This window comes from Eublepharis macularius, chromosome 13 (assembly GCF_028583425.1).
Source record: "Eublepharis macularius isolate TG4126 chromosome 13, MPM_Emac_v1.0, whole genome shotgun sequence".
NCBI classification, from domain to species: Eukaryota; Metazoa; Chordata; class Lepidosauria; order Squamata; family Eublepharidae; genus Eublepharis; species Eublepharis macularius.
The window spans coordinates 18,891,560-18,963,648 of record NC_072802.1 but is presented as its reverse complement, the minus strand read 5'-3'; the positions used below and the strand labels follow the sequence as shown (position 1 = coordinate 18,963,648).

Sequence of the window (72,089 nt, the reverse complement as noted above, 5' to 3'; positions counted from 1 at the left end):
CTTTTCCCAGCGTTTAGGGGGCTGACCCACTGGAAGCTCAATCCAACAAAACAAACTTTACCAACCTTTCTGGAAGCTGACCATCTGGCAGCTCCCTTTTCCCAGCGTTTGGGGGGCTGACCCACTGGCAGCTCAGTCCAACTAACCAAAATTTACCAACTTTTCCCGGAACTGACCATCTGGCAGCTCCCATTTACCAGCATTTGGGGGCTGACCCACTGGCAGCTCACTCCAACTGGCCAAACTTAACCATCCTTGCGGGAGCTGACCATCCGGCAGCTCCCTTTTTCCAGTGTTTGGGGGGCTGTACCACTGGCACCTCAATTCAACTAAACAAACTTTACCAACCTTTAGGGAGTTAACCATCTGGCAGCTCCCTTTTCCCAGCGTTTGGGGGGGGTGACCCACTGGCAGCTCTGAAGAACTCTCCAACCTGTTTACCAACCTTTGGGGGAGCTGACCCACTGGCAGCTCAGAAGAACTCACCAACCTGTTTACCGACCTTTGGGGGAGCTGACCCACTGGCAGCTCAGAAGAAATCTCCAACCTGCTTAATAACTTTTGGGGGAGCTGACGCACTGGCAGCTCAGAAGAAATCTCCAACCTGTTTACCAACCTTTGGGGGAGCTGACCAACTGGCAGCTCAGAAGAAATTGCCAACCTGTTAACCAACCTTTGCGGGAGCTGACGCACTTGCAGCTCAGAAGAAATCGCCAACCTGTTTACCAACCTTTGGGGGTGCTGACCCACTGGCAGCTCAAAAGAAACCTCCAACCTGTTTACCAACCTTTGGGGGAGCTGACCCACTGGCAGCTCAGTCCAACTGACCAAACTTTAACAACCTTGAGGGAGCTGACCATCTGGCAGCTCCCTTTAACCAGCGTTTGGGGGCTGACCCACTGGCAGCTCAATCCAACAAAACAAAATTTACCAAACTTTGGGGGAGCTGACCATCTGGCAGCTCCCTTTTACCAGTGTTTGGGGGGCTGACCCACTGGCAGCTCAATCCAACAAAACAACTTTCACAATTCTAATTTGATTTATTCTGCAATTCTACTTTCAGGAATCAAAAGCCACCCTCAGGGTAAGCAAACTTCAAGAGGAATTGTAAAAGCAGGGGGAAAGGACAAGAGTGCAGAGATGTCAACTATGACTGTATCCTTAAAAAGAAATATTAAGCCCAATGAAACTTTCAGTGAGAAAGAGCCCTATCTAAGACCACCAAGGGGAGGAGACATGTTGGCAGCTCAGATCTCTGAACAACCTGACGAACATTCTTTGGGGAGCTGAACCGACGGCAGCTCAGACCAACGGGACGAACATTCACCAAACTTTAGGGAGCTGACCACTGGGCATTTAGGGGGATGACCAAACTTTGAACCAGCTTTGGAGCACTGACTGTCTGGCAGCTCCCTCTTACCGGCATTTGGGGGGCTGACCCACTGGCAGCTCAGTCTAACTGACCAAAGTTTACCAAACTTGAGGGAACTGACCATCTGGCAGCTCCATTTTTCCAGCATTTCAGGAGCTGACCCACTGGCAGCTCAGTCCACCTGACCAACCTTTAACAACCTCGAGGGAGCTGACCCACTGACAGCTCACTCCAACTGGCCAAACTTAACCAACCTTGAGGGAGCTGACCATCCGGCAGCTCCCTCTTTCCAGCATTTGGGGGGCTGACCCACTGGCAGCTCAATTAAACTAAACAAACTTTACCAACCTTTGGGGGAGCTGACCATTTGGCAGCTCCCTTTTACCAGCGTTTGGGGGGCTGACCCACTGGCAGCTCAGTCCAACTGACCAAACTTAACGAACCTTGAGGGAGCTGACCATTTGGCAGCTCCATTTTACCAGAGTTTGGGGGGCTGACCCACTGGCAGCTCTGAAGAACTCTCCAACCTGTTTACCAACCATTGGGGGAGCTGACCCACTGGCAGCTCAGTCCAACTGACCAAAGTTAACCAACCTTGAGGGAGCTGACCATCTGGCAGCTCCCTTTTTCCAGCGTTTGGGGGGCTGACCCACAGGCAGCTCAATTCAACTAAACAAACTTTACCAACCTTTCGGGGAGCTGACCATCTGGCAGCTCTTTTTTACCAGCGTTTGGGGGGCTGACCCACTGGCAGCTCAGAAGAACTCTCCAACCCGTTTACCAACCTTTGGGGGAGGTGACCCACTGGCAGCTCAGAAGCACTCTCCAACCTCTTTACCAACCTTTGGGGCAGCTGACCCACTGGCAGCTCAAATCAACTGACCAACCAAACTGTTGTTTGAAGAAGAACTGACCAGCCTGTTTACCATCCTTTGGGGAGTTGACCCACTGGCAGCTCAGAGAACCTACCGGACTTTTTATCAACCTGTGGCGAGCTGATCCACTGGAAGTTCTCAAGAACTGACCAACCTGTTTACCAGCCTTTGCAGAGGTGATCCATTGGCAGCTGAAGCAAACTGTCCAGCCATTCTTCTTGGCTGCCCCATTGGAGCTGCTCAGCGGCTGCTGTGACCAGCTAACTTGTGTGCCTTGGATGTGTCTCAGTCACTTCACTATCTTCCTTAATATCAGATATTCATCACCATTTTAGCCATTCTTTTTTTTTTTTTAGCTTCATTTCAGGTAATCAGGATTGCTCTGGGCAAATGCCGGTTGCTGTTTCCCGGGGCCAGGAAGGAATTTTTTCCCTTTTGGAGCTGATTGGCTGTTGTCCTGTGAGGTTTTTTTGCCTTCCTCAGACCAATTCTATTCATCCTAGGCCCTTATTAATAACTCACCCCAAATCACCAGAGAATCTCATTGTCTTGATCAGCCCGAGTCAGGTGACAGATTTCAGAAGAAATCTGTGTTCATGTTAAAAGAAAAAACTCTGGTGTTTTAAAATAGTTATTTTGAGATTTCCCCCTTCAAACATAATTAATTAGAGTTTTAATGAAAATAATCTTTGGAGTGTTTCCCCTGCAAATATATAATAAAAAGATAAAACTGGAAAAACTGTTAAATTGTGTAAACAAAATAATTTCTATTCCGTTCTTTTATCCTTCTTTTATTCTCAAATCAGTATCAGTGATGAAAGTGGTAATGTTATAAAATAAAAACCCTTAAGACCCTATCGTCTGTGTCTTTGTGGCTTCTTTCGGCTACATGAACAATATTAGCCTTTTTCACGTGCTCAGTTTTGGCAGGTATTCCGCTCCTAAGTATCAGATCCATTTCGGGTTTCTGTAATTTCATGCTTGAGGACATCAAACCGAAATGGAGTCTGTTTAGTGTCCGGTTTTTATTTCTTTACTTTAAAAAATGTGCCTTTTCTGCAGTGGTCTGCTTGAGAGAAGACAACTTCCTCAATTTTGCTAGTGTGGGTTTTTTTCTCTCTATGGATTACAACGTCGTAATGTTGGGACGTTAGAAGGGATTGTGGTTAACTTCTACCTCAACCTGCAGTTGTCTGTCAGTGATTCAATAGTGGTATTTAGCACCAAATTTAACACATTTTGTATTTGTTAATTGTTGCAGAGTTGTTGTTTAATTTTTTAAAAGAAATTCAGGGTAAGAACTAGACAAAAAAAGTACAGGAAACCCAGAGACTCCTGTACAAAATGTTAGTCTAAACAGCTTGCGTTGATGAAAAGACAATTTACTTCATACTGCCGAAGTTAATGTTCACAAACAACGTATAACACACAATGGCAACATACTTTTTATGGGTGAGGACTGAAAGCGGTGGGGGAAGAAAGGGGGAGAGGGTGTGGATCGGAAGAGGAAGAGAGGGAGGAAGTACCGCCTAGGGTGCTGCCATTTCAACCCCTTTGCCCTCAGCCATCTCTTTCTGTCCCCCTCCCTAGACACGAGGGTGTTTGCCCCAAGGGCCTCAAAAGAGGCAGCTCCTGGGGGTCTGCAGCTGCAAGCATCTCCTCTGTCTGGGAGCACTTCCAGAGGACAGAGGACCCACGCTATGTACAATGGCAGCATTGTAGGGCCCAGGTCAGTCAAAGAAAATCATCTTTCAACTGCTAGCCTCAGGAACCCCTTGAAGAAGCACCAGGGAGAGAGAGAGGCTGGTGCCCCACGGTAACCAGTGAGCCAGCAGAGGAGGTCATCTTGCAGCCACCTCTGACTCTGTCCCCCCAAGTCACCTGTAGGGAAGGGGCACCAAGCATCTCTGATGGAGATGTTTGGTGGAGGTGGCACTAGCGTGCCCAGAGGGGGGATTCAGAGAGCAAAAAAGAGGGTCACCAAGTGCATCACACAGGTGATTTCTATAGATGGACACTCCTTTCCCATGATCAAGGAGGTCGGCTTCCACAGACTGCTCTAACTGTTCTGCACATGCCTGCTGCTCACACCGCACTGAGCAGACTGTGGAGGGAGGACCCTTTACAGAGCTGCCAGGGAGAATGTGACGGCACAGTTCTCCTGCAGTGCTGGGAGAAGTGTGCACTTCACATAGGACATCTGGACCTGCCCTCGGTCACAGCTTGTGTACCTCTCACTGACTGCGCATAGGTGGCAACCCGACAGACTTCTAGACCAGCCTCAGTCACAGCATGTGTACTTCTCACTGACTGCACTCGTAGCATCCTAACCATCGTCTGGGGGTGGGGGATGACCAGTGTCAGGCAGGGATGGATGGAGGGCTGCCGGACTGGTTACTGCAAGGGTTTGCTACACGGAGAGATTTCCAGGGCATGTGCTGAGTTAAAAAAAATGGTAGCAGCAACTTATTCCAAGGTTTTTTTAAAAGTTTATTTGAATACAACAAGGGAGAAGGATGGGGCTGGGGCCTGGAATAACTTCTAATTGAGTGTAAACACATCTGGTATCTACATAAATCCTTATCAAGCTAAAATGCATTATACTTGTGATAGCCATTGGTAGGGCTTTGTTTCTGGGAAAAGAGGTGGTGGAACTCAGTGGGTTGCCCTCGGAGAAAATGGTCATATGGCTGGTGGCCCCGCCCCCTGATCTCCAGACAGAGGGGAATTTAGATTGGCCTCCGCGCCGCTCAGTGGCGTGGAGGGCAATCTAAACTCCCCTCTGTCTGGAGATCAGGGGGCAGGGCCACCAGCCATGTGACCATTTTCAAGAGGTTCCAGAACTCCGTTCCACTGTGTTCCAGCTGAAAAAAAGCCCTGTCCCCATCAACACCCCTCACCAGCCCCATTGGCACCCAGAAGTGAGGCTGACAACACACCTTTCCAGATTCCCCAAGCATCCTTAAGGATAACATAGGAAGCTATGCACACCCGTTGGGGCTTCCTGGACTCTTACATCACGCAGGAGTGGCTTGCCATGCTGTTTTTAAAGATATCTGGGGAATGAGAATAAAAGGGGTGTAAGCTGCCTGGCACCTGAGTGGGTAGTAGGTAGCAGGGTGGGGCTATTTGGTGGTGGGCAGGTGGCAGAGCACAACAGCAACAGGAGCAGAGGTGAGACAGCAGCAGAGGTTGCCCTCTCTCAAAAATCCACCATCTTGAATCGCAGCTCATACTGCCCAGGGGTGAATGACAGGGAGCCTCTGCTGTGAAACTCTATTTCTAGGGGAAGCCCATCTCAGCTTGAAACTGCTGACTTCTGCAGAACTGACTCATCATATCAAATCCTTGGGAGCTTTAAGCTATCCCAGCTTTGCTGGAAGCGTCTGCAACTGTATGGCATTTGCATTGGTGAATGCCAACCTTAACTTTTAACTACACCGATCTTAACTGAGAGCCAGTTTGGTGTAGTGGTTAAGAGCGTAGGACTCTACGCCGGGTTTGATTCCCCACTGCTCCGCTTGAAGCCAGCTGGGTGACCTTGGGCTAGTCACAGCTTCTAGGAGCTCTCTCAGCCCCACCCACCTCACAGAGTGTTTGTTGTGGGGATAATAATGGCATACTTTGTAAACCGCTCTGAGTGGGCGTAAGTTGTCCTGAAGGGCGGTATATAAATCGAACGTTATTATTATGTTGTTATAATGTTCCAAGTTTTTTTATTTGCTTTGCTTTATCTCTGATTCGTCTCTAGAACAGAGAGAAAACATTAAGAAATAACAGTAATAAATCAACAAATAATTTCTATATACCAATCAAAATATAATCTTGCAACCTGTACTTCCTTGCTTTTTACACATACTTCTTTCAGTTTATTACACTTACTGTTAATGTCCCATAATTTCCACATTTGTTTATTCTTGTAAATGTAATTGTAATGGCTCCATCTTGTGGACAAACTTAGAATAGAATTTTTCATGGAAAACTGTGTGGCACGTCACAAATGTGAGCCAAATTGTAAACATTACCTTTCTTACAACAAGCTCACCACAGAGCCAACTCATGCTCCATGAACCCACACAGCAGCTGGGGGGAATAGCTTCTTTTAAAAAGAGGGATCCCAAATGGACTCAGAACGCCACTGTGGGGGAGGAAGGGGTCCTCCCAAGCCATTTTCCCACGCTGGGGGGGGGGATATTTCCCATTTCTGCTGTTCCACATGAACAGAATACTCCACATGGAGTAGTAGCATTTGGGAAATCTTTCCCCCTGCATTATTTTTGCATGGGGAAATGGCTTGGAGGGGAAGGCAAGAGCTCTCCTCTACCCATGGTGGAATTCCAAGCTCATTTGGCATCTCATTTTTTAAAATAAGCTGTTCCCCACAGCTACCATGTGGCTGCGCAGAGGATGGGTTGGTTCTGTAGTGACCTCATTTAAAAAGGTAACCTTTAGTTTGGATCTGTGTGCATATCGCTTGGCCATAGCTGAACATTTTCTTATGTGTTTGTTGTTGGAAACCTCTCCTTGTGGCCACAGAAGGAGCAAATCCTCCTCTTCCTCTGAAAATTGAAACCAAACAGCAAAGCAAAGAGCTGATCCTGCTCCCAGTGGCCACCCCAACAGCAGACACTTTCTGATTAGAGTGGCCGGTCCTCTGGTGGAGGCAGGGGTCCCCTGCCCCCAGTGTCCTCCCACCGCCACCACTCACTTGGCCTGTGGGGGGGAAGGTGCAGGAATGGGCCTCCCAGAGTGCACTTCTGGTGAAGTGCAATAATGTCCCTTTTGGGAGTGATGTCATTGCACATTGCACATGAATTTTTTATTGTATTTTAATTGTATTTTTAATATGTTGGTATCCGCCCTGAGCCCGCTTGCGGGGAGGGTGGAATACAAATTTGAAATAAATAAATAAAATAAATAAAAATAACAGGCCTTGGGAGTGCTCCTGGGTTTCATGTCTGGCTGATTTGGCCCATTTGGGGGCCCAAATAGGCCCGACATGAAGCCCAAGAGAAGTTCCAGGGCCTGAGCGATGATGTCACCCTGGAACTGATGTCATCGCACTACACTGGGAACGAACGTGCGCTTTGCGAATGAAGACTCCCAAAACATAAGTGCCGAGTTCCCTCCCACTGGGAAGGTAAGAGGACCTGGCAACTAGGGTTGCCAAGTCCCTTCAACCTCCTGGTGGGAGGTTAGAGGCCTGGCACTTACATTGGGGCGAGGGGGAATGCTCTCTTCGCATGCGCTCCTGCCCCACATGATGATGTCACTTCCGGGAAGTAATTTCATCACGCAGGCCAGGAGCGCACTCCACAAGGGCCAAATCAGGCCCAATTCAGGCGAGATTCGTCCTGAATTGGGCTAAAACAGGCCCAAGTTGGGCCGCTGTAGTGCACAGGAGCATGCTGCACTGCCTGGGAGCATGCTCCAGGAGACATGCCCCCCACTGGCCAGGTAAGTTGGGGCGGGGGTGGAGAATGGGGTGGGGGATCCCTGCCAGAGGTGGGGGACTGGCAATCGTACTGGCGACCCTATATATAATAGGATTTCCCCCCAAAGGCAGCCATTTTGTTGTGGCACCCATGACCCTCTCTCAAAACTCTGCATGTGCCAGGCCCAGCAGTCACAACAAGGCTGGGAATTGCTGCCTTAGCTCACCAAGGGAAAAACATCTTCAAAGTGAGGCCTAATTCTTTTTCAGATGACTGGCTAATGATGGGTATATTTTCCTTGGCTCTGCTTGGAGTTGGCTTAGTAACCCTTGGGAAAGTTCTGAGAGTTCTGCTCAAGCCCATAACACTGGCTCCTGCGCAATGGTGGTGTTGAGCCCATGTACCTTATGATGTTGCTCCTAGAAACTAGAGATGCCAGCGCCCTGGTTGAGACCTACTTGAAAACTGATCCCTGCTTTCCCCCCACTTGACTAAAACACAACCAAGTACAACAGAAGATGTAATGTTTTGTATATAACTTAGTTTGAGTATTTTATTTGTTAGTTGTTACTGAGCAAGATCCAGGTCCAGCAGCACCTTAAAGACCCACTGGATTTCCAGGGTATGAACTTTCGGGAATCAGAGCTCCCTTCGTCAGATACCTAATGGGAAAGGATTCTGGCTAAATCAGAGCTGCGTGGAAGCCTGAGAGCCTAATTCAATCTAAACCAAGCAAAGTGTGTGTGTGCCTGGGGCAGTCTGTGCATATCTGAAAGATTATTCTATTTAAGTCAGGCAAGCTGTGTGGGAAGGCCTGAGTGAATCTACGTCTGTATGGATTAGATTAGAGTTTATTCTGTTAGTGAAGACCTGTGTGGAAAATTACTGTGTGACTAAATCTGTGAATATACCTTTAAGAGGTGATAATTATTTGCGAAACCACCAAGCTTAAGAACTATTCTGAAACCAATACGCTTATCAAAACTCTGCAACCATCACATTTACATTTTTATAAATAAGTTCCACTTTTGTTGAAGAAAAAAAGTCCTTTTTTACCTCACAAGAACACTTACGTGCTGACCATTCTGTTCAAGTACCATCTATAACAAGCCTTCCTATATATTACCTATTACCAGTTAAACTAGTGGCAATGAAAACCTTTTGAGAGAGTCAGGGAGGCAGCAATATACAGGTCACACAAACACAAAACATACAAGCACAAAATGGGAAGTGTTCTCGAGGTAAAAGCCTGGGTAACGTAGAGAATATTGGAGCTCTGCGTGAGTGGAATTTAAAAGTGTGTTAGCTGAGACCGAGCTCTCCCGAGATAGAAATTTAAAATAAAGTAAGGTGGATTAAAGGTCTAAAGGCAAAGGTGTAAAAAGGTTTTTAAAGGTTATCAAACTAAGCAAACCATTACAGAAGTCTTTTGATCTGCATAGGGGATGGAAACTACATTTTTTAAAAACGTAAAGAAGAATTGAGATAATAGCTCCAGAAAGAGAGACAGAGAAACAGTGCGGCGGCAGCACAGCAACGCTGCAACATCAATTCTGGGCCGTTTTCACACTGCTTACCAGCCATGGAACATCACGCCATGTTTGGCGTGATGTTCCGTGGCCAGTAAGCAGCGTGAAAACGGCCCTGGTCATGTAACTGGAAGCAAAGCCATGCACTGTGTAGCCCTGCCCTAAAAAGTTTCCAGGGCTTGCTAGCCCTTGGCTAGCAACCATACAGAAAGAAGACATTCACAAAACAAATGTCATGTGGTCCGGTCACATTGTTCACAACAATCTCTAAAAGATTCATCAATAGCTAGATGTTACAATAGAAGAACATCTGGGCAAGAGCATTAGCCTGCCTCTCTGGTGGCTCTGCCAGTGGTGTAGAGACAGGGCTTTTTTTCAGCTGGAACGCAGTGGAATGGAGTTCTGGAACCTCTTGAAAATGGTCACATGGCTGGTGGTCCCGCCCCCTGATCTCCAGACAGAGGGGAGTTGAGATTGTCCTCCACGCCACTCGGCAACGTGGAGGGCAATCTCAACTCCCCTCTGTCTGGAGATCAGGGGGCGGGACCACCGGCCGTGTGACCATTTTCTCCGAGGGCAACCCACTAAGTTCCACCACCTCTTTCCCCAGAAAAAAAGCCCTGTGTAGAGATATCACACAACATTCTCACTTTTGAGAGCTGAGTCTTGCCTTGAACAAAAGCTATGCCACTGGAGAGGGGCTGAGTTTTCTCCCTTGCTCTGAGAATGTGCTCACAGGGAAGCCTGGCATATTAGATTTTCTAAAAAGCGAGGACCAGTAGACCCTCCCCATCCCCTTGGGTGAGGCTGAACCAGCAACCTTTCAGATGCGACAGAAAATCCTGTCCTTCTTCCCCCACTCCCCGCTCCCACCCCAGTTCTTCCCCTTCTCTGTCACCAGAAGCAGAATAGATCTATACAAAACTGAAATGGCAGATTTCCATAATTTATGCAGGTCACAGAATTCAGCATTTCTTGACCCATCAAGAAAAGCCCTGTGCTTAGCAGAGAGATCCACTTACATGACCTTGCCAGCAACATAATGACATCGATGGCAACACAATGACGCCACTTTCCGTTCCCTAGGTTACACGCCAGTTTTCCTAACAGGTCAATCAACACATCCATAACTGATTCATCCTCTGTAATAACAGTGTTCCCTCCATGTAGAAAACAAGCATGAAGGAGAAGGGTCTGAACCGATGACGTGCTACGTTTCTGCATGGAGACATTTTTTTTTTAATTGGAGGAGAAGTCAGTCATGGAAACTGTCACCCAAAGTGTGAAGAGGCGTAGCCCAAACACAGGCTGGCTGAAGAAAACGTACTAGAGTGGTCTCAAGTAAATTCTATAAAATGTGTAAATAAAAGAAAAATATATATGGAGCATCCTTTATACAGAAGCAAGCATTCAAACACAGAGGGCCATACAGCAGGCAGACACTTGGGCGTGGGGTGACAGCTTCAGTTGGCTCACAAAAACAAAACCTGGAGTGTGTAGCTCTTTAGGTGCCTGTTTTCCCCACTAAGTTGGCTAGCACCCAAGAGATGTTCTGATGGCCAGCAATAGACCATTTTACTGATGCAGATTGATGATGATGGTGATGATGATGATGACAACGACAACATTCGATTTATATACTGCTCTTCAGGACAACACCCACTCAGAGCTGTTTACAAAGTGTCTTATTATTATCCCCACAGCAATTACCCTGTGAGGTGAGTGGGGCTGAGAGAGCTCTGAGAGAGCTGTGACTGACCCAAGGTCATCCAGCTGTTTTCAGGTGGAGAAGTGGGGAATCAAACCTGGTTCTCCGGATTAGAGTCCTTCCTCTCTTAACCACTTGCACCAAACTGGATCTCAGAGGCAGACAGAGGGAGAAAGAGTGACGGAGCTTGATGGAGCCACCAACCCAGATAGTTGGCTAGTGGCAGCAAGTCGGAGGCTGCTGGTGCATAGCAAGAAAAACTGCCACTTGTCAGATTTAATCTCTTGGAAGCATTTTTTTTTGTTAATTTAGGCAACGCCAACCTGTCAAAACTGCTTACCATAAGTAGCCATTTTTGTTGCACTGGCCAAGATAAGCAGCTTCTTGTCAGATCTTATGACGAGGAGACATGTTCTCTTAAGCATGTACATGCACATCTACATCTTAAATCAACACCATCTGCATTCTGTAGTCTCTTCCTTATGGTACCCTCTTTTAGGCCTATCCATATGGCAACAGCTGGATCACGGGCTTTTCCCATGATGACTCCAGTCCTTGGAAATGGTCGACCAGACTGCTTGCCGAGGATACCGTCACTCACCACACTTAACAAGGTATGCAAAATGATTTTATTTCAGAGAGCATTTGGTGGTGGGGCTGCATTCTTTTTGATTATGAATGTTTTTTTTAAAAAACTCTGTGTTTTTTTCCATTCCTAGGGATTTTTAAATATTTTGAACATTTAATTCTGTGAGTTTTCTGATCTGTAATGGGTGTATTTTTTAAAATCTTGTTAATTGAACTGTAATGTTTTGTTTCCTTGCATCCTAGTGTTGCATTGAGCCTGAGGACATAAGATGAGATATAAATAGAGATGGGCACGGTCTGGAAAACGGACCAAAATTTTGCATAGTGCAGCCCAGTTCGTGGTTCGCAAACATACAGTTCGTGGGACTCACCTGTTTCGTAAATTTTGGTCTCTTTGGGCCAGTTCATTGGTTCGTGGTCCATGAGTCCAGACATCCAGGCGCCAATCTATCAATTCCCTAGGCAATGGAGAGGATGTCCACAGACCTTTTCCAGCCCTTAAAAACTTAATAGGTAGCTCTGCCTGCCAAGCAGAGAGCTCCCATTCTGCTCTATGCAAGCAAGGAGGAAGAATTAATTCCCTAGGCAACAGAGGGGTGGACGATGGTTGTTGTGGGTTTTCCGGGCTGTATTGCCGTGGTCTTGGCATTGTAGTTCCTGACGTTTCGCCAGCAGCTGTGGCTGGCATCTTCAGAGGTGTGGCACCAAAAGACAGAGATCTCTCAGATCTCTGTCTTTTGGTGCCACACCTCTGAAGATGCCAGCCACACCTCTGAAGATGCCAGCCACACCTCTGAAGATGCCAGCCACAGCTGCTGGCGAAACGTCAGGAACTACAATGCCAAGACCACGGCAATACAGCCCGGAAAACCCACAACAACCATCGTTCTCCGGCCGTGAAAGCCTTCGACAATACAGAGCAATGGACGTTCTGCACCCAATCTCAGCCCTCAAAACCTTGATAGGCAGCTCTGCCTGCCAAGCAGAGAGCTCCCATTCTGCTCTATGCGAGCAAGAAGAAAGAATTAATTCCCTAGGCAATGAGGGGTGGACATTCTGCAGCCATGGCAACACCAATCTTAGCTTTCAAAACCTTGATAGGCAGCTCTGCCTGCCAACCAGAGAGCTCCCATTCTGCAAGGAAGGAATGGATGTTCTGCAGTCAATTTTAGCCCTCAAAACCTTGATAGGCAGCTCTGCCTGCCAACCAGAGAGTTCCCATTCTTCTCTATGCAAGAAAGAGCAAGAATTACTTCCCTAGGCCATGGCTGGGAAGGTGTCTGTGTGGTGAGTGAGGTGGCTCTTCCCCCACTCTTTTCTGTTTGATTTTGTCTGATTGTAACTTTTTGGTGCAGCTAGCCAATGCAAGTCCATTGGCCTTTGCAACTCCAGTATCTACTGGAAGTTTCCTGGGGATGGACGCTTTGAGGGGTCTGTAACTCAGATGTCTGAAATGGCTGTACGAGAGGCTGCTGAAGATTCTCTGTGAGTTTGGGCTCTCTGGGTATGAAAGGGGCGGAGCCAGAGCTGCCGGAAGTGATGGACCATGGACCGACAAACTGGTCCATGAACGGGGCTGGTCCATGAAAGTTCATGGTCCATGAAAATTGGCAGACCACAGGCTGGTGGTCCATGGGGTTTTCCTGGTCCATGCCCACCTCTAGACACAAATGTTTAAAATAATTGAATAGATATGAATAGATAAATGAACAGACAGACAGACAGACAGAATAGACAAACAGATAGATGCATCAACTTAAATGCCTATTAGTCACAATTGCCTACTGCAGGGCAGACGTTACACAACTGCCAATACCTTCTGCAGCTGTGCTGGAAGAAAAGTGTGACCTCGCATGGACTTGGCTGGATCCAGGCAATGTGGGGCACAGTGGGTGTGGGCCCAGGCCCTGGAGAGCCAGGAGAGCTGCAGCAGGCAAGGCTGGAGAGGGATAAGGTATCATAGGAGGGTTGGGAGGCAGTGTTGGAAGAGGAGGGTTCAGTGTTGTCCCTTTCCTCAGGTTTCAGAAGGGGACAAACCAAAGAGTTAGAAAGATAGAGAGGTTAGGGCACTCTGTTTACTGCTCTGGCTATCCTTTGATATGTAAATTGCTATTCTCAGGATTTCCTCCTCCTGACTTCCTCCCTCTCACTTCTTCTCTTCCTGGCTTTGTTCCAGGCACCACCTCTCATCTTTCCTCCCTACATCTTCCAAACATGGATTCAGGACTTGTCCTAGCATCCATGCCCATCCTTAAACTAGATAGGTAGTTAGGATCTGTCTCTCCTCCTTTCCTATCAGAATATAAAGTCCTTTATTGTAGGGACTCTTATTTCCTTTCTAAATATAAGCAAGTGTATGATTTGTTATTTTCTCTCCTGCACACACACCAGCCAGCAGAAATAGCTCACTACCTCCTGTAATCATGCTTATTCTACTAAACGATAGACTCGGCTAACAGCCCGAACATGGGATCCTTTAATTAGGTTTCTGGGGCCAACATACGATTTATTTATCAGGCAGCTCAAAAGAGAGGAAGTGGATGAAGGCTGTCAGGCCTGCTATCCACAGTACTGCCATATTGTTTGATGTGATGTCTTTAACTGCTGCATTTTCCAGTGTTGTTTGTCTGCAGGTTCACAGAGACAGCTGTGTTCCCTGGACGGCCTTATCTATCGCGGCTAGCCACAGACCTTGGAGGAGTTACTTTCGCATTCCAAAACCTCTGCTTTAGTTAGACATACGGGGGGGGGGAATAGAAAGGAGGGTTTGATATATTGCAACATGTAACTAACACGTCATTCCCAACAAAGCTTTGTGTTCAGCAAGAAGCTTTCTTGCCTTTCGATTATCTATGGACACCTGTACTTTGAATATAATCTTTCAATAAAGAACCTTTGACTCAAGAGACCTTGGATTTCTTGCAGCAAGGGGTGGGAGATGAAATCAGAGTAACTTGAACTCCATAGACTGACATTTTGTTGAGAATCTTATCTTCTCTCCCTTAACCTACACCCGGGAAGGATGGCTACCAGATACACTCCGATTGAACCTTCTGCTCCTGGACTGGAGGGTGGAGAGACTCCCTCTTTACCTAGTGTCAGGAGTGTCCAGCCGGTCTTCGCGGGAGGCGGATCGTGGGGCGAGCTGGGTGCTCGACCGAGGAGTTGTATAGGGAGAGGCATCACCCCTGTGACTTCGGTACTAACGCCTTGGCAGTGGAGACCTCGATCCCAAGAAAGCAGAGAAAGGCGCTTCGGGACTATGTTCACGTGCCCATTTGGAATGTTCGTCCAGGATGCTCCACTATCCCCTGTCGCAGAGGCCCAGGGACTGAGCACCAGTGGAGATCCGGTGTGGGAGGCCCTTCAAGCATCCACAGCAGCTGCCAATGCCGCCAGAATTAGCATGATTCCCCAGTACATATGGGATGAAGCAGCGGGATGTTTAGTGGAGGCACCCGTGATGGGTAGAAGTGGAGGTGAAATGCCTCAGGACTGATCGATTCCCTGCCACGAGCTACAGAGCTGGGATAATCTCGATGTAGGGTCTATCGGGTTGGTAAACCTGGGAAGTGGCCCTACTCAGCCCACCAGGGACCAGTGGAGTGTTCTTCTGGAGAAAGTCCAAGTTATGCTCTATGAACTGTTAGTGGTAACCAGCCTTACCAAAGGCTGGGTGGACAGTGCAGCTGCGGCACAGCGCCCTGTGTCGCCTTCGGAAGTGGCCGGCTTCAGCCAGGAGGTCCCCTTGGATAATGAAACTGAGGGGCGATCGGCACCACTGGATTTACAAGGAGGAGAGGATCGAGGGGAAGAGTCCTTTGGTTCAACGTCCTCAACCTCCAGTTATCACGATATGGAGGTCCCCCCATGGAGGGACTGCAAAAAGTGGGGCTACCAACCATGCCAACCCTGGGTGCAGGAGTAGACACTGGATATACTGAGGAGGAGGTGGAACACGCCGAACAGATGCAACAAGCATGGGAGGCGGAATTGCGCAGATACGCGGAGAGGGCAGTAGCGGAGGAGAGGAGGACAATGAACAATGCTCGATATGCAGCCATGGAAGCGCAGGTGGAGGCCATGTGAGGGGAGTTAGCCCAAGCAGCCCAAGCCATGGGGCTGATGCTGGTGCCACCCACAGGTCCCCCTGCACCGCCTGCGCCTGCAACCCCGGCAGCTCCCGCATTGCCCCCACAGCCTCCTCAGGTGCAAGTTGGAAACCCAGTTGACGAGACGGGCTCTCTGGTCCCGGTAGCAGCAGGGGCTCCGAGGCCTGAGGCGGGAAGAAGGGGGGCAGCACCACAACCGCAGCAGCCGCCCGTTCCAGCAACGGGACCTATTCCTGGACCTATTCCCCGCCACGGAACCATTCCTGCTCCCGCCCTCCCTGCTCCTTATGTGCACAGGAGACCTGCCCCGCAAATACCCATGTGCAACACCCCTCAACGTCCTGCACAGGTACAGGAAGAAGTACCAGCAAGAAATAGAGAACGAGGGGTAGAGGTTCCCATAGGATGGATTAAGCTGGAGGCTACCTTTGACAGTGAGCCCAGAAAGTTAGGATTCTTCATAGTACAAGCGCTGCAATTTTTCAACGAGTGGGGACACTTGTTTCCAACAGAGCAAAGCCATGTCATTCACCTAGCATCAAGGCTGGAGGGGATAGCGGTGGAATGGTATGTAACCCTTTACGATATGGGGGCACCAGAACTTTGGGACTTACAAGCATTTATAGCAGCTCTGAGAGCACAATATGAAGATCCCCTGGAAAGCGAGAGGGCTCGCAGGGAGCTAAGAGCAATCAGACAAGGTTCCAAACCTGTCTGAGAGTATGCAGCCCAATTCCGTCAACTGGCCACCAAATGCCCAAATTATCATGAGGGGGTAAAAATCGAACTGTTTTGTAATGAGCCAAATCCGGAATTATTGGATCGGGCTCTGATGCAAGATGATCCGCCCACCTTACTAGGGTGGATTCAGTTAGCATGCGAAGTCAAAAATCGCACTCAGGTGGTCCGTCTGGTAAAACAACACCAAGCCGGTGGCCTGAGTCAGCCCACTCCAACCCCTGGGAGAGGCAGGGGAATGCCGGGAGGTCCTGGGCTAGCTAGAGGAACCCAGGACACACGTTGGAGACAAGGATTGTGCCTGCAATGCGGGAGCGGAGGACATTTTGCTGCCCAATGCCCACTCAGAGTGACTCCCGAGCCAGTTACTCAAAGACTAATCCCAGCCCCGTGCACGGGACGAGTAGAGTGGAAAGCTCCGGTACGGTGCGGACAGTCAGAGGCTGGGCTGGAAGCTGAGGAAATAAGTGGAGAAAATGCCTACCAAGCTCAAGAGCCAAGTCCATCATATTCGCAGGCGGAAAACTAACAGGATCTGTCGTGAAGGGGCCCCCATGGCAGGTCGAAGAGGAAACCACCCCTGAAGAGGTGAGGGAAAGGGGGGCCATACTGTTCATGCCAGAGGTACTGGTGAATCCTAAGCGTGGGATGCATGTAAGAGTACAAGCTCTGATAGACTCTGGCTGCTCTAGAGACATTATATCTCCCCCCCTAGTGAATGGACTAGGGTTGGAAACCCATGAGTTGGAAAATCCCATAGTGTTTGAGCAAATGGATGGATCCAATATGAACCCTGCCACTTTTGAAACTAAACCCATACCAACCGGCATGGGAAAACATTGGGAGGCTTGACCCAATATTATTAGCCAAGTGGCCAAATACCCCCTAATCCTAGGTAGCTGCTGGCTCTGGGATCATAACCCATACATTAAGTAGTCAGAGGGGATGATGGTCTTCAGCTGGGAGCATTGCCAACACCATGAATGGAATAAGGGATGGGGAAAAGAAGCCCCCCTCTCCTTTAGAAGTTGCGCTACTCAGCCAGGAAGAATTAACACATATACCTTCAAAATACAAAGATTTAGCTCAAGCATTTAGAGAGGAGGAAGCTGATGGACTCTCCCCACATTGCGCCACAGATTGCGCAATTAAGCTGGTGCCAGGAGAAAAACTACCCAAGGGCAAATTATACTCAATGAGTCTGGCGGAACGCCAGGAATTACGTAAGTTCATTGATAAAAACTTGGAGAGGTTTCATCCGTCCTGCTAGCTCTCCCCATGCAGCTCCCGTGCTATTTGTAAAGGAAAAGGATGGAGGACTTAGACTTAGCACCGATTTCCGAGGAATCAATGCCGTCTCGATGTCAAACGCCTACCCCATCCCATTAATCCGAGACCTACTCAGTGTGGTGGCGCAGGGTAAGATCTTCTCGAAATTAGATCTTAAAGATGCTTATTTCCATGTCAGAATAAGGGAGGAGGATGAATGGAAAACCACATTTAACACGTCTTTGGGACAATATGAATATTTAGTCATGCCTTTTGGCCTTAAAGGGGCCCCATCCGTGTACATGATGCTCATAAACCAAGTTTTGCATGAATATTTATATAAGGGAGTGATTGTGTATCTAGATGATGTTTTGATTTATACACAAGATAAAGCTTCCCATGTGGAGTTGGTCCGGAAAGTATTAAAAGCCTTGATCAAGCACAAGTTGCCTGTCAAATTGTCTAAATGTGAATTCCACAAAGAAGAATTGGACTATCTAGGCTACCGCATATCGGGTCAAGGGCTAAAAATGGACCCAGCCAAGGTCCAGGCATTCAATGACTGGGCGGCGCCCACTACCCGAAAACAATTACAATCATTCTTGGGATTTGCCAATTTCTACAGACCCTTCATAGAAAATTTCGCTCAAATCGCCTTGACCTTAACTGGCTTACTAAAAATGAAAGGGAAGGAATTGCAGACGAGCAAACCGCTGGCAAAATTAAATTGGACTAGGGAATGTCAGCAAGCCTTTGAAGGCTTAAAAAGCAAATTCACTTCAGAGCCGGTGCTGCAGCATCCTGACGAAAACCATAAATTCATTGTGCAGGTGGATACTAGCGATACGGCCATGGGAGGGGTGCTGCTGCAACAAGACAAGAGTAGGAAATTGCATCCGTGCGCCTATCTCTCAAGAAAATTCACTGAAGCAGAAAGAAATTGGAATGTATGGGGAAAGGAAGCGTTTGCAGTGAAATTAGCGCTCACAACCTGGAGACAATGGTTGGAAGGGGCTCATCACCCCTTCGAGGTGTGGACAGATCTCAAAAATTTAGAAGCTCTCTGCACACACCCCGCCGCCGCTGCCGCCGCCTCAATGCTAAGCAACTTCGGTGGGCAGAATTTTTTCCAAATTCAACTTCACACTGAATTATTTGCCTGGCAAATCCAATTTCTTAGCGGACGCCCTCTCGCACATGCCCCAACATGATAGCCAGAGGGAGGAGATCATTGACACCGTCTTCTCACCCACCCAATTGAGAGGGGCGGTGACCACTTTAGCCAAGCAACCAAAGCACAAATGGGAAGACAACTTGACTCCAATAGGTGGAGAGAAAAAGTGAAAAGCGAGGTGGAAAAAGAGGGGGAGAAAGTGCCCACAGCTGAACTCAAACAAACGGAGGCGGGAGAATGGCTCAAGGGTTCTAAACTCTACATTCCCTTAAGTTTAAGAAAGGAAGTACTTCAGCAATGCCGCAATGCCAAACTTGCCAGACATTTTGGCTATCTTAAGACCCTCCACGTAGTCCAAAGACAGTTCTGGTGGCTAACTATGAGACGGGATGTCTCCCAATATGTATCCTCTTGCCCCATATGTATAATGGCCAAATCGAGGGGGAAACCCCCGGGATTGTTGTAACCACTAGAAACCCCCTCCAGGCATTGGGCAGTGATTTGAATGGACTTTATAACGGATTTACCTCCCTCAAAAGGTTGCACTTGTATTTTAGTGGTTGTAGATTTGTTTTCCAAACAAGCTCACTTCATACCATGTACCACTGTCCCTACGGCAAAGAAGTTGGCCAGCTTATTCATGAAACACATAGTAAGACTGCATTCTTTTCCCACCAAGGTGATTTCCGATAGAGGCGTACAATTCGTTGCCAACTTCTGGTGGGAGCTACTACACGTAGCAGGCATCGAACAAGGCTTAAGCTCCGCTCACCACCCAGAAACCGACGGGCAATCGGAAAGAACAAATCAAGTGTTGGAACAGTTTCTCAGATATTATATAAATTACCAACAAGACAACTGGGTAAATTTCATCCCTTATGCCAAATATGCATACAATAACTCTGTTCACAGTTCTACTGGAGAATCCCCCTTTAAAATTGTGCATGGATATGAGGGACAGGCCATACCATTCGAAATCAACCCTGAATCCAAGAAACAGGGAGATTTGGGAGAATGCTGGTCCTCCTTAACAGAACAATGGACTCTCATCCAAAAGACATTGAGTAAAGCCAAAGAGGATTACAAAAAATACGCCGACCGCCACCATGTGGAGCAATGGAAATTACAGCCTGGGGATAGAGTTTAAGTTTCCACAAAAAACTTTAGAAGTGAACAACCCAGCAAGAAACTAGGATTGAAATACATGGGACCTTTCCCAGTAAAGCGAGTAATCAATGACATGACAGTTGAATTGGAATTACCAAAGAATCTACGTCAAATGCACTCTACTTTCCACTTCAGTCTACTGAAAAAAGCACCGCAACCAGATGAATGGCACCCAGAAAAGGCGGTGCCCCATACCACCCTCATAGATGGGGGAATACACTATGAGGTGGAGGAGATACTAGACTCCAAAAGAAAACACAACAAACTGTATTATCTTATCAGATGGAAAGATTTTGATGAAAGCTTCCGAGAGTGGGTAGAATCCTCTCATGTAAACACCCCTAAGCTCATAGCAAAGTTCCACAAAAAATACCCACACAAACTGGGGGCTGTGGGGTGAAGGGGGCCTTTGGAGGGGCAGAATGTCAGGCCTGCTATCCACAGTACTGCCATATTGTTTGATGTGATGTCTTTAACTGCTGCATTTTCCAGTGTTGTTTGTCTGCAGGTTCACAGAGACAGCTGTGTTCCCTGGACGGCCTTATCTAACGCAGCTAGCCACAGACCTTGGAGGAGTTACTTTTGCATTCCCAAACCTCTGCTTTAGTTAGACATATGGAGGGGAATAGAAAGGAGGGTTTGATATATTGCAACATGTAACTAACACGTCATTCCCAACAAAGCTTTGTGTTCAGCAAGAAGCTTTCTTGCCTTTGGATTATCTATGGACACCTGTACTTTGAATATAATCTTTCAATAAAGAACCTTTGACTCAAGAGACCTTTGGATTTCTTGAAGCAAGGGGTGGGAGATGAAATCAGAGTAACTTGAACTCCATAGACTGACAAAGGCAATAAAAGGCTGAGAAGAGCAGACAGAGGAGAGAGGAATGAGTGGGGGACAGGAGTAAAGTTGGACCCTGTAAGGAGGAGGACCTCAAAGAGACATCCCAGCCAAAAGAAACCTAGTACAGCCAGGAAGAGATTGGATGAGAACTTCTTTCCTAGATGGGCTGGAAGAGGGGTTGTATATAATGTTTAGAATCAAGATAGCTTTTTCTAGTACCCAATGCACCTCACATATAGTAATCCCTACAACAGCCCTGTAAAGCTGGCCATTAATCTGAACACTGCTTTGGGTCCACTCATCCCTTGGATTTGTACCTCCTTGCTCAAATGATCCGAGTCACTTGCGTTCATGTGGATCTGCCAGCTCTTGTGTCTCAGGATCAAAATCTCCTTTGCTTGGTCCGCTGGTTCAGTTTCTCCTGGAAGAGTATGCCTGCTGTACGCTGGCACCTATGCAAGAAAAAGTACACATATATTAATCTTTTGTACATAATGGGTTGAGCTCTATCCCTTTATGGCATGTAGGACCCCCACAAGCAACAGAGCCCCACCTCCCCGTTGCTCACTTCGCATGACGTTGAATTAAGCAGTCAGGGTCACAAGAAAATTCATGAACCACTCTGGGTCACAGAATTCAGGATTTGGAAGGGATCTTTATTGGCTGATCTCAGCAATCTCCGGGGCATGTATGGTGAGAGGCGGTCCTGTAGGTATGCCTGTCCCAGTCTGCTAAGGGCTATATTCTACCTGCTTGCTCGGTAACTGATTCCACTGTTGAACCCCTCTTACCAGTAGGTATCCTCAAAAGTCAGTAAAGTTCAACGGTACCTATCTTCCTATGACTTAAGCCCATTAGATCTTCTAGTCTTGCCCTTGAAGCAGCAGAGAAGAAGACTTTGCCTTCTTCTGTTCGCTGAAGGCCCTGGAATGTCTTTGGTGTGTAGCCTGACCAAGTGCCCAAATGTAACATCCAGGTCACTTTTCCAGACATTTGGAACTTCCAGGGGTTTTTTTCTGGGAAAAGAGGTGGCAGAACTCAGTGGTGGAACTCAGGACCGCACAATGGCATCACTTTGGGTCAGCTGGAACAAGGGAGGAGTTTTTTAAAGTCTAAATCACCCTCGGTGAAAATGGTTATATGGCCGGTGGCCCGCCCCCCCGAATCTCCAGACAGAGGGGAGTTTAGATTGCCCTCCACACCGCTCAGCAGCGTGGAGGGCAATCTAAATTCCCCTCTGTCTGGAGATCAGGGGGCGGGGCCACCAGCCATGTGACCATTTTCGACGTGCCAGAACTCCGTTCCACCGTGTTCCAGCTGAAAAAAAGCCCTGCCTAAATGTTGTTAGGTTGGCAACACATTTTGAAAGAAATGTAGCTGCAAGGCTGAAAAGTCAAGCAAAATTTTCTGTGCCTAAATTAATATCCAAGCAGATTTATTATACTGTCGTCCTGTTTTTCTCCAGAAATTGGTTTCCAAGCTGCTCATAGAAATCCTCTCAAATCATTCTCAAAGACGGGATTCTCCACTGGCTGCTTCCTGCCCTCCTTCTATTGTCCCAACCCATGCAAGTTAGAAACGGCGAGTGAGAGGAAGTCTCAGGCACAAGGCATTCCCATTTCTACATAAGGCTGGGGTGAAACCAGCCGGTTAACAATTTACCATACGAACCGCTCATTAGATGGAAGAAAATCTTACTGTTCTTCTCGTTTTGTACAGGCTCCTCTCCAATATCTTTTGCATATCCTCCACCCCATCAACATTGAGACTGTCCGAGTCATTGCCTGCCGCAGAAGGTTTGTCATTGTTTCTACAGGAGGAAGAGAAAGACAACAGAATATCACCCCCCAAAAATCAAAGGTCTTTTATGAGACAAAAGGTCTTGGTAATTGTTTGTAATGTCCAATGCAAGGTCCAATGATTTGGACAAGGCAATTGCTTTGGAGAAAGATACCAAAGGCAGTGTCAGATACCCCTCCAGCATATCTGTCATGGGTTATGGATTTCTTGCTGCAGTGTGTACTGTACCTCTGAGAACATGCAGAGGGAACCTGTTTTGCTGACTGGTTGTTAGCTTCTTATCTTGCAGGTGTTTTGGTTACCATTTCCTGGCCGGCCTGAGAACGTGGCCTTGGAGTTCCAGCCGAGACCGCGGTCCCCCCCCCAAAATGACGGCGAAAAAGCAGAGCCCCGCTTTGGGCAAGTCAATCTCAGCTGCCCTGCAGGGGAAAGGAGAGTCGCTCGAGGACTTGGTGAAGAGGTCGGTTATCGAAGCCATAAAGCCCTTTGTTGACAAGCTGAATGAAACAGATCAAAGGGTGGGCTTAATTGAGAGCGAAGTGAAAACCATTAAGGAAGCAGCGGGGGGGCAGAGAAGTCTGCACGGGAAAATGCGTCACTCGTGAGGGCAACGAACAAAGAGTTAAAGCTGGTGGAGAACCAGCTGATTGGGCTACAAGTGGAACGAACAGACAATTTTGCGCCTCCAGAACGTGAAAGAGGAGGAAAATGAGGATTTAAGGGATCTGGCCTCGGACCTATTGGCGACACCCGCGAGGGCAACTAAAGAAGAGGTAAAAAGCGCCATTTTGGAAGTCCGTCGGGCTTCTTCAAAATATGCAACGAAGCGTCAGCTGCCTCGCGAGATCATCATCAATTTTTCATCTAAGAGGATCTGAGACACTATCCTATATAACTCATATAATGCGGATCTGGACTTTCTGGGTAATAAGGTTAAGATACTGAAGGACATTCCATTCCTAGTTCGGAAAAGGAGATTTAAGTATAAAAGGTTTGCAGCTCTTCTGAGGGAACGTGGAATAAAGTATAAATGGCTATTTCCGGAAGGTATCTGGTTTAGTTACAAAGATCAAGCTTACAAGATAATATCAGAAGATCAACTAAGGGACTTTGAGGACAAAACCCAAGAATTTCAGCAAGACACCAAGCAAGAAGAAAAGGATTTGAAGTCTGAAGGGGGGGGGAGGGAACGAGCACTGCGGTTGCAGCTGCTCAGAGAGAACTGTGTCCGAGGCCCAGGGGGGGAAGGAAGACTTAATTTGGATTGTAATCTGTATTTTGCAAGGTCAACCATTCCATCAATATCTTACAAAGTTTTAATTTTTTAATAATGGCAGTATGAAGGGAAAGCATTATTTGTAGTGTAGTGTTGTTATATGTTGCTGTTTTTTTTTCTTTCCTTCCCCTGCCCCCTTCTTTCCCTTTGTATTGTTAGTTAATGTAAGTAACAAAAAAATTTAAAAAATTTAAAAAAAAAAGTTCCAGCCGAGAACGCACCAACTTCCTAAGAGACTGAGCAGAGCTCATCCTTTTCCTCCTCCCCTTTCTCCTGGCTCAGCATGCCAAAATCCTAACGGACTTTCTTTCCCACTGGGGGGCATGGACTTTGCCCCATAATTAACCTTGCTTTGCTACCTTGAGTCACTTCCGCCAATAATCCTGTCTGACCATCTTGATACTGGTATTCTTCTTTAATAAAGTAACTTTAACTCATACACCTGAGTCATGCAGTGAAGTGCTTGGAGGAAATACCTCAGAAAACAGGCTCACAAAGCATCATGGCCAACTAACTAAGATCAATTAACATAGAACAAAACTTCTTATGGGGGAAGAAACATCCAAGAATAGCCTTTAAAACTCTTAAGCTAAGAAAACAGCAAGGAGGCTTTAAATACCCTGATCTAGAACTCTATCAGACAGCCACCAGACTATTCAATACATTACAAATTTTAATTACAGCAAATAAGACTGACTGGATCGCAATCTTGGAGTCAGAACTTAAACATTGCAATATACAAAATATGTTTTGGAACACAAAAAAAGATCGACCCCACAAAATAAATAACCCTTTTCTAGAATCAATAATCAATACCTGGGATCGTACAAGATTCAAACTTATACCACAATTCTCAAGATTCTCTTCTTTTATAGAACAGCATTGGTTCCCTCCAGGGCAAACTAAAGCCTTTAAAAATATATGGCTCCAAGCAAATATGATCCGCATAATTGATATAACAACAAAAAAGGGAATCATAAACAAAATAGAATTAGAACAAAAAATAAAACACAAGATTCACTGGTTTGCCTATTTTCAACTCTCAAACATGCTACAACAAATAAAAATACAAGAATTACTTAAAAAGAACGCAACCGATTTTGAACTCCTACTTGATACCAAATCACTCAAACAAAAGGGATTAATTTCTAAACTATACAACATCCTTTTATCTCTCAACCAAATTAAAACTCTAAAATGCCAAACAAATTGGCACTTAGATTGCAACATAGAGCTAACACCTGAACAATGGAGAGAAATATGGACTGCAAACATTCTAAAACCTAAGACAGTTACCTCCCAAATCCAAAATTACAAAATCATTCACAGATGGCACATAACACCAAGAAAACTCTCACTAATAACTAAAACAAATCCTCCGCTCTGCTGGAAAGAGTGTGGAAATATAGGAACGTTTAAACATTGCTGGTGGGAATGCCCCCGAATAGAACCTTTTTGGAATGATATGTTATATAAAAGAAATAACGGGCTACAAAATCCCCCTTGATCCAAAGATCATATTCTTGAATGTATGGGATACTTTCGAAATTCCACAAATAAGAAAAGATCTAATTAGCAACCTTTTGGTTGTAGCTAAGAACTTGCTAGCTTTACATTGGAAATCAAAGACGGTTCCCACAGCAGAAAAATGGTTAGAAAAAATATGGGACCACTATATACAAGAAAAAATATATGACGAATTATACCAGAGTGAACACTATTTGAAAGAAACTGATTTTATTGCAAAATGGTTACCATTCATTGAATTCATTTCCAATACAAATCACTCTCCACCTAAGCATTTACTTTTTGTTACTCAGATTTGAAGCAACGACTATCAAATAATTGAAAAAAAATGCTAGTTGTCTTTGTTTTAACTATATTGGCATGACGTTTATTGTATATAGTTCACTAAGACTTTGTTGTTGTTCTATTTTACTTCTGTACATTGTTTTTGTTTGTTTGTTTGGTTTAAAAAAATAAAAATAAAAGTATATATATAAAAAAAAACATAGAACAAAACAGTAAATACAGTATCAAGTCTTCATTGAATACAATTCAAAAATCACAATACGGCATAAGCTGCCATGACACTCAAGGCACAATTGGTCAACACACAATGAAATCCTAAATTCACCATAAAGTGCAGTATGCAAGGGTAATGAATAACCATTGTACAGAAGCTAGTACAGTTTAAAGTGACCGTGCCTAGAGCAGCAAAACATATGAAATGAAGTCAAATAAGGAGATGTCCATAAATATCCACTCTTAATGCAAGTGCAGTTCTGTAGAACTGAAGAAATCCATTGAAGAGTAACTGCGATGGAGGAACCAGTATGTCCACCCGTTCCCTTCTTCCTTCTTCCTGGCAGTTACCACTATTGAAAAATTCCAGTCAGAAATTCAGAACATATCCCCATCATCTCAATCAGCTCAATGGGAGCTGCCAAACATGTTTTTGACTGAGCCCTTGTTTTCTCTGTTCATTCTGTATGGTTCAGCACACACTAGCAATCCCCTTGTCTTAAAGCAGGAAAGCACTGACCATGTTCTCGGCTTGAGGAAAATGCAGAGTACACCTATCTAGTCACTATATGGCAGAAGATGTTATCATGCTAGCAGAGGAAGGTAAACTGGACCAAAGGAGAAAAATTGGCCAGGGGATTCCTGAATGTTGTGAACAGCCTATTTTGATTCAACAGTCCCAGTTTCAGACTTGAGTTCTCCTCGGTCAGGATGTACCGACTGTCCTCCTCCCACCCCTCCCCAGCCATTCCAATGAAATTCTGTAGAATTATTAAAACAGATGCCCATCTTTGTGTTAATTGTGCTCACCTGGTGTTAACATGGCATAAAAGAAACTGGTATGAACCAGTTAAAAGAAAGAAGCAAATCAGGAACAGCAGCGATGGAAACTGATGAAATGAAAAATCTCAGCATGGCAAAAAAGAAAAGAAAGAAATGGAAAGGGCATATGCTTTTATCCCTAATTTGCCCAAGCTTTCTCAAGTATGCAAGCAACACTAGATGAAAAACAGGAGAATAATAAAATAAAACAAAAGTCCAAGGGCATCAAGAGTTTTCCATGTGTAAATTTCACGTAAGGGGGAAAGCGGCCATTCTGTCCAGTGGCTCAGCCTAAAGTTTTTGCACCTACATGTTACAAAATTCTTGTGTTTACTGACAAGAACTTGCCATCAGGTGCGTCATTGGACAATGGCAGAATTTAATTCTTCGGTTTTGACAATACGCTATCCAATGTTTAAATTAGTCTCCAGGAGGTATCTAACACCAAAATCCTTATCGTATACTTCACAGCTGAGTCCAGCATGTTGGGGAAATTGTGGCTCAGAGAGATCTTATAACCATTGTTGGTTGACTTGTCCAGGGTCGGCACCCTGTTGGCAAGCAATTTTGGTGACAGTTAAGATATTAACAGGTGTAACACTAAAATTTAATCCGGAGTATCTCTTATTAGGAGTGATTTAGGATGTGGATCAACCCCAATGGACAATGACTATTATAGCAACTCTCTTAGCAGCAGCCAAAATTTCCATAGCCTTTTGCTGGAAAGCCTCTACTGCCCCGACTTTACAAATGTGGCATACACGATTATAGGATCAGTATGTCTTAGCAAGACTTACTTTTAATTTGAACCAGATGACATCAACTAAAGCCCTCTCTAATTTCAAGAAAATCTGGTCGCCAATTTTAACTTCTCTTTCTGAACAGAAGGAGATCCCAAAAGAATTATATCATAGTTATGTTTAGTATATGTCGTTACACACTGTATAGTTAATTGATACATTCTCAATTTACATCCATCGTTCCTATCTTTCTAATTTTAATAAAATCTGTATAAATCTATTGGTGTTTTAAGAGGTATTGATATATTTTTATGTATTGTTGTTTCTTTTATGCTCTGTACTTAAATAAAGTTTTTTAAAAAAGAAGAAAAAGTGTGCCATGGGAGTTTTGCACCACCTAGACTCACATGTGCCTTTTCTCCTTGCAACCAGATAGAACTGGCTGCAGCCTTTTCCCCCTTCCCCAATGCTGTTTTTGCTTCCCCAAACTGCCCCAGGGAATCCCTATTGGTTTTATTTCTACTTCTGAGGCTGCACATACATTTCTCAAGAGAGCCAACAGCAGCTCCACAGAGCAGCTGGAGGAAGTAGAAACAAAGCAGGGGAAGCTGCAGCCACTTCTGCCCACATGCTGTGGTTGCAAGGAGGAAAAGGTATATATGAGTTGGGAAGGCATACAACTCCTATTGCAGGGATGCAACGTTTTTTGTGCCATCCTCCAACAAACGCAAGACTGCTGGTACATAGATTGGTCCTGTAATTTCCATTAAGCCAGCCTTGACTGCCAAGCACAGAAAGCAGTTGCAGGAGCAAATTCTGTTTATGGGCTGTGTGGCGGAATGGGCGCTGGCTCTCAGTCCGGGCAACTGAGCCTGCTAGCCCCGCTATCTGCCTCCCACCATCCCTGATGGGCATGGCTCACCTTCTTCGTCGCTGCCACCACTCACTGAATTGTACACCGCCTGACTGAGGGGCAGTGAGACCCCTCTGGCTGAATTTCCCTACTGGGAAGGGAATTCCCCAATCTTTGGGTGGGCCCTGGAGAATTGGCAACCCACCAAGGTCTGGCCTGATCAGGTTCTCCTGGGCTCCCTCCCTCCCTGTAGCGTGCCAAGTGGGGGAGCTTACGTAGTCAGAGCACCACAAGGTCCTTTATATTCCAAAAAAGTATAATTTATTAACTATACACAGAGCACTATATACAAGCAGGTAAAGGCACCACACATAGCGGCAGACCCCCCTGTTCAGAACTCATAGGGCAGAAAATCAAACTGAAGAGAACCGCCATCTGCTTTCCCTACCACACTGTTCCCTACTCTACCTTAAGGGGGGAGGGTGGTCTGAGGGAAAGTTCACCTTTTATTTCCTTTCTGCTGCCTCCCAGGCCCTCCACACTTAGGGCCCAGGCACCCGGGTTTCACCCAGCAGCAGGAGCCTCTCCTTCTTCAACCAAGAAGAGTGACTCTCTTTATTCCCTTTCTGCTGCCTCCCAGGCCCTCCACACTTAGGGCCCAGGCACCCGGGTTTCACCCAGCAGCAGGAGCTTCTCCTTCTTCAACCAAGGAGCCTAACTGACGTTTTTCCCCTCAGGATCGGCTGAGTCTCTCAATTCAGGCCCCACCCCTTATTTTTCCTGCACTTTCTTGGCCCGGGGCAGCTGGGAGTTGTAGTCCACGAAGAAGGGCGTCCCACACCCAGACTCCTGCAGGCCCCTCCCTGGCCCCACAGCCCATCAGACCTCATGGAGAACATTTCCTCCCCTTTCTTTAAAGACAGATCAACAGCAACTGGCACTCATTTCACCCCTGGAAACCATTTCGTTACACCCTGCATCCGCACATCACTGAATATTGCACTATCCTCCTCTTGGGCTGTTCTGTCCAGGAAGGAAAATCCATTTGCAAATGATTGCAATAGTGCAGTAATGCAAATATCCAGCGGTGTGAGGATACCACCTCGTATAGACCGGTGTTAGACTGAGGATAGAAATACAAATTAATTGCAGCCTAATCCTCAGCCAGCAGTCCTCCCAATTGGCCCCATGTACCCTGCACAAGTAATATGTCCCTTCCAGTTCTCTGTTTCTAATATAGGCTATGGCCTGAACTTGACATCCAAAGAGAGATACAGAATCCTTATGGATCGTGGTAGCTCCACCTCTCTGTTCTCCTGTCCTGATGGGTAAACTGGTGGACTATGAGCTGGACTCTATGATGGTCAGATGGACAGGGAACTGGCTAGATAACCTAAAGAATAGTTGCCAATGGCATCATGTCTGATTGGAGGGAGGTGTCCAGTGGGGTGCCACAGGGCTTGATCCTGAGCCCAGTGCTGTTCAATATTTTTATAAATAATCTGGACAAGTGTCTGAAGGGATTATTTATTAAATTTGCAGATGACACCAAACTGGGAGGAGCAGCAAACACCCTTGAAGACAGGGATAGAATTCAATGAGATCTGAACACACTGGAAAAGTGGGCAGATTTGAATAAGATGTGATTAACATGGATAAGTGCCAGAGTCTTCACCTGGATAACAAAAATGCAAAGCATGCGTACTAGATGAGGGACACACTTCTAGGAAGCAGTGTGTGTGAACAAGATCTTGGGATATGAGTGGATAGGAAGCTAAAATATGAGCACTCAGTGTGATGCAGCAGCAAAAAAGGCAAATGCAATGTTGGGGTATATCCAGGGCTCATTTTGAGGGGGAACTCACAGGAACACAGTTCCGGTAGTTCTCCAAAGAGGTCACATGTCAGGTGCCCCCGCCCACCTGACTTTCGGCCATTTTGGGCCCATTTCAGCCTGGATTGGGGCCGAAATGGCCCGGATTGGGGCTGAAACAGCCCAGATTGGGTCAGTGACAGGCAGGGGAGGGTCAGTCTTGGTCATTTTTGGCCCCTTTAGCCATTTTTGACCCAATTTCAGCCCTGAATAGCTAGGATTGGGTCCAAGACAGCCAGGATAGGTGATGTCAGGGGGTGTGGCATATGCAAATCAATTATGCTAATGACACACTTCCCGTGATGGCAAGGAGGTGTGGTATATGATAATGAATTATGCTAATAATTTATGCTAATGAGTTCCTCCAGCTCTTTTTCTAGGAAATGACCCCGGGTATATCAACAAAGGCATAACGTTCAAATCACAGGATGCCATTGTCCCACTATATACTGTGTTGGGCAGGCCCCACCTGGAGTATTGTGTGCAGTTCTGGAGGCCTCATTTCCAAAAGGGTGTGGACAAATTGGAACTGGTGCACAGGAGATCAACCAGGATGATCAGGGGCCTGGAGACCAAGCCCTACGAGGAAAGACTGAGGGACCTGGGAATGTTTGGTTTGGAGGAGATTGAGAGGAGACATAATTGCTCTCTTTAAGTATTTAAAAGGTTGTCACTTAGAGGAGGGAAAGGAGCTATTCCTGTTGGCAACAAAAGACAGTATTCAAAACAATGTGTTTAAATTACAGAAGGGAAGGTACTGGCTGGACATTAGGAAAAACTTCTTCACTTTAAGAGTAATCCAGCAGTGGAATCAGCTGCGTAGGGATATGGTGGCTTCCCCCTCATTGGCAGTCTTCAAGGTACAGGTGGATTAATACTTTTCGGGGATGCTTTAGGCTGTTCCTGCATTGGGCAGGGGGTTGGACTAGATGGTCTGTAAGGCCCCTTCCAACTCTATGATCCTAGGTTAATGAGACTGAAGATGCAAGCATACAGTCCTGGAAAAAACAGTCTGTTAGGCCTTTGGATCATTGCCCTTTCAACCAGGGAAATAACTAGCTGAAAATGTGAGACCCCAATTCATGGTTGGACCTAGACTAAATCTTCTATTAGCAGGAGAGGTGTAATTTCTGCCAATTCCCCTTTCCTGTAGCAGACCCCCACTCTCCGATGTGCCCATCATGCCATTCCTGGGGGTCCTCTGTCCCCTAGAGTAGCATTCCAAGAAGATCAATAGGCTGCAAAGGGAGGAGGAGGACAGAGAAATTATGCTCCACTGACAGATGGTACTTCTGCTTGCAGACAACATAGTCTGGATTCAACCTCATATCTTTAAGGCGAAGCTCTGGCCCTGATGCCATCAGTAACATAGTGGCTGAGCAGCAATTCTGAAAGGGCCTGTTTTATTATTGTTGTTTGTTTGTTTACTTACTTACTTAATTTATACCCCCCCAGTGAAAACCCAAAGCAGCTCACATCGTTCTCCTCTCCTCCATTTTATCCTCACAAAAGCCCGGTGAGGTAGGTTAGGGGGCCCAGGGTCTCCAAGCTAGCTTCCATGGCAGAGTGGGGATTTGAACCTGGGCATTCCAGAGCTTAATCCGACCCTCTAACCACTGTGCACCACTGGCACTGACTGTTCACTCTGCCATGGACTATACCTGATTCCACATTTGCCATGCTCTCTCTCAGTCTCTCTGCACGAGACACCTCAGTGCACGTTCGTCAAGTGTAGGGAGATGCAATGTTAGCCAGGAGCATAGTTTTAAAAGACAAAGACAGCGGAGATCGCTCCTCACAGGTTTGTCAATTTCATCTTTGCCTCCCAAAGGCTCTGTCAGTTTCACCTCTCCCTTCTAAAACTGTGAGGGCTGGCAACCAGAGGAGAGTGAGGAATGGAAATGGGCTGGAGCAGCCTTCCAGAGCTGGGCTTGGGCCTGGATAGGTTCTAATGGGCTGAAGTTTCCCTTCTGGCATTTCACAGCTTCTTCACACAGCTCCAGTATATAGCAAAGCCTTTGTCCTGCCGCCAGCTCTGTCTTTTTAAACCACCCTTCCCACCTACCATTGGCTCTCCCGACACATGTTCTTCATGTGTTAGATGTCTCATGTAGAGAAACTCTCAGATTCTGATATGCAATATGAGGATAACAAGGACAACCCTACCTTGCAGGGTTGTTGTAAGGATTCCATCAAGATACAAGATAACGGGAAGGTCTCTGAACACTCAAAGAACACTGAATGCCGTTATGATTATTAAAACAGATTCCAGATTCAATGCCTCCTTCGAACTGAGCCCTGTTTCCAATCCTCTCTAAGTAGTCAATGAAGATCACAGGTTTTTTTAAAAAAGCGCCCACTTACAGCAATGAGGAATGAGTTGGCCCACAAATGAGCTGTCCAGCTTCAGCTAACTCGATGGCATGTTTCCTCTCCAGTTTCTCATACAAGAGTACGATGCTTGATTTGGGTTGCATGTATTCCCGGAGCAAAAACTTCTGCAAGTATTTGCTATTGAAATATTCCAGTCTGTCCAGGAAATGAAAGAGAATTAGACTATACAAGCCGGGGACCGGCAAGGGATCACTGAAGGGGGAAACAATTTGGAAATCCTGAGAACATAAGAAGAGCCCTGCCAGATCAGGCCATCTATTAAAACATCCTGTTCTATAAAGTATTGTATTGTCTACAAAGTACTGTATTGTCGAAGGCTTTCACGGCCGGAGAACGAAGATTGTTGTGGATTTTCCGGGCTGTATAGCCGTGGTCTTGGCGTTGTAGTTCCTGACGTTTCACCAGGAGCTGTGACTGGCATCTTCAGAGGTGTAGCACCAAAAGACAGAGATCTTTTGGTGCTACTTTCTGTCTTTTGGTGCTACACCTCTGAAGATGCCAGCCACAGCTGCTGGCGAAACATCAGGAACTACAACGCCAAGACCACGGCTATACAGCCCGGAAAATCCACAACAACCATGGCCAGTCTATTGTTCTGAAGGGCCAACAAACATAGAATAGAAGCCAACACCTCCCCTGATATTCCCTTCTAGCACTGGGATTCAGAAGTTTATGACCTCTGGGCATGGAGGTTCTCTTTAGCCATCATTATTTATGCAAAATATACAGGATTCTGAAAACAAATGATGAGCCATTCCCATAGATCTCCCATCTCGCATTATAAAGGATACACCAAATACCACAGAAGGCCATGTTGCCCTCTCTTATCCTTACAGTCAATTGGAGAGGGAAATCGTTTCTCTCATTTAAACGGGGAGGGCAGGGGAATGTGAGCTTTCGAATGTACGTGCACAGCCGAAACCAATGCAAGATTCTTTGGAAATAAGCCCCACTGATGTCAATAGTGGTTTCTGCCAAAATAAGTGTGATTGCAGCCTCTGCATTCAAGTTTTAAAAATGTTTTTCAGGAAAACACTGAGAATATTCTCGCTGAGGTACTTGTCTATTTACAGAACCAAGGCCCCACACTGAAAAGGAGTTTGATGCCTCAATAGTGCATCCAGTAAGAAAGAATGCTGTATAATTACAACATGATTGATCTTATCAACGGTAGCCGTCCAGTTTGTGTGTGTGTGTGCCATCAAGTTGCAATCAACTGATGGTGACCCCAGCAAGGGGCTTTCAAGGCAAGTGAGAAGCAGAGGTGGCTTGCTATTTCCTTCTTGTCAGCACTGCAGCAGGCACAGGAGGCCCCAGGGAGGGGGCGTAGCTCCAGGCAGCAGCAAGGGAAGGGAAAAGGGAGCCAGAGAGAGAGACCAGCCAGGGGCGCGCCACCCAAAGGGCAAGAGGTACCCATACCTGCCCAAGGTGCCAACGAGGGGACAGAGGGACTGGAAGCCCCTGCACAAGCCCTAGGGGGAACCAGCAACCCCAGCCACCTAAGGGGGCCGGCTGAACTCCAGGAGACCAGCACAGCACCTCGTGAGCAAAAACAGAGGAGGCCACGGTGCATCACCTGGAAGGGCCCTGCCAGCCCTGTCATGCAGGAAAGAATGAGGGAGAAGAATCAAGGAGAATGAGGCACACCGGAGGGAAGCCCCAGCTGGGATACATTCAGCCCCGCCTGGCAAGAGAAGAGAGGAATGCAAGGAGAAGCTAATGAAAGGGAAGAAACACCTGAGGGAGGACACAGCTGGGCAGCATCAGGAGAGGGAAGGAGCCTGGGAGGAATGGCAGGGGAAGGTGGAGAGAACCCTATCAAAGCTGGCTTAGGAGAGCGATTGTGGTGGGTTGTGAAGGAGGAGTGAAGTGTGAGTTGTTGGAAGCAAAGGAGTAGGCGTATGCAAGGAGGAAAAGGAAGGTTGGTGAAGGAGGGAAGTGAGAGTGATGGCTGGGTCAGGTTGAGCGGGCCAGCAAGTGGACTGAGAGGGAGTCTGGGTGGTGTAGACTGCCCCTCCTGCCACAGAGCAGGGTCCTGCAGTATCCCTGATGACCCCCCAGAGTCAGAGTCAGGTACCCCAGTGCCCAATGCAGCAGCGCCCAGGATGAGCCCTACCACTTCTACTGCAGCGTCTTCCTTGGTGGTCTCCCATCCAAGTACTGACCCTGCTTAGCTTCCAAAATCTGATGAGATCAGGCTATACCATGCCGCCTTCCCTTCCGTAGCTATCCTGTTTAGGATTCAAGAAACAAGCTTTGTAGACTTAAAAATGACCTCTTTCTTGATCCATCCTTTTCATCTTTTTGACAGTTTGGGACTTGAGCTCTGTAGTAATAATGGTCATGTTTAATGTTCAGAAGGTACCAGGTTTGATCTCTACTATCACCAGTGAAAGGATCTCAGAGAGCAGGTGTTCAAGAAAAGTCTCATTGTGTGAGCACATGGAAAGCAACTGCCAGTTAGACTTCCGGTTTGGGATTCATGGAGGTCTAACGCAGCTCCATTTGCGGAGCTGACCGGATTGCCGTTTTAACCGGCCGGAGGGGTGAAAATAACCCGCGGCCGACTGCTCTCAGGCGGGGAGCAGGCAAAGAACGCTCAAGACCCTAGGGTGAGCTAGATCTCGGACGAGGGGGGGCTCTACACAAGGAGTCTCCCCCCCGATCCTTGAGGTCCCACCTTGCGACGGGTCGGCTATAATCTCTGCGGCAATTTTGGGGCCAACTCGGCTGGCATAAGACCTACATACCCAAGCTTCGATCGGGGAGGGAAGTCGAGAGGAGAATTTAAGATCGAAACAGCGATTACAACCCGAGAAAGTTGAAGAGAAGGTAAAGATCGCTATCTCTTGAAACGGGACAGATTGACAAAAACAGAGAGGAAAGAAAGTAGATTTTTAAACTGCAACAGACTAGTGAAAAGGAGGTGAAGACTCGGCAGGAGTTGTATTTTAAAAGAGACTAAGTTTAAAGAAGTTATTACAAAAATCGGACTATTGTTTTGAATACCTGTGGTCTTGGAGCTGTGGGAAAAAGACACCATCGCGAGACCTGCTGTGGGAAGACGGGAGACAGGAAGTGTGTAATAACAATAGAGTGGCTGGAGGGAAGCGGCCCTTGCCAAGGGACAGGAAGTGGGGAATCGCCATTTTTGAAAGTGGAAGGGTCGTGGCTTCAGCGGAAGAGGAAGTAGGCCATCTTGGATTATAATAACATAGAGAAACCATAGAGAAAAGACGCCCGACATTTTGGATATAAAAAATTAATTTTGGCAAAGATTGGGACATTTGAAAAAAAAAAAAAAGGAAAACGTTTAATTATACGCCACGGAGCTGAGGAAGAGAGCAGATTCGTGGGAGCGAGCTAAAGCAAGCCCCACGATGTCGAAAAAAGAGTGGCAATCGGCAATAGAAAATTTGGACAAAAAACTTATAGACATGATGAAAGAACTTAAGGACACGAAATTGGAGCTTATTAAAGAGGTCAAAGAAGTTACACAGACAGTAAAGTCGGAGCTGTCAGAAGTGAAAAAAGGCGTGGAAACGATTAGCAGTGAATTACAAGGAACGAAACAGAGAGTCAAAACAGTAGAAGACGCGATGGAGAATTTAATAGAAACGCAACAAACAGAGATGAGATCGGTAAAGGGGAGGATGTCAGTTGCAGAAACTAAACACATGGAGAAGCAGCTTCGTTTTCGTGGTCTGCCAGAAGTTGAAGGGAAGTCAGCGCAAGAACAGATGACTGAGGTGTTGGCTGAATACCTGGGGAAGGAGGAGGAGGAAATTGTGGCTATCCTAGATGTGGCGTATCGTGTGAACTCGAGAATTGCAACCCAGAGGAAACTACCAAGGGATGTGATCGTGCAGTTTACAACTAGAAATATGAAAGAGAGGATTGTGACAAAACAATTTCAAGACCCATTGGAGATTGATGGCAAGACGATTATCATAATGAAGGAATTGCCCAGATCAGTGTTACTGGACAGGAAAAAATATAGAGTGTTAATTCAGACTTTGAAGGACATGAACATTAGGTACAGATGGGAGTTACCGGAAGGAGTGTCCTTTGAGTTTGGAGGGGCAAAAAAGCGTATCAGATCTGAGCGGGAGATGGAGAGATTTATTAAGGACAATGAAAAAGACTTACCAACAAAACCATGAATATGGAGAGTAAAGTATTATCTTGGAATGTAAATGGACTAAACTCACCGAATAAGAGAAAAAATATTTTTCATTGGCTACTAAAACAAAAATGTGATATTGTTTGTTTGCAGGAGACCCATATTAGAAAACAGGATGTAAAATATTTAAAATCTGGAAAATTGGGCAAAGAATTTGTAGCGGCTTCCAACAAGAAAAAAAGAGGAGTGGTGTTGTATATAAAAGAGGAGCTGCAGCCAAAATTTGTTATGAGAGATGTGGAAGCTAGATTTGTAGCAGTGGAATGTAACTGGAACTTAAAGAGAGTGTTGGTAGTCGGACTTTATGCACCTAACGGTGCAAAGGAGAGCTTCTTTGAGGACTTAAGGAAGCACTTAGACGATCTTGTATATGACCAGATAATTCTTGCTGGAGATTTCAATGGAGTGACAGATTTGGAACTAGACAAAAAGACTACAAAAGCACAAAAGAAAAGAGGATTATTGCCAAAGCTTTTTTTTGAGTTGATTCAACAAGAGACTCTCGAAGACGTATGGAGGAGAGAATATCCTAAAACCAGACAGTTTACTTTTTATTCTGCAAGGCATCTTACATTATCAAGAATTGATATGATCTGGGCCTCAAAGGACTTAGCGTTATGGACTAAGGAGGTAGGAATAATGCCGATGGTAGGCTCAGATCACAACCCAATTATGTGGAAATTTGGAAAAAGGAGAAAAAGGAAAGCCTGGAGAATAAATGAGGACTTGTTACAGGAAAGTGAGAATATGGAAACATTGAGAAGAGAGACTAAGTTTTTTATACAATACAACGTGAATAAAGAAGTACCAACCAATAAAGTTTGGGATGCGTACAAGGCGGTTGTAAGGGGCATACTAATGGACTTAAATGGCAGAGCAAGAAAAAAGAAAGAGGAGAAAAGACAAGAGATTGAGGAGAAAATAAAAGCCAAAGAAGTACAGTTAAAAAAGAGACCAGGGAAAAAGAAAATATACCAGGAAATCAAAATTCTTCAAGAACAGCTAACAGCAATGAGTAATAAAGAATTGGAGTGGAATCTTAAAAGACTGAATCAAAAAGCGTTTGAGGGTGCTAATAAACCTGGGAAATATTTGGCATGGCAATTGAAGAAGAAAAGGGAAAAGAAAATAATAAATAAAATCTGTGAAGAAGATAAAACGTACTTGGAGCAGACTACCATTAGTAGAGCCTTCTATAAATTCTATGCTAAGCTGTATAACAAAAAAGAAGTAAACAAAGAATCAATAGCATCATATCTGGAGAAGACCAAACTTCCAGAAATCTCGGAAGCTTGGAGAAGTAAGTTGAACAGTGAAGTAACTGACGAGGAAATAAGCAAGGCAATACAATCTGCAAATCTAGGAAAGGCGCCAGGGCCAGATGGACTTACGGCTAAATTTTATAAGACAATGGCCAATGAACTGGCACCATTCCTAAAAGAGGTGATGAATGGAGTTTTTAGGGATCAAAGGATTCCAGATACTTGGAGTGAAGCGAATATATCATTGATCCCAAAGGAGGGCCAAGACCTGACCAACGTGAAAAATTACAGACCTATATCACTACTTAATAATGACTATAAAATTTTTGCAAAGATATTGGCGGAGAGATTGAAGGGGTGGCTCTCGGAAGTCATAGAGGAGGAACAAGCAGGCTTTTTGCCAGACAGACAAATAAGAGACAACTTAAGGACAGTGATCAATGCTATTGAATACTACGACAAGCGTTGTGACAAAGAGGTTGGTTTCTTCTTTGTAGACGCTGAAAAAGCGTTTGACAATTTAAACTGGGACTTTATGTTTGTCACTATGGAAAAGCTACAACTGGGAGAAAGATTCGTCAGAGCAATCAAGGAAATCTATAGAGACCAGACTGCAGCAATTGTAGTGAATGATGAACTGACCAAGAAATTGACGATTAGTAAAGGAACAAGACAAGGTTGCCCGTTATCTCCATTGTTGTTCATTTTAGTATTGGAGATTCTGATGATACAAATCCGACAAGATGAGGAAATACGAGGAATAAAAATAAAGGACTATTCATATAAGGTCAGAGCATTTGCAGACGACATAATGTTAATTGTAGAAGACCCACTGGAGAACATGCCAAAAGTGATAGACAAGATCAAGGAGTTTGGAGACTTGGCAGGTTTCTTCATTAATAAAAAGAAGTCAAAGATATTATGCAAAAACATGACTAAGCAGAAACAACAATTGTTAATGGAAACAACGGATTGTGAAGTAACTAGTAAGGTGAAATACCTGGGAGTTGAGCTGACTGCAAAAAATATAGATTTGTTCAAGAATAATTATGAAAAATTATGGACTCAGATAGAGAGAGACTTGATCAAATGGAATAGATTGAACCTGTCATGGTTGGGCAGGATTGCAGCAGTTAAGATGAATGTGTTACCAAGAGTAATGTTTTTGTTACAGACAATACCAATCATCAGAGACTCTAAACAATTTGAAAAATGGCAGAGGAAAATATCAGATTTTGTTTGGGCAGGCAAGAAGCCTCGAGTGAAAGTAAAAGTTTTACAAGATGCAAAGGAGAGAGGCGGAATGCAACTGCCCAATCTGAGACTTTACCATGATGCAATCTGCCTAGTTTGGCTAAAAGAGTGGATGACATTAAAGAATAAGAAACTATTAGCCCTAGAGGGATATAAAAAAATTTTTGGATGGCACGCATACCTATGGCATGACAAAGTAAAGGTCAACTCGATGTTCCTGCATCATTTTGTAAGGAGAAGTCTATTTACAATCTGGAAGAAGTATAGAACCTACCTACAAGAAGGAACCCCCTTGTGGGTGGTTCCATATGAGGTGATAGATCCGAGAGCTGTGGATAATGAACAACAATGTTTAACGTACAAAGAAATAACTAAGATTGAAGTATCTAAACTTAGAATAAAGACGCAAGAGGAACTATCACCTAACTATGATTGGTTCCAGTATAGACAGATTAGAGACTTATACAACTCGGACTTTGCAAAAGGGGGCATACGAACAGAGAACTCGGAACTAGAGCAGACCCTTCTTAAAGAAGACAAGAAAAGAATATCCAAGGTATACCAAGTATTGCTGAAATGGTATACTGAGGATGAGATAGTTAAAACACAGATGGTGAAATGGGCTATAAATTTCAATAAAGAAATAACAATGGAGGCATGGGAATACTTGTGGAAAACTACAATGAAGACAACGACATGTATTAATATTAAAGAGAACATTTTCAAAATGATCTATCGTTGGTACATGACACCAAAGAAGATTGCGCTAGGGAACTTGAATACTTCTAATAAATGCTGGAAATGTAAGAAACATGAGGGCTCCCTCTATCATATGTGGTGGTCGTGTGAGGTAGCTAGGCAGTTCTGGGGGGAAATAATAAGAGAAATGAGTGAAATTTTACAGTTTCAAATAAATAAGAACCCAGAACTCCTGCTGCTAAACTTGGGAATGGAGGGAATTCCAGCCCATCATAGGACGTTGATTTTTTATATGACTGCAGCAGCTAGACTTTTGTATGCGCAGAAATGGAAAGTACAAGAAGTACCAACTATTGAAGATTGGATCTACAAATTGCTGTATATGGCTGAAATGGACAAGATGACAAGAAAACTGAGAGATCTGGACTCAGGGCAGTTCAACACAGACTGGGAGAAGCTGAAACAATACCTGGAGAAGAAATGGGAGGTGGGAGGAAAACTGTGGCAGTTTGAGAACTACTGAAATATAATAAAAGTATAAAAGAGAGGGGTGACTTTACCGGGGGAGGAAGAGAAATGTGAATTTATAAGCAGTTAGATTAATTGATTGAGATATATATAGATATGTATAGGTCAACTGATAGAGAATAATTAATGATAAGGTTTAAACATGAGGATTGACTAACTAACAATATTTTCTTTCTTTGACAAGATTTATATGCACCAAACTGAATGTATAGAAGAGTTAAATTGATTGAGTATCTGAGGAGTTATATAGAATTACCATAAAAAGTTGAAATGAGTAATATATAGAGAACAAATCAAATTGTTTGATTTAAATGTGGGAAATTTTTATGGTTTATGATATATAGGTTTATATAGAATTACTCAAAACTGGAAAATGGGATAAATTGTTTATCTAAAGATATAGTATAACGTATAGTTTGGGTGTATAATAAGTAAAGGAGTTAAAGATGTACTGCTTAATATAATGGAGAATGTATATCTGTTTTAGACAGAGGAACTTAATAGAAGTAAGGGAAAAGGGACAGAGGGTGGGAAAGCTGTTGGAAGTCAACAAAAGGGGGGGAAAGGGAGGGGGTTAGAAACGAAAAATTAGGGGAAAATTGACTGTAATGTAAAAATAAAAATGTTCTAACCCAATAAAAATTTTTCAAAAAAAAAAAAAGAAAGCAACTGCCAGTTAGAGTAGACCTATGATGAGTTAGATGGACCTAGGTTCTTACTGGATAGAAGAAAACCTAGCAAATAGTTAGAGGGATAGCCATGTGGGTCTGCAATGGAACAGCAGGATTTTAGTCCCGTGGCACCTTAGAGACCAACAAGGTTTTCAGAGTATAAGTTTTCAAGAGTCAGAGCTCCCTTCTTCAGACACGAGTGGGTTGAGAAGTGAGTTGTAGCTTAGCGATAGAACTACTGCCTCAAATGCAGACTGTGGAGGAACATCTGCTTCGAAAGCAGAAGATCCCAGGATTATCCCAGGCATTTCCAGTGAAGGAATCTCAGGTAGCAGGTGTTAAGGAAGAACCTCCTCCGCCTGAGATCCCAGACACCAGTCACTGCTAGTCTGAGCCAGGTGGATTGTCTGATCCCATATAAGACAACTCTTGATGCTCCTAAATGGACCACTCCAAGTGGTACTGTGTGTGAATCAGAGGGCTTTCTCTACCCAGGAATGGTGGCAATCCTTTTTAATTTAGCTTCCAAACAATGCAGCCCTACCTTTTGTATTTGATGAAAAAGAAATGAAGAAAAGGAAAAAGCTTTTTGTATGCAACAGTTATCTGCTTGGGACACGGAGATGAGTGATACCAAGCTGTCCCTAGTGAGAAACAGAAATCTGACTCCCAGGTGTCTTTTCTCCCTCACTCTGAACATGTAGAGACTTGTATTTTTAGCAAATCCTTACTTGTCTTTCCAGTAATACTGTCCCCAGTGTCCCGATATATCTTCTATGCCAGCCAACAAATGGTCCAAGAACTGAACAGAGAGAAAGGATTTTTGTAATGCACAGATGTAGTTTTATTGCAGAAAGGATGAACTTGGAAAGATAGTATCAGAAGCCCACAGTTGAAAGATCAGCACTTTTTTTAGGTAAGGTGTGTATCTCCAGTAAAGTCAAGGGGAGCTCCCTACACAATTCTCCATTTAATCTGCAAATATTTCTTCATTTATGAAACTTTTTAAGTGCTGTAAAAAATCTGCTGTAGGTGTGATAAAACTAAAAACAGGCAACAAAAATTGTTGAAACATGTTGACATGAACATTCCTCTCCCAACTATACCAGAATTAACAGTTAAACATTAGGTTGGAACTCGAGAATAGACTCGCCTGCCATGGAAAATGGCAGCCACTGGTCTAGTTCCTCTCCTCACCTCCTTAACAAGTAAACTTATTTGTGTTCTGACATTGTACACGTCCTCATTTCTGACCACATCTCTGACTGCTGTTGAAAAGGGGCTGAGGAAATGCATAGCATCACAACATCACAAATGGTAGCAGATGATCCAGTGGAAAGGAGGCACTTCGACACATCATTGCCATTTTCAGTGGTAGTATGGCTGCTTCCACTTGGGGACTTTTCACAGCATGGATTGCAGAAAGCCTGCAATTTAAATGGTAGCATCCACACTATGCCATGCTCATTCCAGCTATCACCTATGGGCTTCCCATGGCTTCCCCCTTTCAATCAGATCACAGCAAAACCTCCCTTGATCTGGTTCAAAGAAGAAATTGCGGGGGGGGGGGAGTTAGGGGGTAGGCAGAGCATCAACATGGAATTAGGTGGAGCTAAGCTTCATTGTCAAAATGAAACAGCTAAGCTCCGTCTTTCTTCATCTCCCTTGGCCCTTTAAATGGCTTCTTTATTTTCCCATATGAGCCATGCTGTAGTTTTGGGGAGAGACCCATGTGGAAGCAGCCTTTATTGTAACTCCTAGTTTCCCCCATAAAGGCTTGGGACAATAGAAAAGATTTAATGTAGTGAGGGCCTAGGCAGGAAAGAAAAGAGGAAACTAGTTGTTTCAACTCACTCTCTCTCTACACAAGACACCTCTGCACGTGTTTGTCAAGTGTGGGGAGACACGTTAGCTGGGCAGTGTGGTTTAAAAAGACAGAGCAGAGATTGCTCCTCAGGTTTGTTAATTTCATCTTTGCCTCCTGGAAGGCTCTGTGGCGGAACGGGCGTTGGCTCTCAGTCCGGGCAACTGAGCCACCGTCAATGGCCTGCTAGCCCCGCTATCCGCCTCCCACCATCCCTGGTGGGCATGGCTCACCTTCTTCGTCGCTGCCACCACTCACTGAATTGTACACCGCCTGACTGAGGGGCAGTGAGACCCCTCGGGCTGACTTTCCCTACTGGGAAGGGAATTCCCCAATCTTTGGGTGGGCCCTGGAGAATTGGCAACCCACCAAGGTCTGGCCTGATCAGGTTCTCTTGGGCTCCCTCCCTCCCTGTAGCGTGCCAAGTGGGGGAGCTTACGTAGTCAGAGCACCACAAGGTCCTTTATATTCCAAAAAAGTATAATTTATTAACTATATACAGAGCACTATATACAAGCAGGTAAAGGCACAACACATAGGGGTAGACCCCCCTGTTCAGAACTCATAGGGCAGAAAATCAAACTGAAGAGAACCGCCGTCTGCTTTCCCTACCACACTGTTCCCTACTCTACCTTAAGGGGCGGGGGGGGGGGGGGTCTGAGGGAAGGTTCACCTTTTATTTCCTTTCTGCTGCCTCCCAGGCCCTCCACACTTAGGGCCCAGGCACCCGGGTTTCACCCAGCAGCAGGAGCCTCTCCTTTTTCAACCAAGAAGAGTGACTCTCTTTATTCCCTTTCTGCTGCCTCCCAGGCCCTCCACATTTAGGGCCCAGGCACCCGGGTTTCACCCAGCAGCAGGAGCTTCTCCTTCTTCAACCAAGAAGGAGACTAACTGACGTTTTCCCCCTCAGGATCGGCTGAGTCTCTCCATTCCAGCTCCACCTCTTATTTTTCCCGCACTTTCTTGGCCCGGGGGCAGCTGGGAGTTGTAGTCCACGAAGAAGGGCGTCCCACACCCAGACTCCTGCAGGCCCCTCCCTGGCCCCACAGCCCATCAGACCTCATGAGGAACATCTCCTCCCCTTTCTTTAAAGACAGGATAACAGCAACTGGCACTCATTTCACCCCTGGAAACCATTTCGTTACAGGCTCTGTCATTTTCACCTCTCCATTCTAAATCTGTGTGGGATCAGAAGTTCAGAACCAGAGATCAGCCAGGAATGGAAACGGGCTGGAGCTGCCTTCCAGAGCCAGGCTTGGACCTGGAGAGGTTAGAATAGGCTGAAGTTTCCCTTCTGGCATTTCACAGCCCCTCACACAGCTCCAGTGTATAGCAAAGCCTTTGCCCTGCCGCCGGTTCTGTGCATGCTTTTAAGTTTAGGGACAAAATTATGGATGCCAAAAGCATTCATTCACTCTACAGTCCATACACTGGTTTACATATGCAACAGACTGAGGTGGCAGAGTTTTAAAGTGGTGGAATGGACTGTACCATTTCAAACTGCAGGTGAGGGATACCACTCATGAATGCTCCTCTATGGGGAAAAAACCTGCACTGCAAGTAGAACCGCATGCTGTGGATTGGGCTACCTTTCTTCCCAATGCACTAATTTTCTTTTTAATTTGCACAGACTATTTCATATGAAGGAGCATAGAAAAATGGCATTCCTGGTCCATTGAGAAGCCTGAAGTGGCACAGTCCACCCTTTTCCTTCAGTATTCTAACATCTTAGTAACAATGGGCTCAAGGGATGCCTCTAACAGTGTGAATCAATATCTAAGGACCAGAAACACCTTTTTCTCCCACAACTGTTTCAAGGAGGTTGTCTAGAATTTTACACTTCTGACTGCTGCATAAGTACTTCGCCAACACTTCCTATGGCCCTTCAATATACGAGCACTTACCCGGATATGAATTTGTTCTCCAACGGTAGGGGCACTTTCTTGTTTTCTAGTGACAGCTAACAAATCCACAAGGGGACGAATAGTCATTCCCTGCGGTGCAAGAGAAAAATAAATAACCCACGAAGAATGGACCCATTTCTCTAAAAATGCAAAATAATGGCAAGAATAACTACTTTCTATATATCTTGCATTGGGGTGGCGCCATTCAAGAAAATCATCAAGATCAACAGAAAACAAAATACCAGGACTGAGGAGAATCAGAAAAAGACAAACAACTGGCCAAAGTGAAAGCTAAAGATTTTAAAACAAAAATATTTTCACATTGTGTTGATTAGGTATATAAAATTAGCTCTGAACATTTTCAATAGAAGTGGAAAAACATGAGATTTGTTGCAAAGCAGCTGGTTTTGTATTAAACTCCCTTTCTATTTCATGTATTAGATTCAGGGCTTTTTTTCAGTTGAACGCGGTGGAACACATGGCCGGTGGCCTCAGCACGGAGGGCAATCTAAACTCACCTCTGTCTGGAGATCAGGGGGTGGGGCCACCGGCCATGTGACCATTTTTGCCAAGGGCGATTTAGACTTTAAAAAACTCCTCCCTTGTTCCAGCTGACCCAAAGTGACGTCATTGTGCAGTCCTGAGTTCCACCACCTCTTTTCCCAGAAAAAAGCCCTGATTAGATTGTTATTCCTTCCTCTAAGGAAGGAAGCATTATAGTTGCCCTCTGTGATGGAAAAGAAAAGTGACTGAATGAGATGACCCATTAGCAGAGGGAGGATTTCAACAGATCTCCCTGATCCTAATCTAACCCTTTAACTACACCACTATCACAACCACCTCATCCAGAAATGTATGAAATTGCATTGATATCACATGCTAGATTCATCTTAACCACCAGATGGCACAAGAACGCAACAAAACAGTCTTGTTTCAGGCATCCTTTATGTCCAAGCACATCCCGAAATCCACAAATATGATCATTAGTGGCAACATGAAATTTATTTCTGGCCACCAATGGCAAAAACCTCCAGTATGCTTTGCCACTTCCTGATGTTGCTGGTAAAACAAAGAGGCAGGAGGTGCCTCTTTCAAACTGTGATTACACATAACACACTGAGCCATTTAGAAATGTTCATAAATGAGCACCCCATGAAATCCCCTATAAATATCCTCTTGAGCACCTCTTGATGACAGCTTCTTCATTTGTGAGCCTGCAGACTAGACACAAGACATCTTACATGAGTAGGCTCAAGCGAAGTATCTTGCATTTGTTCTCCCGTTGTGGACACACGTGCACTGCTAGGGAGACAGAGTACACTTGAATATAAGACCACACACTTTCTTAAGCAACCCCCTGTAAGATGTATTGTGTAGAGACTCCGAGACTCCCCCTTATCTCTACTTCACCCTCATTGTGGTTACTCATAAGGGAGGTCTCTTCCCTGTAGCCCCACAGCAGTGGTGAATGGTTCCCACCCACGGCTGTGTCACCACCCAAGCAGACATTTAGGGGACCAAAATCGGCACTACAGCAACTTTGCAGGAGTTGCTGGGCGTGGCTTGCACTTTCTGTCACCTCCTAGATCAAGAGTTGGATCCAGATTAAATTTTCCGCATGTGGAAGTCACTTCTGTCAGTGGAACAGAACGTTCCTGCTTCCCTTTCTCCCACTGCAGTCCGCGGATCTCCCTGAAATGTTGTTCCTGGGGGCAAGAGACCCTCCGGAATGGAATAACAGGTCTGCATCAGGGAAAGGGAATGGTATAAATTGCACCTTTGCTTCTCTGGATCCACCCCCAACAATGCCGCGCTAAGCGGAGTTATGCCCTCCTAAATCCATCACTGGATTCAGAAGGGTGTGATTCTGCTGGCCCTAATGCTGCTTCCATCCAGTTCCAAGATGGCTTCTAGAGAGGCTTTTGTCTCTGGAGCGCCCTGGAGTGCAACCCAACCAGGGTGCTATCAGAGGAGGCGTCAACATACCATTTCACCAGCCATGACTTCTCAGAGTTTCTCTACATGATACATCTGACACATGTTGGGAGATGCAATGATAGCCGGGAAGGCAGAGCCAACAGCAGGGCAAAGGCTTTGCTATACACGGGAGCTGTGTGAAGGGGCTGTGAAATGCCTGAAGGGAAATTTCAGCCCATTTCCCTCTCCAGGTCCAAGCTCGGCTCTGGAAGGCAGCTCCAGCCCATTTCCATTCCTCGGTGCCCTCTGGTTGCAATCCCACACAGTTTTAGACTAGAGAGTTGAAGCTGACAGAGCCTTCCAGGAGGCAAAGATGAAATTAACAAACTCGCTGAGGAGTGATCTCTGCCAGCTCTGTCTTTTTAAACTACACTTCCCAGCTAACATTGCATCTCCCTACACTTGATGAACACACAATGAGGTGTCTCATGTAGGAAGACTCTCTGTGTGTTCACCCTCACCAAATGTGACTCTGGGAGCCAATTTTCAACTAACAGGAGATTTGTGGGATTTGTAGGCATGTTTTTAAGGTGATTTATACTGTAGCTCATTGATGAGATGGAGCAGGGAGAGGCAAGGGTACAAATCTACAAGATAACTTTTCAAAAATCTAGGTATACCACTTCAAAAAGTCTGCACATTGGATTGGTTCCAACCAGTTTTTCTGCAGGTGAAGAAGGAAGGGGGTCCTCTTTAAGCATCCAAAAAGGCTATGCTGATACTCATGGGAGATGCATAGACAAATGCCATGTGGGACGAGGGATTCATTGCTAAGGGAAATTGGGCAAGATTGAGTAACCAACCCCTTCTAAAAACAATAAAGCTTCTACCCAAAGGAGGAGAATAATTATCACCTGTATTTACCTGTATGAACACAGTGAAGAGGATAACTACTGTTGTGGCTGCAATGAAGAGCTTCTTTCTCGGCAAGTTTGGGAGCAAGAAAACAAGAGAGAAGCAGATGGCACCTCGAAGTCCACCATATGCAATAATGAACTGGTCCTTCGAGGTCACAGTATTCATGTGTGATCGATTTATGATGAACGTCAGCACAAGAACTCCTAAAAGAAGTGAAGAAGGATGGCAAATTATGGGGAATGAAGGAAAATTAAATCAGCAGTCTTAAAGAAAAAATAAGCCCTACCATGGTGTGCTTGCCTACATATGAATATTTCATTTATTATTTATTGCAGAGGGGAAACTCCCCTCTGTCTGGAGATCAGGGGGCGGGGCCACTGGCCATGTGACCGTTTTCACCGAGGGCAATTTAAACTTTAAAAAACTCCCGTCTTGTTCCAGCTGACCCAAAGTGACGTCATTGTGAGGTCTTCAAGGCAAGAGATTAACAGAGGTGGTTTGCCATTACCTGGCTCTGCAACCCTAGTTTTTACTGGAGGTCTCCCATCCAATTACTATCCAAGGTCAACCCTGCTTAGCTTCTGAAATCAGACAGATCAGGCTTGCCTGGGCTATCCGGGCCTTGAGTTCCACCACCTCTTTTCCCAGAAAAAAAGCCCTGATTGTAGTCATACCATAAAACCCTAACCCAGCATATTGTCTGGTTATGCCCTCATGAAACAGATGGGAAATCACTTTAATTAAAAGACTTTAGTCTTCTGCTAAAAAACCAGGGAGGCAGCAGAGGAACCTCAAGAGAAAAGGCATTCCAAAGATGCGGAGCCACCACCAAGAAACTCTGTCTCTGGGTTATCATTTCTGAGGGTTCAACAGCAGCACAATGTATTTACCTGGATTAACACAGGTAAACAAGATCTAGATATAGCCTTGGCATGTAAGTCCCTACAAATATTTGTTCCCCTAGAAAGGATTCAACTGAAATATCAGGCGGAATAATCATGCTCCCCTAAGACTCGAATGCTGACTGTTTAATAGTTTTTTTTACAGAAGTGTGAAATTGCCAGTGAAGCTTATCCCACAGTGTAAAACAGTGTTTCTAAAAAGCAGGAAAATATTAGCATAATTTTAATCTGCATCATGCAGGTCAGTTAGCCTTCAGCTTGGAGGGTGAACATTTATTTATTTATTTTTCAAAAAATTTTATTGGATGGGTTAACAAACATAAACATGGTAATCGTTATCATTTTCCACCCCATTACATTTTCCCCATCCTTTCCCCACTCCCTTATCTAGTGACTCCCAACAGTTTTCCATACCCAACTAAGGGTGAACATTTATTTTTTATTTATTTATGTATCTATTTATTTGGCAACTTGCCCAAAGGAGATCTTTCCCCGTTCTTAATACCTAGTGCTCTCCAAAGAAGGCAGAAAACGACGGTGAAGCAAATGTACGGCCAGCTCCATTCATGGTTGTCACCGATGGTGGAGACGCCGAGGAAGATAAATATGAGGGTGTCGCTGACGCTGCTCCACATTTTCATGAAATATTTAATGGTTGTGTGGGACTTCAGAGAGATGTTGGCCTCCACATAACGCTTCATGCCCATCGCACAAGCAATGATTCTGAAAGAGAAAAGAAGGCCATGCAGTGCAGTACTTTGTGGTTCGGGGAGGGGGTCTTTTTAGTAATACAGGAAGATTAAAGAGAATAGGCTGGATCCTCAGTTATGACACTGTGAACGTCACATCTGGGCGCACAAGTGTAAGAAACTCATTTGGGACTTTCATTCCAGTATCTGGGCATTAAGCATGGGGCATTAAGCATGGGGACACAGACTAGAATCACCAGATGTGCATTGCAGTTCCTGTTTACACATTATTCAAGATGGATCACAAATCTCCTGCAACTGTGAGTCTTTCAGTCGTCAGCGGCTACCTGGGGCTTTGCAACTCACAACTGAAAAAATGAGCAAGCTTAGAAAAGGCAAAACATCTCAGCTATAAGTCCCATTTCTTTGTCTATCCGAGCCTCAGATTATTATGTGATAATGATTGTGTTTGAATAAATGTACGTCTTCATTTCTGCCTAATTATACAGACCCTAGGAATGTGATTTTTTTTGTCCCTGAGCTAATTTTCCAAAGCTTTTATACTTTGTTTGCCTCAGTAAACAATTTTTTTTCTCCTGCATAATCTTGGTGCAGATACCTTCTCAATCCTTGCATCTTAGGCCCAGTTCTATGGAGCATTAAGATAGCTGCCTTAATTATCCTCTAATTTACTTACGCCACAATACCCGAGAGGTGGAACATTTCTGCTGTGAGATAAGAGAGGTAGCTGTAGAGGAAGACGAAAAGGGGCTCGATCACGCGGATGTTCTTGGTGAAGCGCGTGGTAAAGGCAGCTATCATGCCAAAGAGGAGGCCAACTAAAACTCCACCTATCCCAACCACAAAAAATTTCCCAATTCCTGCAAACGCATCCACCATTTTGATAGATGGCATTTCAGCATAGGATCGAAACAGCTTGTACAAAACCTGGAAAACAAACAGCAATGAAAAAAAATGAAGACCAGGAAAGAAGTCATTACCAGGCATGACCACAATGTGGCAGGATATGTGAGAAATTCAGACTCTCTTTTTGAATTTTATTCCTGCTTGGGCCTTTATCAATGAGTTCCCCTTGTTAACAACCAGTGAAGTATAGCAGTTTAGAGAATAAGGTGTGAAGTCTTGCCGCACAGGGCTGTTCTAAGGACTACTATGGGAAACACTTTGAACACCTTCAAAAATGTTACTCACAGACCAAGTAAATGTGATCTTGTGGTGAGAGCCTTAGTCTAGGATTAGAAACCCAAATTCAAAGCCATAAAGCTCACTGAATGACCTTGCTTAGTCACTTATTCTCAGCTTCACCTACATCATAGGAACGTAAATTGATGAGAGAACTTTGCATGTTTCGCTGAACTCCTTGTAGACAGATAAACAATTGATAGTTAGATATTAAAATATAACAGGCAGAGATTTTTTTCCCTTCAGTAACCCCCTTCCCCATGTTCGATTTCTATACATTGTGTAGCTATTCAGAGTTTAGGTGCCCAGCCAGATAAAAGGGGATTTATGTAGGATTGCCAGGACCCCCTGGCAACCAGTGGGAGGTGAGGGTTACTTGTGGCATTATGCCTACAGCTAGGGTTGCCAGCTCCAAGTTGGGAAATTCCTGGAGATCTAGGGGGTGAAACCTGGAGAAACCTGGAGAAAGGGGTTTGGGGAGGGAAAGGACCTTGGCATGGCATAATTCCATAGAGTCCACCCCCCAAAGTAGCCATTTTCTCCTGGTGAACTGATCCCTGTGGCCTGGAGACCAGTTGTAATTCCGGGAGATCTCCAGCCACTACCTGGAGGCTGATAACCCTACCTACAGCCCTGGCTGATGATATCACTTGCAGCACATTTTTTCTATGTTTTGGGGCAACTGTTAAAGAACTGTCCCTGGTGCAATGCCATCGCTTCTGGGTCGCACAGGAAATGACATCATTGGCCAGGGACATGGGTGCGCAAAAGTTCGTTTCTCTGGCCTGCCTCTTTGGACCAATCAGCAGGTGATTGGCAGGCAGAGGTATGAATTGCTAGGAGATTGCCTGCCATTGGCAGGCACCTCCAAACAGGGCTCCTCTGGTAGATGAAAACTACTAGCCACAACTGTAACTCACCCAGAAAGAACTTTCTCTGCCTAAGACCTTAGAGAGGCCAATGTTTTAATTCCGTATCAAGCAGCTTCATAAATTAAAGCCCTCAAGAAAATGTACTCACAACTGTCACAGCATCATTGAGGAGAGATTCTCCGAAAACCAAAATATGAAGCTTTTCATTGACATGTATCTCTTCAAACACCGACAGCACAGCGACGGGGTCCACAGCAGCAATCAGGCTACTAAACCAGAGATTGTGGAGTAGTGATATATCATGCAGCTGGAAGATTTCCACTTGGCATATCCCATACAGTGAGAAGCCAATGCCAAAGACGTTCCATATCGTTCCCACCACAGCATACAAGAGGATTGTCCCAATGTTCTCGAAGAAAGGGCGACTCGGCATGAAATAGCCTGCATCCAGGACAATGGGCGGCAGGAGGTAGAGGAAGAAGATATCACTGTCCATGACCGGAGGGGACTTGTCGTTTAGTCCGTAGATGATCCCTCCCATGATCAGCCCTACAAAGATCAACAGGCAGCTTTCGGGTACCACTGAGGGTAGTTTTTCAAACAGATGGAAACCTGCCAAGGCCAAAAGTCAACACTGTTATAAGAACATAAGTGGTGCCCTATTGGATCAGACCAATGGTCCATCTAGCCCAGTGCGCTGTTTTACACTGGGGCCAGCCAGTTGCCCTGGAGGACCAACAACGCATAGAGGCCGTCCACTGATGTTGCCTCCTAGCACTGGTATTCTAAGGTTTACTGCCTCTGAACGTGGAGGCTCTCTTTAGTCATCCTGGCTAGTAGACCTCTCCTCAATGAATCTGTTCCATCCCCTTTTTAAGTCATCTATACTACAGGCCATCACTGTATTCACAATTTCAGTACTTAAATGAAGAAGTGCTTCCTTTCGTCCATCCTGAATCTATTGCCCATCAATTTGATTGGATGCCCTTGAATTTAAGTATTATGACAGAGGCAGAAAAGGTTCTCCCTGTCCACTTTCTCCACCCCATGCATAACAGTACCAATCTCTATCGCGCACCCTTTTCATTGTCTTTTTTCTCAACAGAAAAACCTCAGCCTCTTCGGACTCCTCATTGGAATGGTGTTCCAATCACCGTAACCACCTTCTGAAAGAATGCAACACCTGAATCCTACCAGACCCATAAGAACGGCATAAGCAGGAGGTCCCAAGTTCAAATTTCGCCTCAAAGGGCCTAACTACACATTGCGTTTTCCCCACGTTTTCTTAGGGTTGCTTTGAGCAATGTGTTCTGGAGTTCCATTCTTCCCAGAGGCATGCTAACCTGACTCAGATCAAGACTGCAGCATGTGGGGAAAGGGGGATTAGTACTCCCCGCACCATTTTCGCAACCTGAAACAGCCCTTACGGAACTGCTGTTTTCCCTCCTGTGTAAATGGCATACCCGCATCTTAATCCATCTAAAAGTTTGTCCCCCTCCCCGCAATCCCCTGTGTTCTAACAGCAGTTCTAAGTTCCAACAGAACAGTGGCACTAGTAAAACCTGCCTGGAGTGGGTTTTCAAATAGTAGCCTTTCGTGAACCATAACCAGGGCTCATTTTGAGGGGGAACACACAGGAATGCAGTTCCGGCAGTTCCCCAAAGAGGTCACATGTCAGGTGGCCCCACCCACCTGCCTCAGCCATTTTGGGCCGATTTTGGCCTGGATTGGGACCAAAACGGCCTGGATTGGGCCTCTGACAAGTGGTGGATCACTCTCCCACTCAGCAGCAACCAGATCCTGACCATTTTGTGTCCCTTTTCAGCCATTTTAAGCTCCTTTTTGCCATTTTGGGCCCAATTTCGGTCCTGAATGGCCAGGATTGGGTCCAAAAGAGCCAGAATAGGTGATGTCAGGGGTTTGTGGCCTATGCAAATCAGTTATATGAATGACACACTTCCGGTGATGGCAAGAGGCATGGCATATGCTAATGAGTTATGCTAATGAATTATGCTAATGAGATCCTCCAGCTCTTTTTCTACAAATGACCCCTGACCATAACAAACCATTTTGCTGGGTTATGGCAGCAAGGGGTGCCATTCTGTGCAGGCTAAGCCTACGACCTTGGGTGTTGTTTCACCTTTTTCTTGTGCAAAGTTCCCAATATTTAACCTTTTACTTAGATTAATAGAAAACCACAGAAACATTTAGAAAAATTAAACTTTAGGTTTCTTTTTAATTTTAATGAAAATATAGTTGTAATTATTTCATGTAAATGTGTGCATGTATCTTTAAATGCTTGGTGTGAGATCGGTGAAGAGTGGGGGGTGAAGGAGAGGGATGAGTGAGTGAGATGATTGCTTGATGACTGAGAGGGTGGGTGGAGTGAAGGCAGTTTAGACTGAGAGAGAGAGAGAGCAAAATTTGAGTCAGAAGAAGGCAGGCTGGCTGTGTGCTGCCTGAGTATGTTGAAGTATTTATGAGAGAAATATAACCTGTGTGGAACCTGAACTGAGCATGTTTGTGAAAGGACACTCAGTCAGGGAAAGAGAGGTCGGCTGTGTGCTGCCTGAGGAGTTTTAAGCATTTCTGTGAGAGAAATATTGAGTCTAGAGAAAGCAGGCAAGCTGTGTGCAGCCTGAATAACTTTAAGCACGTCTGTGAGAAATATTGAGTCAGAGAAAGGGGCTGTGTGTGAAGCCTTAGAAGAGATCTGTATGAATGAGTTTAATGAAGTAACTTTAAGAACCGAGAACTACTTTTAGGAAACCAATACGCTTCTTGAAAAAATAAAAGGGTTTTTTTTTGTTATATCCCAGAGTAGCTGTCATTGCTATATCCCATTCCTATCCTCAGGGCCACATAGAATCACAAAGGAGCCTGACGCTTAGGCATGTTTCTAAAGGGAAACCTTAAATAAAATGTCATGGAATATAATATTCCTGATGGCAGCAAACTACCCAGAGGGTGTTAAGGGAAAGATTAAAGGAAAAAAACTACCCAAGAAAAAGTAAGGGTCGTAACAAGTGGAGGCTTAGTGGTGGGATTTCAAACATCCTGAGGAGGAGAAAATATTTTAAGTGGGATATAATAGCCTGGGAGGAGGGAACATTCTAAGAGAAAGGCATTCTGAAGGGACAGATAGCCAAAGAGACAGAGTGTTCAGTTAAATTCTGTGAGGAATACAGAACTGTTATAAAGGAAAGACACAGAAGAACTAGTAGGATTTATGAGAACATAATCTGCTGGATTTTAGTAAAATTGTAGCAGGAAATACAAGTAAAAGAGAGAAAACGGCAGAGTTTATAGGGATGAAAAAGGAGGCTCTGATTCAGAAGTGTAATGAGTTAAATTTACCTCATGAGGGGAAAAGTGTAGAAGAACTGAGAGTTATACTGATACAAAGCAGTGTGGAGCCTAGCAGAACTGCAGAGGAGAGAAACCTTGAGGGAATGTACAACCCTAGTCCAGAATATTTAGAGTTTTTGAGGGAACAAAAACAGTTTGAGATGGGAAAGTGGAATGAACAAAAGCAGCTTGAAAAGGAAAAGTTGAAAGTTGAAGCAGAACAAAAACAGCTTGAATGGGGAAAATTGAAGCAGAACTTAGAACTCGAAAAATAGAACAAAAACAGTTTGAAAGGGAAGCTGAAATAGAATAAAAACAGCTTGAGAGGGAAAAGTGGAAAGAGTTCAAGAGATGGAAAGACAAACCAGTTTGGAAGCAGAAAGATTACAATTAGAAAGAGAGAGACTTAAGAATGGGGACAAAAAGGAGGGAAACTCTGAACCCAGAGCTGATTTACCTCGAGTTACCCCAAAAGATTTTATGGTGTATGTGTCAGGAGAAGATCCACAAATTTTCCTGTCCACTTTTGAAAGATTTGCTCAGAACTGGGGGATACCAGAGACCCAATATATGAAGTATTTACCCAGCTTAATTAGAGGGGAATTAGCTGAGATCTACAACACATTTCCCTCAGATAAACCTGTTGTTTATGCTGAATACAAACAGGCAGTATATGACAGATTTAGGCTAGGTGCTGATTACTTCAGAAAGAAGTTTAGAAGCCTTGTACCTCAGAAAGAGAAGTCATTTAAGTCTTTTAGTGCCAAACTGACAAACTATTTTGATAAGTGGATTTCAAAAGACTATTCTTATAAACCAGAGTTTAAACCAAGTAAAGGACAAGAGGGGGAAAGCAAAGGAACATATGAGAGAGCTGAGATTATAAAAAGTAAGGATAAAAATATAGAAAGAAACCAAGATGGATACTGGAATGATTGAAGATGTTTTGTATGTGGTCTGAAAGGGCATTTAGCTTACAAATGTCTAAAGAACCAACCCAAGCAAACAATGCTTGAGCATGTAAGGAAGGTCACTAGAACTGATTCAGATGATCAGCATGAAGAAGCTACTAGAGACCCGAAAAACTCAACAAACTCAAATGAAACCTCCAGTAAACCCCTCACCTCTGCAGGAGTATACCATATACCCTGCAGCTGTGGACAAGTTTACATCGGGACCACAAAGCGTAGCATCCAGACAAGAATAAAAGAACATGAAAGACACTGCAGACTTGGACAACCTGAAAAATCAGCAGTGGCTGAACATAGCCTAACTCAAACAGGGCACAGTATCTTATTCCAGGACACCAAAATACTGGACAACACTTCCAACTACTTTGTCAGACTGCACAGGGAAGCCATTGAAATTCACAAGCATAAGCAAAACTTCAACAGGAAAGAAGAAACCTTAAGAATGAACAGAGCATGGTTTCCAGTTCTGAAAAACACCAGGCTAACAAAACACTCTACACCCGACAATAGCCCTGCAGAGAAGATTAGCACATCAAGCACCAATCCATATGCAAAAGAACATCCTCAGGATACAGTGAAGCCTCCCGCCATTAGCATTCCACACCCTGGGAAACTCTTACAGGATGACTGAGCTCAACCCCACCCCTCCTGAGTAGATACAAATGACCTGCCAACACCTTTTCCACACTGTGACACTGAGAGATCTCTGTCTTTTGGTGCTACACCTCTGAAGATGCCAGCCACAGCTGCTGGCGAAACGTCAGGAACTACAATGCCAAGACCACGGCAATACAGCCCGGAAAACCCACAACAACCATCGTTCTCCGGCCGTGAAAGCCTTCGACAATACATCAAGAAATAGACTGTTTAGAAAAGAACAGAATATTGATAGAGAAACAACCAGAAGAAGCAAACAACGACCTAGTAGACAAGGCCAAAGCCGAGATGACCTCAGCCCAGCTGTGAAACATCCCAGAGAGTAAGCTGATACCCAAGCAGAGGAGGAATGCAGGATAAAGAAACGCAAGACTTTAAACCAAAAACCACAAGAAGAGTGAGAAATGGACTTAACCGGAACTGCAGAGACAATAAAACATTCCCTAAGCCAGAGGAAGCTGCACACAACTCTTCTGAAAAAGACATGTGTTCCGCTTAAGGACAAGGGGAGGGGATTTGTAATGATTTCAAGTAAATGTGTGCATGTGTCTTTAAATGCTTGGTGTGAGATCGGTGAAGAGTGGGGGGTGAAGGAGAGGGATGAGTGAGTGATATGATTGGTTGATGACTGAGAGGGTGGGCAGAGTGAATGCAGTTTAGACTGAGAGAGAGAGAGAGAGAGAGCAAAGTTTGAGTCAGAAGAAGGCAGGCTGGCTGTGTGCTGCCTGAGTATGTTGAAGTATTTATGAGAGAAATATAACCTGTGTGGAACCTGAACTGAGCATGTTTGTGAAAGGACACTCAGTCAGGGAAAGAGAGGTCAGCTGTGTGCTGCCTGAGGAGTTTTAAGCATTTCTGTGAGAGAAATATTGAGTCTAGAGAAAGCAGGCAAGCTGTGTGCAGCCTGAATAACTTTAAGCACGTCTGTGAGAAATATTGAGTCAGAGAAAGAGGCTAACTGTGTGTGAAGCCTTAGAAGAGATCTGTATGAATGAGTTTAAATGAAGTAACTTTAAGAGAACTACTTTTATGAAACCGATGCGCTTCTTGAAAAAATACGTGGGTTTTTTTGTTATATCCCAGAGTAGCTGTCATTGCTATAACCTATTCCTATCCTCAGAGCCACATAGAACCACGAAGGAGCCTGACGCTTAGGCATGTTTCTAAAGGGAAACCTTAAATAAAATATCTTGGAATATTCCTGGTGGCAGCAAACTACCCAGAGGGTGTAAGGGAAAGATTAAAGGCAAAATCTACCCTAGCGAAAGTAAAGGGACGTAACAATAGTCATAATCTTGTATCATCAGAGGGGGCCTATCTTTTTCTTGAATTAGATTTCCATCCCTGCATGGAGAGAGAGTCTACTGCTCAAAAAAAGATCACAACCCACACCGGGAATAGCGTTGCCATATGTTGACAGCAATCTAAGCAGGGGCGATTTTTGTTATCATTTATCTGCATGCCTGGGAAATCTTCATTTGTTAAATGTCTATTTCTCAGGAGGACATTTAAGACAAAAAAGCTAGTCCAGTAATATAATATAATATAATATAATATAATATAATATAATATAATATAATATAATATAATATAATATAATATAATATAATATAATATAATATAATATATAGTGCAGTGCAGTGCAGTGCAACGTAACATAATAGTTTGTGTCTGGGTGTGTAGGCAGGGTAGGCAACCCCATCTGAGCACACCCGAGGTCTTTGGATCCCAGCCAGTGTGTCTAAAAAGCTACCAGCATTTACATTGTCATTAAATACCTTGATGGCAATATGGCTAGCTCAGCATCATCTTTTCAAGGGTTGAGACTTTTCAGCGTGTTTTTTTTTTTAAAGCTCTGTTGATTGTCCATGTTTCCAGCAAGCTTTCAAGGGCTCATAATCAAAGAAAGGCTTATTAATTATAAAAGATTCCATTTTTAACACATGCTGATCATTCATGCCTCAAATGAGCGGAAAATGTCAATACAACCTTCTGAAAGCCACCCTTGGTACATCTGGCCAAGGCGGACAGCTAATTTGCGCATCTGAATAATGGATAAGAAAAATCTTTGCAGCCTCATTGGAAAGACAGGGCTATTTTATGACTCTGAAAGGGAAGATATGGCAATGGAAGAGGGTGGCTTTTAAGTGCAATGATTAGGGCCCCCTGTGTACTCACAGAGTGGCAGCTTCAAAGGCTTACATGGTAACTCTAGTACTTGATCTAGCACTTTCTTCTGGTCCCCATCTCAGCACTCCTTTTTTTTCTGTCTGAACTTCTTGAGATACCTTTTTAAAATGAGCTAGTAGATGGATCTTCAGGGTACAGCTCTTCCCCCACCCCCCAGGGCCGTCAAAGCTGAGCAGGGAACGGGTACATCCCCGCTCATGCACAGCAGGAGGTATACAGTCTAATAAACTGCTACTGCCCATCCTAAGCATGTCAATCAATACTGAGACTGAAGAGCCCTGGGTTCCATAGGAAAAAAGTAAGCGTTCTGATTCTGAACCAGTTCTTGGACAGCTAGGATTTTCTTGTGTTATCTTTAACCCAAAGAACAAATGCTATCATGGCTTATTATAAATCTACAGCCGGAGCTCTTTTCACTTTCCTGGGGTATTGCCTTTCTCAGCAGTGGAAGTAGAATGACACCTTTCACAACGACAACATTGTTTGCCGTTGTAAACCAACGCAGAGTATTTGCAAAATCCCTAGAATGCTGTACCCTTCCCATAGCAGCGCTAGCAACAGCCAACCTTGCCAGCTTTTTTGCAAGGATAAGAGAAAATGTCAAATGAGCATTTAAAGAAATGTGCCCTTTTAAAAAAGTATTTTTCAGACTGCAGCCTGCCTTTTGATTCAAAAGATCATAAGGAGGCCCACATGTAACAACAACAACGGATTCATATAGTATAATAGCACACATAAAATTTAAAGAAGCATCAGAAAAAATTCTGATAATCATGTTTAATAATTACACACAGTACAGGGCTTTAAAAGCGGCTTCTAAAATTAAGCCTGGCTTAGCTCAGAAGAGAAGAGAGGGTATCCAGTTGGGCATTTTACAGAATATTTGCTTTAGATCAACCTAGCCATCCCACCTCCAGCACAAGGTCCACAAGAGCATAAGAAGAGTGTGGCAAGATCGGATCAAATGTCCATCTCAGTCCAACAGAGAAAGAAGCCTTTGGAAAGCTTTGAAACGTGGCACAAAGCCAACAGCCTTCCCTTTGTGGCTTGTCTCCAGCATTTAGTGGTACACTGTCTCAGAATATCATGGCTTTAGTTTTACTGATTGTACAATAGTAAAGAGTCCAGTATGGTTCCATGTATCTGACGAAGAGAGCTGTAACTCTCAAAAGCTTATGCAACAATAAAGTTGGCTAGTCTTAAAGGTGCAACTGGACTCTTTACCATTTTGCAACTACAGACTAACACGGCTAACTCCACTGATGGTACAGTTTGCTTTCCAAGTGATCTAGAAATAATAATGGTTACAATGAAAACTATTATTGATTTGAAAACCCTTATCTATTGAAAATATTTATTGGCCAACCCTCCATGAAAAAATGCCCAATGTGGTTGTGGCTCCCAATCTTCCAAACAAGATATAAAAATTAAAACACAGCTGTCAACAACTGTAAAAGCTATAGAATAAAAAGAGAAACTATACAAAGTAGCTGATGTGGACTCATCATCCATGAAATGTATATTGCCCCAAGCCACCCTTTAGAAATTGCACCATCCACTGGAGTCCCTGTCTCTGGAGCAGCAAAGATTGGAGCATACCTATTTTAGCCAGAGATGCCAGCATGATCCACAAGGTTATTTCGAATGGCACCTGGACATGCTGGTAGTCCAGGGAGAAGAAGACCGGGTGGGCTGCAGAGTCATTCCCCTGGCTTTGCTCCAGGTCAATATCCTCAAGAGACTCCAGCATCACAGAGCCCTCGAATGCAGCCACTACTGGCAGGGCCAGGAGAAGGGGAGTGGAAGGTCCCAGAGCAGCCTGCCTTCCAAAGTTCGGCCTCTCCATTTGCCTGTTGCAGCTGCCTCTGCCTGGGGAAGTTTGTGGCTGGCTGCAGCCCAGCTTTTAGCAGCTTCTGCTGTAGATAATGCACCCTGCCGGCTGCTCTATAAGGGTTGCTCTAAATTATGTGAGTGGGTGTGCAAAGGGAAAACCGCTGCGTGATACCATGGACTGACTCCCCACTGGACATAAAATGCATCCTGCATTTGAAACAACCTCAGTCCTAATAATCTAGATATTTATTCCAGGGATTAATTCCAGTCATCTGGAGCCATTATTTTCATTCTCAAAGAAGACTCTAAATGATTGGGAGGCAGGTCAAGATGGGATCTCCTTGCAGGCTCCATCCCAAATGCCCTCCACTTCAGACTTCAAGAGACATCCAGACTAGCCAGTTCACACTTGTGTGACAGACAACACCTGATGACTGCAGCAGCATGGAGGTGCAGCTTGCCTGTGTGAATGCATTCGCCTTCCAGGAACAAATGTCAATATCCCTTCCATCATTTCAAACGCAGCGCTTTTCCATTCAGACATTCCGTGCCAACCTTCAAGGCAGAGATATCGGCGCATGGCCTGTCCCCAGACTACTCTAACAACAGTTGAATATCTGAAACAGTATTATCGATCCCATTATATCATAGGAACTGTAATTATTTTGTTGTTGTTTTTAAACCTGCCTTGCCTTTGGACCATAATTACAGCTCCTTACATTACCTTAAACTTTTACCTCAGGAGGGCTCTGGTCACACAACCAACACTCCTGTCTTTCTACACACAGAGAGAGCTTCAGGTGTTCCCTGCTTTACCCAGGATGCCTGGAACACCTTCTCTTTGGCGTTTGAATCCCATTGCTAATACCATGTTTGGCCATGTTTATGTGACCTATATATTGCTGCTTCCCAAAAAGGATTTTGCTGCCATTAAAGTTTTTTGCTTTAGATCTCTTCTGTTTAACTGGTATTTTAGGAAAGCTTGTTATAGACAGTGGTGTGACAGAAGGGTTAGTACATGGGGGGTGGCTGTGAAGTAAAAAAAAAAGGATACTTTTTTGTTTAATTAAAAATAGAATTTACTTAAGTACATAAGCATGATGATTGCTGAGTACTGATTTTTGAATAGGTTTATAAGCTTGATGGTTTCAAAATAGCCATATAATCTTAAAGGTATATTCACAGGCCCAGTCAGAAAGACTAATTTCTCCACACAGATCTTCACTAACAGAACAAACACTCCTCTCCGACATAGATTCACACAGCTTGCCTGAATTAAATAAATAAATGGACACAGACTGACTCAGGCTCGCACGGAGTTTGCCCTGTGTGTGAAACCTAGACAGAATTTCTCAGAACTCCACACAGATACACTGAACTTGACAGAATAAACACTTTTCTCTCAGCACTCTGACTAAAAACTGCACCTCCCTCTGCCCCAGAGGGCACAGCCACCATCTAGTCACAGCACACTCCATTCACCTATCAAGCGCCCTTCCTTCTTACTTCAGAGAACTGCATTTAAAACCACAGTAACCAATAGTCAAAACCTCTATATTAACCAGCAGAAATAAAACACACAAATTTATTTACATGCAAAAAATTATAAGCATGGTGTATCTTCAGCTGAAAGACATTTGGACTATATAGAGGGGGGAAAGGCCATGAAATTCAAGGGAGACACTCTGTACCGTAGATGTTTCTTGGTGTATTCTCAAGCAGGGCATGATGTAAGTAATGGTTGTCCTCTACTTAGGTTGCCAGCCTAGAGGAATTAAAACTTATCTCCGGACTACAGAGATCACATCAGTTCCCTGGGAGAAAATGACAATTTTGGAACACAGAAACATGTCATCTCATCCGCATGGGGCTCCCTCATCTTCCCAAAATCCTCCACCTCTGAATCTCCAGGAATTTCCAAACCAGGCATTGGCAACCCTATCTCTATTGTTTGTCTCAGGCAACCGGTAAGTCCAAGATATCCTTCTATGATTTCAAAGTTTTCTTTAGGCAAATTTTGGGTGTCCCAAATTTTGTGTTTCTTATTTAGCTTTGTGTGCTGAATTGGGTCAATCTTTGATTGAGACAAGGGCATGGATTACTACCTTTAAATTTTGGCTCAAAATTTTAGAGCCGCGCCTTCTAGTCTATGAACCCATTTGAAAAGGGATCAATATTCCTGGGCGTGGTCAGCGGGCATACTGAGTAAATTTAAGCATATGAGACTGACAGTGGATGCCTTATTTATGTCTGATGAGGCCTATATCCTTAATTGTGTTAAGCAGCATTTACTAGATGGGGAGCAACAGAAATTATTTCCAGCCCAACCTTTTGTTTGCTCCTCAGATGCGTTAGGAGTGACTACGTATGTTGACAGAATTCCGCAGTACTTTTATGATCTTGAGACCCCCGGCTGTCATAGGGCCTTTACGTTGGCCAGGCTAAATGCCTTTCCCTCCAGTGTCCTTCAGGGGAGATACCAGTGAGTCCCCTTTTCAGGAAGACATTGTGTGGATCCAACTGCCCAGATACCATCCACCATATAATGTTGGAATGCCATTTATATGATAAGTTGCAAAGAATGCTGTTTGAGAGGCTGCCAATACATATTGAACACCAGAACAATCTATCTTTTTATCATTTTCTGGTGAAGGATAATGATACAGTGATTTCTAGAATGGTTAAGGAGTTTTTAGTGGGTATGCTTAAGATTCATACAAGCTTTGTATAAATATATTGCCTTCTGATATTTTATGTAATTTTATAGTGACTTGTTTGTTGTCTTAGATCCTTGTATGCCATTAAAGGTATTTGATTTGAATTTCAAAGGTTCCATTATTAAGTACTGTGAAAACACAAGAGGCTAAATGTAAAATATTCCCAACTATAGGAGAAACATCAGTGATACTATAAAGCCCCACTAAGATACACAATCCAAGAATCAATGCAAAAATGCAATCCCGGCACTTAAATGTACAGCAGTCTCACCCCCACCAAGTTAAAAACATACAACGTAAAAAAAAGCAACTGTAAAAATAACCTGGACAGTTGGCCCAGGCTAAGCAATGCATCTTTCAGAGCAGGCCCCTCCTGGGACTCAATGCAGACATCACCATTCTCCCAAAGGCCAACAAGGAGAGATCCGACTGGGCTTTTTTGCTGGGCGTAGCAATGTCTGGTGTACAAAGACAAGGAGAAGAAGATCCTACCCTACAGGAGGCAGCAAGGATTCGCCAGATAGGGATGTGAGGACAGCATCTCTTTTTTCTATTGAGGGTCATTTTCTTGACCTGTCTCCAGCTTGGTACTCTCAGGCAATATCCCGCTGCTTCTCCGGACTCTCTCTCTTAGCCAGCTCGATCGCTAGATGCCTGTCTCTATCTCTCCTCTTTACTATCAAGTATGTTACTCTTTAAACAGTACCGGGTGGCTATCGCTGTGTTTGGCACTCTGCCAACAATTTTGAGGGCAGCTGGGCAAAGAATCCCAAAGGTGTGGTTGTGTTAGTTTGTGGCAGCAAAAATAAGCAGGACTTTTCTGCTACCTTAAAGACTAGGAGCATTTTATTTCGGCATATGCTTTTGTGGACTCAAACCCACTTCTTCCAACAGATCCTCGCTATGTAGTCAATTTATATAGGAAATTTTGTAAGGGGGCAGGGGGGACCAGTAGGGTTCAAGGGATCTTGAATGGCAGGAAGGTGAAATGTATGGGGGTAATAACTATAATGGATAAGAAGTTACAGGAGTTGTTAAAATGACCACAGTTATATGTATGCGCCATCAACTCACAACTGATTTATGGTGAGCCCGGCAAGAAGCTTTCGAGGCAAGCAGAAAGCAGAGGTGGTTTGCCATTGCCTTCCTCTACAGAGTCTTCTTTGGAGGTCTCCTAACCAGTACTAACCCTGCTTAGTTTCCAAAATCTGATGAGATCGGGCTATATTGAACCTTCCCTCCTGATCACAATTATGATGAGATTGAAATCCTAAATTTGCATTCATCCAAATTCCCATTCATCTCTAAACGAATGAATATTACAACCACTTGTAACAATGAAGCCTGTAAATTATGCATTGCATAAAGATCTTCTCTTAATAGTGAATTTCATGTCTGCCAGTTTCATTTAGTAGTTTCAGAAAATATTGTAAATAAGTAAGTAAATAAATAATCTCTATTTGTCCTCCCATAATTTTACACACTGCTGTCACATCCGCTCTTTCTGCTTTATTTCTTCTCTTAGAATGCAGCTCTGGTGCCTTTGCCATTTTACAGTTGTAAATATAATGCCATCTGTGCCAATGATTCTTTTCAAATGTAGACTAGAAGAGGCCCATCAGAAGATTACAAAGCTTTGGTGAAGCCAAGCAGGTACAGATCTGGCCATGAAAGGTGCTGGGACCCCTAAGCTTGCCTCCTCTTATTCCATGGGCCAAGCTACAAGTGATGAATGACACTTGAACGGCAAGTGAACAGACTCACATGTATTCCTCCCTGTTCACTGGCGCTCCATGTTCACTAGCTTGGCTCCGTGACAAATGAAAGGCAGGGAATGAGTGCAGGGTCTCCTTTAATTTGTGATTTCTAACATAGCTCACAAAAAGCTTTGCTCCATCAACCACCAGAAGTTTTCAGCGTGCTGATCTGAGATCATGCACTGTGTCATTCCCTTTTGGGGAGTCACTAGCAGATGCATTCACGACATGGAGACCTAATGCTCAGCACCAGTCTCCTCTGTGAAGTCAGTAATGTGAGGTCAGAGATTCCATAGGGCACAGCTAATGAAAATACGGAGCCCCCAGGCTGCAATTGCACAAAACAAAAAAAATCAATGGCCCCAATTTTGCTCAGGCTTCCTAAATGATGCCAAACATGAGCTAAGGGCAAACTAGTGATCGGTTTTCCTTCTCTAAATCAAACCAAACAAAGACTCCAAACCTGCCTTTCTTCACTACCAGCAAGCCACCTCTCCTTTTTAATTTTAGCACACAGTAGATAAATCATCAGAAGCCCTTATTAAGCAAAGTCCTTTTCTTTTCGGTTTCCTTTCTGCTAACTTTTAAAATTGCAAATATCTAAAGGCATCTCTTGGATGAGCATTGAAAGCTAGAATATACTTTATTGAATGAGCACTGATGGCCAGTGGCTACTAGCTAGTAACCATACACACACTACTTGGGTAGGAGTGAAGAAAAAGAGTTTGGCAGTATAAGTGGAGCCTATGAAGGAGAGATGTGTCTAAGGGGCTGTGGCTTCAGGAGGGGCGTTGCTCAGTGGTAGAGCATCTGTTTGGCATGCAAAAGTTCAGAGACACCTCCAGTTAAAAGGACCATGTAGGAGGAGATAACAAAGATCTCTGCCTGAGACCTTGGAGAGCTGCTGATGGTCAGAGTTGACACGGCTGGCCTAAAAAGACCAATGGTCTGACTCTGTAAGAGGAAGCTTCTTGGGTTCAAGTTCTGTGGCTGGCAGCAAAAGGGAGCTTGGGGCAGGGTGGGAATCCAAGAACTTGTTTTTAGGAGGGTGAGAATGATTGGTGCAGAGATTAGAATGCCAGAAAAAAATCTGGGAGACCTGAGCTGAAATACCCAGCCTGCTGTACAACTGGCTGGGTGACCTTGGGCCAGTCACCTTTACCTAACCTACCTCGCAGGGTTGTTGTGGGGATGATATGGGGAAGAACTAAATAAACAGATGCTGCTGTAAAGTTAGCACTGTGTGCCTGCTTGCTTCCTCATATTAAATCTGACTGTTACTGACACTCCGGGTGTGCTGACCCCTGCGATTTCCCTAAATGCGGGAAACTAGACTGCATAATTTGTGGTATCTCCATCAGATCAGGCAACTTGCCCCTTACCTGACACCCCAGGACCTGGCTACAGTGACCCATGCAACAGTCACCTCCAGGCTAGATTACTGTAACTCACTCTACGCTGGGCTACCCCTGGGCCTGATCCGGAAACTATAACTGGTCCAGAATGCAGCGGCGCAGGTCCTGACTGGTATATCCTACCAGTCACATAGCACACCTGTCCTGCGCCAGCTGCACTGGCTTTCGGTTGAGTTCCGGATCAGGTTCAAGGTGTTGATTCTTACCTTTAAAGCCCTGAGCAGGTTAGGACCTGCATATCTTCGGGACCGCCTCTCCTTGTATGTTCCCCAGAGACCGCTTCGATCAGAGGATAAATGTTTACTGGTGGTTCCCAGCCCTAAGGAAGCCCGCCTCGCTTCAACCAGGGCCAGGGTCTTTTCAGTCCTGGCCCCAGCCTGGTGGAACGCTCTGTCAATGGAGACCCGGGCCCAGCGGGACATATTATCGTTCCGCCAGGCCTGTAAGACAGAGCTGTTCCGCCAGGCATTCGGTGATTGAAGGGGGCTTTGCCATGTCGGCCTCCCACCTTTGGGGTGGGGGTGGGGTTCTCCCCACCACTGCACCTTAATGTATTTGGTTAATTTATTTTATTATTGTTTATTGTATGTTGATTTTAGAATTATTCTTGTTTTTATTGATTTTAACTTGTTCACCGCCCAGAGCCCCTGAGGATGGGCAGTTTATAAATCGAATAATAATAATAATAATATTGCCAACTGGCCTCCTCACTGGTTTTGGGTGCTTTGGGTGTTTATATGGTTTTATTGGATTACTATACACACACATTCACACGCTTTATTTTAAATGTTTTTAACACTGAAATGTTTTCATGTTTGATATTCACTGCCTTGAGGATCCTATTTGGGCAGAAAGGTAATATAGAAATATTTTAAATAAATAGATAGATATTACCAAAAAGATGAGCCCCGTGGTGCAGAATGGTAAGCTGCAGTACTGCAGCCCAAGCTCTGCTGAGTTCGATCCTGGCGGGAGCTGGGTTCAAGTAGCCGGCTCACGGTTGACTCAACCTGGGTACTCATTTTACCAACGTTCCTGGGGGTGAAGTGTGGATGACTGGGGAAGGCAATGGCAAACCACCCTGTAACAAAAAGTCTGCCAAGAAAACATTGTGATGCGACATCCCCCCATGGGTCAGTAATGACTCGGTGCTTGCACAGGGGGACTACCTTTACCTTTATTACAAAAATATGTAATCAGTCCTTCCAAGGAAATGGATATTAGCAGGACATCCTATGCAACATGACTGAGGGTCCCACAATGATAAAAGGACCTACCTGATCTTAGCCTGCTGGTCCAGCTTGCCAGTCCAGTGTTATCTGATCATGTAGACTGCAGCATTCCAGAGTCTCTGGCAAGGCTTCTTTATACCCTGAATGCCTGAAGGCCAAGATGCTCATTGCAGTGAGGATCTGTGGACCTTAGAATCACAGAGTTGGAACGAACCCCAAGGGTCATCTAGTCTAACCTGCCAATGCAGGAAATTCACAGCTACATCCCCCACTCTCTCAGTGACCCGTGCTCAATAGCCAGAGAAAGGCAAAAAGCCTCCAGGACTCCTGCAGGAAACTTTCTTCTTGATGCCAAAGTGGTGATTGGCGTTACGTGGGGCACAGAAGAAAGGGTCACACAAGAGCCAAACACTGGCTCATCCCTTTCTGCCCTCCCTCTCACAATCTTCCTAAGTTCATACAGAGCCATAGAAAAAGCTTGGCTGGCAGATGGCCATCTAGCCTCTCTTAAAAACTTCCAAAGGAAACCCACCACCTCCTGAGGAAGGCTGTTCCACTGAGGAACCACTCTAACCATTAGGAGGTTCTTCCTACTGTTTAGCCCAAACGACTTTTTGTTTAATTTTAACTTGTTGGTTCTGGTCCAATCCTCTGGGACAACAGAATACAACTCCTCCCCATCTACTAAAGTGATACCTTTTCTTCATGTGATCAGGACATTTTTGAAAATGTATTTTATTTATGTTATTCACAGTACACCTTCTTAACATCATGAGGGCAAATGTGACCACTTATAATCAGGCACTCAAATGGATAAGTTAACACTCTAGTCCAGGCTCCAATCTAGGAGTTCCAAGACTAGGACTGTTTTGAGACAGAAGCTGTTCCCAAAACAAGCTACAGGGAGGCAGCCCAGAACCAATGTTTAGATCAGCAACACCACATGCCATCTTGTAGGGCTTCCGCACGCCTCTGGAGTGCGGAGCTGTGTGATTTGGGGTGATCCAAAGATTGTTTTTGGTCACAGAGGGCCCAAATTCCCCCAGTTCCTTATTCATGGGAATGTCTGATAGAAGGTTCTGGGAGGCAGGCCAAATAGGAGGCCTCAGCTCCAGAACCAGAGACTGGATCAGCACCAGCACACATCCTCTTGCAGTTCAGGGCTTTGTGATTTAGGGTGATCCAAACATTATTTGGGGGTGTAGAGGCCTCTTAGTTTCCTAGTTCCTTATTCACAGCAAAGTCTAATACAAGGTTCTGGGAGAAAGGTGAAATAGTAGGCCTCAGCTACAGAAGTAGAGACTGGATCAGAACCAGCACATGTCCTCTTGTAGGGGACCGTCTCTGGAGTTCAGGGCTGTGTGATTTGGGGTGATCCAAACATTATTTGGGGGTGTAGAGGCCTCTTAGTTTCCCAGTTCCTTATTCACAGCAAAGTCTAATACAAGGTTCTGGGAGAAAGGTGAAATAGTAGGCCTCAGCTACAGAAGTAGAGACTGGATCAGAACCAGCACATGTCCTCTTGTAGGGGACAGTCTCTGGAGCTCAGGGCTGTGTGATTTAGGGTGATCCAAAGATTATTTGGGGGTGCAGAGGCCTCTTATGTTTCCCAGTTCCTTATTTGCAGCAATGTCTAATGCAAGGTTCTGGGAGAAAGGTGAAATAGTAGTCCTCAGCTCCAGAAATAGAGACTGGATCAGAACTAGCACATGTCCTCTTCTAGGGGACAGTCTCTGGAGTTCAAGGCTGTGTGATTTGGGGTGATCCAAAGCTTTTTCTGCTGCAACTGCCGCCCCTTTCTTCTTATTGAATTGTTCTCGGGGAACCCTATTTTGAAGGTGTTAACTCAAGATCTGGGTTTTGTAGGATGACCCAGTATAGGTCCACATAGAGGGCCGAGTCTGCTGAATCTGGAGGTAATATGTGCCCCTCCAAACTTCATTTTGGGGTTCAGAGCTTTTCAATTTCCCTACAGTATTTTTCTTTGGCTTTGCGAGTAAGGAACTAGGAACTGCAAATAAGGAACTGGGAACTGGGAACCAACTTCAGCTTCATCTTATACAGATATGTGAAGACATAACCTCCATGATGAAGTCCTAATGTGAATCAGGCCCACCCACGCCAGGGAATTAATGTCCAGGCATAGAACTCACAAGCCGGTGAAATGTTTAAGAGCGTTGTACTAGAACCTGGGAGACCCATTGCATTTCCCTTTTTAGCTGATGCATCGCACTGCTTACTCGTATTCAGTGCACGGTCTACTATAGCCTCTAGATCCTTTTCACATGTACTACTAACAAGACTCACCTTTCCTGTAATTAAACATTTAAATTTGTTCCTACCTAAATGCAGAACTTTACTTTCTTCTCCATATAAATTCATTTTGTTAGTTTTAGGCCAGTTTTCTGCTAACATGCAGTTTAGCTTTGAAGAGTAACAAGTGTGACAGGTAAAGAAGATATTTTTAATTCTATCCCTACACACATACCTAGGTGTGTAGGTAGTATTGCCAGCCTCCAGGTAGTGGCTGGAGATCCCCTGGAATTACAACTCGTCTCCAGGCCACAGAGATCAGTTCACCTGGAGAAAATAGCTACTTTTGGAGGTGGACTCTATGGAATTATGCCATGCCAAGGTCCTTTCCCTCCTCAAACCTCACTTTCTCCAGGTTTCTCCGGGTTTTAACCACCACCACCCCAGATCTCCAGGAATTTCCCAACTTGGAGCTGGCAACCCTATGTGTAGGGGTATCCAGGCAGTAGATAATATTTAAAAAATATGGCAAGTGGTTCTCCAGTGGCAAGAGAACAACATTTCTGGGGCTGCTTTTCTTAATTTTCTGCACAGATTTGTGCCAAGGTCCAAAAGTGTGCTGGCTGGGCTATTGTTTTTTGAGTGGGGTGGGTGGGTTTCAACTTGGAGTGTGCATTTCATGGTGTGCCAAGAAGATCAAGGTCTTTGCATTCTCACCATTTTGTAGTCAGAGAGAGGTCTAATGTCCAATGTGGCCTGCATACTTCTCCCACACCATAGTGGCCACTGTGCAACTTACTCAATATGGCTTCCTTCATATATAGGCACAGTGCTGAGGAGGCACGTTGATAGTCTTGAAGATCTGGCAATCATGTGGAGCAGGGGAGTAGGGATAGCCCACTTATGCTATCTAACTTATGCTCCTAACTTGTGGAGAGTTAGTGCACTCCAGGATAGCTGAATCATGTTTTTGAGCCACAGACCACGAATAAGTGAGATCACTAGCCATGAATTAGCAAATGGTGAATGTCTCCTATAGTTGAGCTAGAACGTTTGTCTCCCACCTCTAAAAATTAAACATTGATAAAAGCTCAGCTCTGACTGCTATGTGTTGTATTAAAAGCTGAGCAGATGGATCTTAGAGTATTTTCTTTTTTTGTAAAGAGTCTGGTAGCACCTTAAAGACTAACCAACTTTATTGTAGCATCAGCTTTTGAGAACCACAGCTCTCTTCTTCAGATGCATGGAGGGTATGAAAAAACTGGCCAGAGATATATAGGTGGTGAGGGAAAGGAGGAGCGGGTGCTGGAGGTGAGGGCCATATAAATGCAAATCAGTCACAAAAGTCATGGAAGAGGTGGAGTGTGCAATCCAGGCCGGTTGTGACCCCTGCTGTTCCAGGCTGGGTGTGACCCCTTCAGCAACGGAGAGAAGGGGTCAAACCCAGCCTGGATTGCGCACTCCACCTCTTTACTATTTTGCCTAACTACAGACTAACAAGGCTAACTCCTCTGGTTCTTTTTTTGTGACATCTTAAAAGTCTAACCTTTCATTCTGGGACTTCTGTCCATCATTATATTGTAAGGAGAGGGGCTGTGAGGTGTCCTTCTATGGCAGAGGACCTACCTCTGGCAACCCTCTCTTTTTGCCCCCTCTCCTTTGGGTGGTGGGAGAAATGTTTATAAAATGGCCACTGAAGTATGGAAGTGAAGTCTACATGACCAGATCCCCCCAGAAGTGACATCATGCCATGCTTAATGCCAATACCCTCCATGTTCCTGCCCCCATCTCCTGCCAGGTGCCAATCATTAGCTCAACTCAAACAGAGGCACTCCCGATATGAAGCCGCCAATCACAGTGAAGGAAAATCACACTCGGGAGAGAGAACATCACAATGAGAGCAATTTATATAGTTTAAAGTGCCCAAGTGCTCAAATATTAATTGGTCATGGTATAATTCATCGCATTTCACACAAAACAATACATCTTAATTCATACAATATTATTATAAATAACAACACACTCCCCATGCGTTCAATAAATATCCAAAGAAAACGCCAAGGAGGTGACTCCGGGAAGGATCTTGGAGTAAATTTCCAAAGAAAACAATTTTATAAATCCTTCATTAATGTGCTCTGTTTATCTTAATCCAGGTGACTCGATGGATGGAAACCCAAAGATTTGGGAATGCATTGCACTTGAAAACATGGACTGTTGGTATGCCCCTGAGGAAGTCCGTGGGATGAGGTCTGTG

The 72,089-nt window shown here is 44.8% G+C and overlaps 1 protein-coding gene across 1 annotated transcript; it reads right to left on the bottom strand.

The window, feature by feature from the left end:
- Positions 1 to 18,405: 18,405 nt before the first annotated feature.
- LOC129340916 (sodium/hydrogen exchanger 2-like) lies at positions 18,406 to 67,372 on the bottom strand. Its single transcript, XM_054995813.1, has 13 exons — positions 67,349 to 67,372; positions 65,896 to 65,968; positions 60,228 to 60,308; positions 51,611 to 52,074; positions 50,085 to 50,335; positions 49,204 to 49,421; positions 47,803 to 47,999; positions 44,962 to 45,051; positions 41,925 to 41,995; positions 32,567 to 32,731; positions 22,512 to 22,623; positions 21,131 to 21,265; positions 18,406 to 18,492 (listed from the first exon to the last, which is right to left on the bottom strand). The coding sequence occupies exons 1-13, from the start codon at positions 67,370 to 67,372 to the stop codon at positions 18,406 to 18,408; spliced, it is 1,968 nt and encodes a 655-aa protein (XP_054851788.1).
- Positions 67,373 to 72,089: the final 4,717 nt, after the last annotated feature.

Bases quoted from the DNA above. Each gene is read 5' to 3' on its own strand.
- LOC129340916 (XM_054995813.1), bottom strand. From the start codon at position 67,372: ATGAGTACCCAGGTTGAGTCAACC. The intron at 65,969-67,348 runs GTGAGCCGGCTA...CCTAAAAACAAG, and splicing joins GTACCCAGGTTGAGTCAACC to TTCTTGGATTCCCACCCTGC. The intron at 18,493-21,130 runs GTACAAATCCAA...GTCTTGTTGCAG, and splicing joins CGGATCATTTGAGCAAGGAG to CAGCACCCCTCCCATGGCCG.